The following is a 72,089-nucleotide window of genomic DNA, read 5'->3' on the forward strand; positions in this document are numbered from 1 at the left end:
GTTATTCTGAGATGACAAATTTTCCCTTTTAGAATCTGGAATAGGGTCCAGCACAGTAGCCTAGTGGCTAAAGTCCTTGCCTTGCACTGCTGGGATCCCATATGGGTGCCAGTTCTAACCCAAACATCCCTGCTTGCCATCCAGCTCTCTGCTTATGGTCTGAGAAAGGAGAGCCCAAAGTCTTGAGACGCTGCACCTGCATGCAAGACCCAGAAGAAGTTCTTGGCACCTGGCGTCAGGTCGGCTCAGTTCAGGCCATCGTGGCTTCTTGGGGAATGAACTAACAGATGGAAGATCTTTCTCTCTATCTCTCCTTATCTTTGTAAACCTGACTTTCAATAAAAATAAATAAATCTTTAAAAAAGGATCTAGAATATGTCACTCCTTTTTCTTCTGTACTGTGGTTTCCTCTGAGAGTTCAGCAGTGAATCTGATTACTAGTCTTCTATATGTAAATTGATTTGGTTCATGTGCATAGTTAAGGATCTTTCCAAGTGTTCACCTGAAGAGTCTGATTATCTTGTGTTGTGGTGAGGATTGCTTCTGGTCAACCCTACTGGGAGTTCTGTTCCCTCCTGTAGTTTGTTTACCAATTCTTTCTCTAGATCAGGGAAGTTTTCCTTTATTATTTTATTGAATACATTTTTAAACCCAGTTTCTCTTTCTGTGCCTTCTGAAACTCCCAAATTCAACCCTTCAGTAGTGTCCCTTAATTCTTGAATATGTTTCTTAGCTTGACTCATTTCCTCTTCCAGCTTTTTTATTTTTCACCCATTGTTGAAACAATTGCTCTCCAATTCTGGGATTCTTTCTTCTGCTTCACTCATTCTATTACTGAGTCTTCCCACTGAATTTTTAATTTATTCTATTGTATCCTTCATTTCTAATAATTCAGCTTGATTTTGTTTCAGTGTTGCTATTCCCTGTGTGATATATTCGTTAAATTTCTTAAACTCCTGTGTGTACTTTTTACAGTTGTTAGCAGCTTTATAACAATTTTTAAAAATATTAAAAACATTCTTTTTTTAAAAAGATTTATTTTTATTATTCTTTCATTGGAAAGGCGGATATACAGAGAGGAGAGACAGACAGGAAGATCTTCCATCCGATGATTCACTCCCCAAGTGAGCGCAACAATCGATGCTATGCCGATCCAAAGCCAGGAGCCTCTTCCGGGTCTCTCATGCGGGTGCAGGGTCCCAAAGCTTTGGGCCGTCCTCGACTGACTGCTTTCCCGGGCCACAGGCAGGGAGCTGGAAGGGAAGCGGGGCTGCTGGGTTTAGAACCGGTGCCCATATGGGATCCCGGGGCGTTCAAGGCAAGGACCTTAGCCGCTAGGCCATGCCGCCAGGCCCTCTCAGTTAAAGTTAACAAAGGCTGTTGCTCCTTTATAGGGGAGGCATCAGTAATATTCATTGTGCCTTTACCTCTTCTTTTGCTCTTGGTCATTGTACTTCTGCTTAGCAAATTCTTTTCCTTAGGGCCAGTTACTAAGCAGTGTTGCCCACTGGTCTACAGGTTGACTTTCCTGATTATATTTGGTACACAGTTGTTTGTTTGTGCCACTCCCTCCAGTGAGATTTGGTCTGGCTCACCATTTTTTACATCCTGGGATCCTGTGTGCTCTGGCCACACCTTTGCCTGTACAGCCTTTCTCCCACTCCCAATCTGAGCAGTTTCTGGGATTAGGTCAATACCGCTGTCCTTATTCACTGGGTTGTCAGCATTGCTGGTCTTGCTGGAACCTGCTGCTTGTTAGTTCTGAAGACCATCTGGATCTATTTTTGGTGGAACCCATGGGATTCCAAGTTGATATCATTTTCCCTGTGAGACCAGTGCAATGCATTGAGCCAGAAGTGAATTTTCTCCCAGCTCAGCACAAACTTTCCTCCATTCCAATGGTCAGGTGAAAATTCATGGCCAGCTAACAGCTTGGCAACTAATTCTTCAGAGAGACTTATCCAAGATGCTTAGTTGAGTCATGTCCTGGTTTCTGACCCGCAGAAAATTTAAGGTAATAAGTATTTATTGTTTTAAGTCTCTAAGTTTAAGGGTAATTTATTAATACACAGTAGACCTAAAACATGTGCTGAGTACTCACTCAAAATTGTCTCATTTGGAAATTCAATCATCTTAGGATGTAGGCATGATTGTCCTGCTCTACAGAGGAATCTGGGAGAAGCAAAAGACCAAAGCTATGATACGTTTTGCTTGACTTTAGAGCCCATACTCTTTGTTAAGCAAGAATAGAATTTCTTTTGTGGATTCATTTTTTATATTACTCTTGAATCTAAGGCTGTATTTAGTAATTAAAATAAGATTTAACAAAATTGCTCCGTAAAGAATTTTAATCTGCTTTTGAATCCTGTTGGTCTTTATCTTCACTAGTTTGCAAGGCTAAGTAACTACTTAGCAAGACATGAGGTTTAGGCAATATTTATGCTATAGGGAATAGTATCTAAGATTTTTACAAATAAGAAATATTAGTTCCTAAGTCACAGTTTTTTACTCTACCCCCAGAATTATTATTGTTATTTATTTTGGTGGAAAAGAGCTTTTTGAAAAAATACTTATTGTACATGTGTTAAGTCATGAGTCTAAGTTGGACAGAAAATTATCTATCATCCACTCACTCCCAGAATCAACAGGAATTTCAACAAATCAGTAATCTCTTGACTCTAAGCCATTTGACACTTGCTCCAGTAATCTATTGGTTATATATTTGCTTTCCTAGTGTAAAAATGATTTTAAGTATTGAGATAATTAATGACCATGCCAAATTGCCAGAGAAAGCTATAGAACCCATTCACACCTGTAGTCAAATTTGAAGGGAAACAGTAAGAAAGAAATTTTATGACTCTATCTGAACACAGCCAAGGCATCATACACCAATTCCTTGACAGAATCCTTTCCCTCTGTCCTTTTAAAATAATTAGTGAGTTTCACTTAATGAAATATTAAAATTTGATCTCTGGTTACCACAGCAAATTGAGAATAAAATGAATACCATTAATCCTAGAGACAGAATTGTCATTTGCTCAGGGCAAGGAGATATTCCAGTGGAATATCTTATTAAGTGATTAAATATGCTTTGATGTTTCTATTTAAACTATGAATCATATGAGTTATCATAAGCCTGTCAATATTTATTACTAATTTAAAGTACACATACTTGGAAATAAATATTTCCTGGGCTGCTATAACTCTAAAGATAGACTATACTGCAAGTTTAGTTTTGAATGCAGGTTTTTTTTTTAGGCAATTTAGACAGGATTATAACTAATATATAAGTATAAAGTTTAAATTAGAAAATGAAAATTTAGGTTTTGATATTGTCTATACTATAAAGATGTTTAAAATTTATTTGGAAGGCAGAGTTATAAGGAAAGTGATTGGTACACACACACACACACACACGTGTGGGTACATAGATATATAGAGATCTTCCATCTACTGGTTCACTACCTCAAATCGCAGCAACAACATGGGCTAGACAAGGCCAAAGGCAAGAGTCAGAGGTTTTTTCCAGGTTTCCATTTGGATGTAGTGGCCCAAGCATTTGAGTCATTGCCCGATGCTTTCCCAGACGTATTAATAGGGAATTGGGTTGGAAATGGAGCCTTCAGTGCCCCTGTAGGATGCTGCTGCCAATTAATAAATTAGTTCACATTGTAACTCCTGGTTTTATCATTTTAACAATTTGTCTTGGTTGAATTTACTTGTAGAATGTGCTGAAGACTAAAACTGGTTTGTATGTGATTAGATAGCATGTATCTTTGTTAGTATGGCCAATAAATGATATGGTTCGATTACACAAACATTGACTCAAAGATCTACCACTGATAATGGTAAAGTCATCAATGTTGATTATCTATGCTCATGATTTTTCCTATGGTGAACTTCTCAAACCAAAAATTGGGACAATCATTTGTATAATTTTGATGTTAACATAAACATTTTTAAAAGATTTATTTATTATTATTTGACAGGTAGAGTTATAGAGAGACTTCCATCCTGCACTCCCCCATATGAGAGGACCAGAAGCAAGGTGCTAGGGTTTTCTTCCAGGCTTCCTGCATGAGTTCAGTGGTCCAAAGATCTGGGCTTTCTTCCATTGTCATCATAGAACAAGAACAGGAAGTGGGACTGGGAAAGAGCTTTTGGGACTAGCACTGTAGCACACATAAGATTCTGGCACCATAAGAAGAAATTTAACTTGATATACAGTGATGCCAGAGCATAACATCAAATTTTTTATACTGTATTCCACATTGTATGGGGTAGAGTAGAAAGAGAAATAGGTTTATGATCCTGAGATTTTGGTCCTATTTTCTCATTATGTGACTTCTAATGCAATTTTGAAAAGATCAACTAGCCTCTCTCAAGTTATTATTGTTTATACGCAGAGTGAAAAGATTTATCTTTAAGTTCACTCTATGCTAATATTTCAGAATAAAAATTTATGAGCATATAAAATAACCTAAAATATTTTTTTAAAAAGTATAAAATACTATGGCTCAGTTGTTTCTATAGGAACAAGAGTGACTCAATAAGCATTGTTTTCCAAGCACAATGGAACACAACTGCTCATGAATTGCATATTTGTGAATTTATCTACTCACTGAAATTTACTTCTCCTGTCTTTATTGATATGAGTATAATGCTTTTATAGTCACCCATAAACATATACACATGGCCAAGAATTTAGATAACCCAATGTGTATGTAAATACATTTGATGATTTTTTTACTAGTAAAAATGCATACTGTTACTCCCTTGCCAAATATTGCTGAATGTGTCTGCATTGTTTCAATGGGCAACAGGCAGTGATGTGTCTTATGGAGATAACAGATATGTTTGATAAACTTTGTTCAGGCATGAATTATGGTGTTGTTGATCATAAGTTCAATGTTAAATAAGTGATAGTATGTATTAAATGAAGCATAATGAAACAGAAGCATATATAAAACAATTATGTATGAAGTAGATTAATGAGAATGTTGCAACCAGAAACTCATGAGAATCTAATACAATATTTCTCCTATAAACCTACAAACTACTCTTTCTACATATCATCCTTCTAACATTTTTAGTAAATGTATAAGTTTCTTTTTATGTAGCATTGCAAGTGCTCAGCAGAGTATTTACTGTGAAAGTCGTAATGTAGTTTTCAGTATCCTAAGTATTTAGGATTACACTATTATTACGGACACTATTCAGGAAAGAACATCTGCTGTCAAAGTCAAAACACTGCTAGAGAAATCCCAGGTTTGAGTCCTGACTGCACGCCTAGTTCCAGCTTCCTTTTAATACAGACCATGGGCAGCAGAGGGTAATGTTGGTATTTGGCTCCTTGTCCTCCTTGTGAGAAACCTGGATTGGGTTCCTCACTCTGTCTCAGCTTGATCTCGCTTGGGCTACTGTCAGCATTTCAGGGGATGAATCAGTGGATGGGAGAGCTCTCCCTTTCTCCCTTCTCTCAAGTAAGTTATTCTGTACCTATTTTAAATTTCATCTTCAATTTACAACTTTTTTCACTTGAATTATATCTGGGCTATTCCAGAATTTATTTGATGTAATAACTGTCTTTAATAGGGTTCCTCACTTCCTGTTGCCAAATAAAAATCTTACTTCAAGTACACATTCAACTTGCTCAATATTCTGTCTCTGAGAATGAAAAGAGCACAATTTTGACACAGAATATCTGGACATCTTCATAGTTTGGAGAACATGTCTAGGAAATGGGATACAGGTGTGAGAACAATATAATTTCAAAGAATATATTGGCTTTTACAATGAAAGACTGAAACCTTGCGATTTGAACCATCTGTGGACAATTTGATAAACAGATATAACAGAAAAGTTGGAAGAAAAACAAAGGTTATTCTTGTTATTTCACTCCTTGTGTTAATAACAGATTGCTAGAATCACTGCTTTCAAATTCTATAAATACTGAAACTGTTTCAAACCATTTCAGACAATAGGTTACAACAAGTTAAATGTGATGTGCTTCATGGAGAAAACACAGAACTATTAGCATGGGACCATAATGCACCCTTTATTCTCAGCAAGATACTGGGATATTTTATTCTCACTTTAGTCTCACTGCTGTACACAATTTATACTTCTTCATCCAAAGAAGACAGCGATGTTCTATATTTCCTTTTTCCAAAAATGGAAGAAACAACTAAGTTATCTTAAAGATCAGCTTCAATTTGGATGCTTTTTCTCAAAAATCTAAGCACACAAAAACATGTAGATCTTGATCATTCATTTATTTAAGAAATGGTTCTTCTCTCCCCAACCAGGCTGCAGTATTGGCTGCTGCAGACAAGGCTGGGTCAGATGGTAGGTGGGCAAGCTGGGATTGTCTGGACTCTGGTGGGAATCAGGGCCCTTAGGAGTCAGCCTCATGGCTGCATTTCACCCAACTCCCTACCAGAGGGAACAGCATGTGGATGTCTTGTCTGACCTCAGAGTAGGTGTTGTGGGATTGGGCCACCCTCCAACATTGCTGACTCTGTGTAAGAAAAGACAACACATTGGGGGCTGTATGTGAGGGATAGCACTGCCAATCTTTCTGACTCAATAGAGGACCTTGAATGTGTCACCAAAAATATAAAAAGAAGAGCCAATTGAATTACACAATAGGATGAAATCCTACCCAAGCATTTAAGGCTATGAACAAAACCAAAATACACAAACAACCGACAAGTATGGAAAATAGTATCTCATATGTGGCTCAACGAAGTCAACACCATCTCAGAACAACTGAGACTACCCTAGTAACACCCTCAGGACACTGTTGTCCCCATCAGCGTCCCTAGGATGAAATTAGGCGATCATCTCTGTCCCTGGCTCTAAAGTGATCTGGCAGCAAGGAGAGGTGCCACATTTTCCCACACCATGTTTCCTGTGGTCACAGGAAGGAGAATGGAGTCTTTTCTGTCATTCACATTCACTCCAAATCCTTCCCATCCTATGCTGAGAATGGCATGAGTCTGCAAACCTCTTACCCATGTAACAGACACTTAAAAATAAATATAAAGGCTGTTAAAAAGGAAAGAAATGGAGCCTGGCACGATAGTGTAGTGGTTAAGGTCCTCGCCTTAAATGCACCGGGATCCCATATGGGCACCGGCTCTAATCCCAGCAGCTCCACTTCCCATCCAGCTCCCTGCCTGTGGCCTGGGAAAGCAGTTGAGGACGGCCCGAGACTCTGGGACCCTGCACCCAAGTGGGAGACCTGGAAAGAAGTTCCTGGCTCCTGGATTTGGATTGGCTCAGCTCCAGCTGTTGCGGCCACTTGGGGAATGAACCATCAGATGGAAGATCTTCCTCCCTGTCTTTACTCTCTGTATATCTGCCTTTCCAATAAAAATAAAACTTTATTCAAAAAAAAAAAAAAAAGAAAGAAAAGAAATGGAGCCTCTGAGATGGGAAGCAGAAAATCTGCCTTTGGAAAACAAAAGTTTTAGGGATATTTTTCCCACAGAGACTGGAAGAGTAGGATTCTGGAGAGTTCACAAACAATAAGGAATGCTATGTTGTCCTATTTTCTACAATCATCATGATAGCAAGTCTCAGATGAAAATAACTGAAAGTGTTGGCCTCAGCAAAAATCAAATGCCCTCTGATGGAGGCAGAAAAAACATACAAAACACTATGTTTTGTCACTATGTCACTATGTACAAGAGATCACAAGACTGTTTTTTAAAAATATTCTTCAGGGCCCGGCGCGGTGGCGCAGTGGTTAAGGTCCTCGCCTTGCACGCCTAGGATCCCATATGGGCACCGGTTCTAATCCCGGCAGCCCCGCTTCCCTTCCAGCTCCCTGCCTGTGGCCCGGGAAAGCAGTCGAGGACAGCCAAAAGCTTTGGGACTCTGCACCCGTGTGGGAGACCCAGAAGAGGCTCCTGGCTTCAGATCGGCATAGCTAGGCCCGTTGCGCTCACTTGGGGAGTGAATCATCGGATGGAAGATCTTCCTCTCTGTCTCTCCTCTCCGCATATTCGCCTTTCCAATAAAAAAATAATAAAAATAAGTCTTTTAAAAAATATTCTTCAAATATTATGATTTTTTGCATAGCCCCATGATCCCTACAAAATCATGAATTTCATTTTTTTAAAGATTCATTTTTAATTTTCATTGGAATGGTTGATTTACAGAAAGAAGGAGAAACGAAAGATCTATCCACTGGTTTGCTACCCAAATGGCTGCAATGGCCAGAGCTGGGCAAATCCAAAGCTAGGAACCAGGAGATTCTTGTAGATCTCCAACATGGGTGTAGGGTCCCAAGGCTTTGGGCCATTCTTTGCTGTTTTTGCAGGCCACAAGCAGAGAACTGGTTAGGAAGTAGAACAGCCGGTAAACTGGTGACCATTGCTCTTAAGGCGAGACTTAAGCCATTGAGCCACCATGATGGGGCCTCATTGTTTTTAAGCCATACAAGGAGGAGTAAAAGAAGTTACAAGTCACTGATATCTTTTTAAAACTTATTTGAGAGGGAAGAAAGTAGAACCCAGGTCTACTGGGTGACAGGAACCCAATTATTTCAACAACTACTTGCTATCAGGGTTTGTACTGGCAGAAAACTTGAGTTAGGAGTCAAAATTGGAAATAGAAACCGAAGCTATCCAATTTGGAATATAGTCACCTCAGCAGGTGAGCTAAGCATCCACTGCTAATTTCATTATGAAAAGAAAAATATAAAATTTCTTGAACTGGATCCTTGACATCAATCAGGACTATACACTAATTCATATACCCTATCATAATCTTACAGAATACATATATTTAACTTCATTTTATCGATGAGAAAAAGTGAGGCATGTAACATCCAAATATGTTGCCTAGTGCAGCTAGAATACATCACGTATGGAATTTGAACCTACGTAGCCAGGCTATATATGTGGTATTCCTAAAAACTCCAATTCTCTACCTACCATGTCATGTTGATGTCAGGGCACATAATTCTTTGAAAAAGTAATTTTTTACCAAAAAAATAATTTTACCTTATGTCACTTCCTAAATACTTGCACCTTTTGCAATAAGCTGTTGTGATGTAATTAATCAAAAATCCATAGGAGACATTGTTTATAATCACCTGAGATTATTAATGTCTCTTTTATCACTGTTATTGCTACTGCCCATAAATAATGAGCATCTACTCCTCATTGTGCCTTCATTAGTGCCTTAGGACACACACTGACATTTATTCCTATATGAAGATGCTAGACATTCTTTTTCACCACCCTACTGCCACATCGATACTTTGTTAAATGTTTGTTAACCTCTTGTGGTTGAAGATTCAATATCCTTTTTCTTTCTTTCTTTTTTTCTTCTTCTTCTCCCTGTGGTGGACTGTACTCAAAGGGATACATCATGGCAGCATGATAGAAATTAATATGTTCATAGGCAGAATCAGAGAGAAACAAGTCCTCATGCATACACTACAGGGATGGACTCACAACAAAATGAGTTACAATGTTCTCCTACATTGTTGGGAGACACTCCAGTGGCAGCATAATGGACTTATGAAAATTCACAGAAGACCCCTATTGTAAGGGTGGAGAGGAGAGCAGGAGGGAGGGGAGGGAACTTGGGAAGGTGGATGGGAAACCCCTGTACCAACTATATCAACCAAACTATCAAGTAATACAAGAAAAGTGTGGTGTCAACATTGTGGCACAGTAATTAAGCTACTGCCTACCATGCTTTTATTCTACATCAGAGCACTGATTTGAGTCCCAGCTACTCCACTTCCAATCCAGCTGTCTGCTAATATGCCTAGGAAGGCAGCAGAAGATGGCTCAACTGCCTGGGCTCCTGCCACTCATGTCACAGAGATACAGCATGGCCTTGCCTGGTCTCCTCCCAGCTCCAACCTGAGCCCCAGCCTTTGGGTGTCAGGTGAGATCTGTGGTCCAACTTGGTTCAGCTTGTCACCACTTCCAACTCTCCACAAAAGAGGTACATGCTGAAGTCTCACAGAGGTGAGACCATGCAAGATGATGAGATAGCAGGAGCAATACAATGTCCCAGGGACACAGTTTTCTAAGAGTCTATTTTAAATGAGGTGAATTCATTGAAGGCTTAGTATATTCTACCAACAAAATGGAATATGCTGCCAACCAAGTGACATACATTTTATGTAACATAGTTGACAGCTTAGTATTTTGGATTTTTTTTTTCAAAGTAAACTGCAATGTAAGGAGTAAGTAAGTTGTTCCCCTTCTCTGCCTATGCCCCAGTCTAAGATTAAAATAACAGTAATAATAATAATAATAATATGAAAGAAGCAAGGGAGTCAGGAAATTAAGGAACGAAGGAAGGGATGGAGGGATAGAGAAGAGAAAGCTAAAGGAGAGAGGAAGGGAAAAAGAGAGGAAAATAAGTCACTTTGATAATTCCAGCTACTTAGGTGTGTAGGAGATATGAAGGCTGGAAGAATAGCTGCTACAAATGGAAGAAAGTTGAAGGCAATGTACTGTATTAATTAGAGCTCTGATTAATAATTAGAGCAATTATACAAATTTGGCAATGCTACCCAAATGAATATAAACTCCACTAATATAAATCTATTGTAAAAAACAACCTAGCTATACAGGACACCTGGTGTCTCCCTATTACTGTGACATACTCCTACCGGAAATGGCAGAAAAGTTGTAGAGAAAATGGTGCAGCCTCAGCATGGTATCACAGGAGCTGGAGACTGGTGAGCCAGGAGCTGGGGTTACACAGTCCATGGTGGAAATCTAACATAAGAATCCTGACCTGGAACTCATTAGAGGGAGTGGCACAATTGGCTCCAAGCAAAGAGCTGTGCACCAACTGCAATAAGTAAAATCGAACTCTAGACCTGTGGGTGACAGAGCTTAGAAACATGCCCAAAGCAGAAGAATCTGATAACCAGAAATAAAATGAACAATATCAAAATAAAAGACAAAGGCACAATGAATATTACTGAAGACTCTCCTGCAAAGGAGCAAAACCCTTTGCCAACCTCAGAGTTAACTGAGGAAGAAACTACGAAAATGGGGGATACAGAATTCAAAACACTTGTTATAAAGCCTTTTATGAACAACAAGAAGCACGTAAAGCAGGCATTCAGGGAATTCAAAGAATATATCACACTGGAAATGAATCAAATCAAGGCTGATATATCAGAAATGAAGAATGCAGTGCAACAAATTAAAAGTACAGTGGAGAGTCTCCAAAATATAATCAAGAAGGCAGAAGAAAGAATCTCAGAATTGGAAGATATTTCCTGTCACCAGGGGGAAACAAGCAAAAAGCTGGAAGCAGAGCTGGATCAGGCCAAAAAAGTATTCAAGAATTGAGACACTATTAAAGGGCCAAATCTAAGAGTTATGGGAGTCCCAGAAAGTGCAGAAATAAAAAGCTGGGTTTACAACTAAGGATGAACATAAAATTTCTAATGAAAATATAAGTGAAGCACAGGCAGTAGACTAATGCATATGAAGTACGAAGGAAAATAAAACATGACCCTTAAATTTCTCATCAAGGACCTGGCACAGTGGTCTGGCATCTTAAGTCCTCACCTTGAATGTGCCAGGATCCCATATGGTCACTGGTTCATGTCCAGGTGGCCAAACTTCACATCCGGCTCCCTGGTTGTGGCCTGGGAAAACAGTCAAGGACGGGCCAAAGCCTTGGGACCCTGCAATCGTGTGGGAGACCTGATAGAACTCCTGGCTCCTGGCTCCTGGCTTCGGATCAGCTCCGTACCAACCACTGCAGTCACTTGGGGAGTGAATTTTTGAACGGAAGGTATTCCCCTGAACTAATGGCCAGCAGATCCATAACTCTTCAAGTGGCACACCAGTTGGCATTTTGTACAGGATAGCAAAGGCTTTAAGACTGTAGGGACAACAATGGGCTGCATATGCACTAAGCTGGAAGTGAACTCATTAAGCTCAGTGTATTGCACTGGTCCCACACAGAAAATAATACCAATTTTGGCAACTTCCGACTCAAAATAGGTCCAGGTGGCCTTCAGATGTAAGGGCCAGCAGGTTCCAGCAAGATCAACACCACCAACAACCTAGCCAAAGGGGACACCTGGTGTCTCCCTAATCCTGGGAAATGCCTGAACCAGAAATAGGAGAAACATTATACAGACAGCAGTGCCATCCCAGGAGGTGGAGAGAGGTGAGCCAGAAGCTAGGGCTTCAGAGTCCTTGGTGGAAGTCTAACATAAGAACCCAGATCTGAGACTCACTGGAGGGAGTGGCACAAATGACTGCAAACCAATAACTGGGTACCAACTGCAATAAGTAAAATTAAATTGTAGACCTGTGAGTGACACAGCTTAGAAACCTGCACTAAGGAGAAGAATCTGCTAACCAGAAATACAATGATGAAGAGCAGAATACACAGAAGCACAATAAATATTACTGAAGATTCCCTTGCAAAGGAGCAAAAGCCTCTGCCAACCTCAGATTAAATTAGGAAAACATTGGGGAAATGGGGATACAAAATTCAAAACACTTGTTAAAAAAGCTTTTTATCAGCAATGAGAAGCACGTGGGAAATTAAGGAATGAATTACACAGGAAATAACACTGAAATAAAATCAAGCTGAATTATTGGAAATGCAGTAAACAATAGAGAAATTTTAAAATTCCATGGAAAGTCTCAATAATGGAATGAATGAGGCAGAAGAAAGAATCACAGGATTGGAAGGTATTCTTTGTCACAATGGGGAAACAACCAAAAAGCTGGAAGCAGAGCTGGGTCAAGCTGGAAAAAGTACCAAAGATTAAGATACCATTAAAAGGCCATATATAAGAGTCATGGGAGTTCTAGAAGGCTTAGAAATAGAAGTTGAGTTTTAAAATATATTTAATGAAACAATAAATAATTTCCTTAATATGGAGAGAGAATTTGGAAACAACATTCAGGAGGGGCACAAAACTTCCAACAAGGTAGACCAAAAGTTATCTTCACGGTGACACATGATAATCAAGCTCTCTTCAAGCAAACACAAGGAAAAGATCCTTAAATGTGCTCATGAAAAAAAAAAATCAATTGACCAATACAGGAATGCTAATTAAACTCACAGGAGACCTCACACAGGAAACTTTACAGGCCAAAAGAGAATGGAATGACATATTCCAAATTCTAAAGACAAAATATTGTTGGCCCAGTATAATATAATCAAGTAAAGCTTTCCTTTGTCTTTGAAAATGAAATAAAATTCTTCCATGGTAAAGAAAAATTAAAAGAATATGCCTCTTCATATGCACAGACCGGGGGGGGGGGGGGTGTACCCCAGAGTGGAGCAGGTAGACAGGAGGAGGCTTGTATCCCAACCCTGGAGACTCCCGGATCCTCACCAAGGACTATCAGTATGGGCACCAAGGACTACATCACAACTGCCAAGGAGACCACGGGGGAATCGAAGTGCCTTCGGAGTCCGAGGTCATCCACTCTCTTTTGGATCTCCCACATGGGATGGAAGAATCCCAAATCCTTCCTCACAGGATCCAATGTCATTGGAACAACAGCCAGGAGCCCTGAGCGGTCCTCAGAAACAGAAGAAAAGTAAACTCCCTTCAAGACTAGGGAGAGGAGCTTTCTCTGGTCCCAAATTAGTTCCAACTTTCGATCCCCATTCTCTCTAGATAGGACACAAAGATTAGTTACGTCTCACTGGGATATTGAAGATTTCTCTGCACACCCCTCCTGGAACTGTTCTGTGCCTCAACGGTTGACATATGCCTTTTTAGAGTTATTTTCCAGTTTGGACTGTCCTATAATCTGCCAAGTTCAGTAAAAACTGTGCTTCAACAGTATAAACTACTAAATACAAAAATGAAAATAGACACGAGACAGCTGAATATTACCCTCTGGCCAATTTAAGGTGTATAGCAGCCGGTTGTGTATAAACCAAAGTAGAAATGTCAATGAGGTAGTCACAAGACATGGCTAAGAAATTGCATTTTCCACTCAATACCATGTCAATTAACTCCATAATGTTGTAAACAGTTGTTGATGTTATGTTATGGCTTTTAATTGGTGGGGAAGATATTCTGCCAGCTCTGCCTTTAGACCAGAGATGGTCTCCCCAAGACACTGTTGAATTTATCTGGACAATAAGACGCTGGACTCTGCATGGTACATGCTTGCAATAAAAGAAGCATGAATGGATTTGAACTGTAATATTGCAATAGGTAGAGTAATCCACCATGGGGAGAGGGTATGGGGAGGGGTTGGGGTAACCTCAGAGCCTATAAAACAGTATCATAAAATGAAATGTAATAAAAAAATAATGAGGAGAGAAAAAAGAATATGCCTCTTCCAAACCTGCCCTATAAGTGATGCTTAAAGATGTTCTCTCAACAGAGAAAAAGAATGGTGCCACTCAAAGCCAAATGCAAATGCAAAGAACATCCAAGTAAAATAACAGAAGACTAAATCAATGATCAACCCATTCCTAAAATGACAGAACCAAATTACAACCTGTTTGTATTAATCCGAATCTAAACGGCTTAAACCCATCAATCAAACATCATAGATTGGTAGACTCGATTAAAAAACAATACCCATCTATTTGTTGCCTACAGGAGATACATTTCTCCAACAGAGATCAGCAGAGATTGTATCTTATGGATTTTTTTTGTTAGTTTCATCTGTCCAAAGCACTTTCTTCTGATTAAATTCTTCAATGACTCATAGATCATACAGAAGCATCATTTTCTTCAAGAAAGGTCTTGATTTTCTTTTTCATTTCTTCAATGACACATTAGTCATCGAGTAGCATGTTATTTAACTTCATGATGTTGTTAATTTCTTTTTTTTTTCTTCCTGTTGTTGATTTTGTTTTGTGGCTTTTCATTTAAGGGGACGTATAGTAACTGTGTAATTGGGATTATCATATCTAGCAGCATGTTATTTAGCTTCATGCCATTGTAAATTTCTATTTCTCTTCCTGTTGTTGATTTTGCTATGCAGCTTTTCATTTAAGGGGATGTATACTAACTGTATAATGGAGGCTATCATATCCAGATGTGAGGATACAATGTAGTATGCATCTCTACTTCCAGACAAAGATGGACTCCCAGTGAAACTCTTCACTATATCTTGACAATAGGATGATGGAGTCTCTGCCATTGTCCATGCCTCCAATGATGGACATATGACTGTGTATGAAGAACTATGCTGTAGTAATGATATAAGGGAACTCAATGAGGAGGGGAGGGAATTGGGGAAGGGATAAAGGAAATCCTAGGGCCTATGGAACTGTATCATAAAATGACAATAATAAAAAGAAGTAAAACAAAAAAAAACTTTCAAATTAAAAAAAAGGAGGAAGAAATTGAAAGGAAGGAAGAAAATAAAGCAGGCAGGAAGGCTTAACACAGGCATTTACAGATTTCAATAATGCCCATCATTGATATTTTCATATGAAACAAAGTAAATAATACCAGTTTTGTTAAACTATATGTACTAATATAAATAACCACCATAAGGATATGAGTGAAATGGTAATGGGAAGAAATGTAAACATGAACTTTTCTTATTCTTCCTGGCAGGCACACCTTCTACTTAAACTTAAAACCTAAAATTCAAAACAAAACAAAACAAAACAACAACCAAAAAAACCTGCCACAACTTATTTTTTCCACAATGTTGGCTTGCCATTAGAATAATCTTTTGAAATTTGAAATATTTAGTGAATAAATTATAAACGTATGCTCAACCAGTCCTTCAATATCATTTCATTTGTCATAATAAAATTAGTGCTTTTAACATGGACCCACTGATATGCACGAAAGCTGCACTTGGAGGGGTTCTGATGGAGGAGCCCGGGCAACTCCTCTGGCAGGACACAGACCCTGCAGGTTAGCACAAGAAACATGGAAGGAAACAGCCAAGAGGTCATGGAAAGTGTCCCACTGGCATGCATTTGGCATGGGCAGACCAGGCTGAATCTGTTCACGTCATCCACTGGTAAATCCCAAGGCCAGAACAGAGTGTGGGTCGAACCAGGCTCGGTCGCAACAAAAGCAGTACACAACACGGAATGCCAAGGTGGGATAGCCTGAGCTGGATGTGACCGCAGCACCCAACCAGCACATGTGAGAACCTTGGAATGGAGGGGGCAGAGCTGGCAGGCGAATAAGGGGTGGTTCCCTAGCTGAACAGCTACTCCCACTGGGGAGCGTGAGCTGGGTAGGGGGTAGACCAGACCAGGCAGGGCCACAGCACCTGTGCACCTCATGTGGACCAGATGGGGGAAAACCAGGCTGGGCTGATTATTCCTACTGGTGCAATCTACAATTAGAGTGGGTGAGGGTCATTGGGGTTTGGTCATAGCATCGGCTGGTGGAGGCTGGTACAGGGGGCTAGTCATGTGAGTTGAACCACAGGGCCACCTGGAGAGTGCATAATCTGGGAGTGGGAGCGACCTGGGAGGGAAATAGTGGGCTCCTCCCTCTTGGGTTACCACCCCCCATGGGAGGGCATGAAAACTAGGACAGAGGCTGGGGTGGCTAGACAGAGACAGCCAATAACATCTGTGAAGGCTGGATAGTTGATCCGGTTAGATGAAACAAGGTTTTAATACCCACTGACATGTATGTGAGCAGAAGGGAATGTGGGACAGACCAGAATAGTCTGCCATACATACTGGCAAGCCAGGGTAGAGGGTGGGCCTGGTTGGGGTTACTGTGGGTCACCCTGACTGGGCTGCAGCTCCTACTGGTTTGTGAGAGGGCCGAGTGTGTGCTGGGCAGAACCAAGCTGGACTGCAACACCCATTGGTTCCAGTGGAAGACATGGATGGAGACAGAACCAACCCAGCAACTGCAACCGCCAGTTGATCGGGGCGATGGACTGTGTCGGGTCCTATGCTTGCTAGAACACACAGGGATCTGGCCTGGGAATACCTCAAAATTTCTTTGGGGATCTCCCCAGTCGAGATGCCGAACTCAGAGCCCTAACCAAGAAAAGACAGAACAAGTCAATCAACAACCTCAGCTATCTGTCAGCCGCGAAATACTGGGCAAATGGAGACTCTATAAGGGACTGTGTTAATCAGTGGATTCTTCAACGACCTCATAGTGCTTGGAGTGGCGAGACTGGTAGCAATCCATGAATGGTGAACTATCGAAACCACTTGAGCAAGTATCTCAGAGCATGCCCCACATCCAGGACTTGGGGTGGTTGGGAAACTGGGTGGGGCTTCTCCCTCAATACCCCCCTTTACCTCAGATACATGAAGGAAGCGGTATGGAAATGATGGTGTTACCCACTTCCCTGTAGCCCTTGAACCTTTTTTATCCTAATTAACTATGTAAAGATTGTCAAAATATAATATAAACATATATAAATAAAAAAATTAGTGCTTTTAAAATAGAATGCAATCCAATGCCACTTTATGAAAATCATATCCGTTCATTTACCCACCCATCTGTTCTTCTGTCTGTAGATACAAAAAATATATATATTCACTATTATGTTCCCTTCTGGATCACTATGGTGGTGACCTGTGTGCTTGAGGGCTTTGTTTCTCTTTTTTAAATGACATTGTGTCTTCTTATGCAAATACTAAAGACTTTCTGATTTCTTTTTCTTCTTTTTTTATATGGCTAAATGACAACAAGAAAAGGCTGTTTATTCTGTTTGCCGTAGAATGGGACTTAGCAACCAGTGTGAGCATTTGGGTAGAAATTTGAAGGTAGGCAGAGTGATGGAAATATTTTACCATTGAATAATGGGAAGGCTTGGGGTTTGTCTTTTTTGTTTTTCATAAATACATACATTCATAGGTTACATGTATGTGTAATACACACTCATAAAATATATATATACACACTTAGGATCCTTTCAAAGATTTTGAGTGCTAGAGAAAACTTAGATTAAGAAAACATTATTTGACTACGAATTTAAAGACACTCAATATGTCTTATTCTTTGGAGCTATTCCTGGAAAACATTGCACTCTGGCAATTGCATTTTGGCATAGGTGTAATGGGACATACAACACAGCTTAGTGAAGTTTACTACTTACTTGATGTGTGACTTCTGGGCACTGACTCTCATTTTCATCATCTGTAAAGTGGAAAAATAATAAAAAATTAATAATTTTAAAAACCATACCTTAAGCATAAGAAGGGAATACATTTAAATGTTTTTAACCTGAAGATCATTCTGTTAAAAAGCTATTTTATTTTTAATTTAATGTACTTGATGCTTTTCCACTAGTCAAAACAGAAATAACAATAAAAATTAAACAATGTATCTTAATAATCTGGACATGTTTATAATCTCCCTACTGTAGACACATTATGATTTAATCATAATACAACTCAACAGGTTTATTCCTTTATTTATTGCAACAATAAAATTACACTCCAGGACTAATTTATATGCAGCCATAGAAATACATACAAACTGAAGCCAGCTACAAATATCTTGCTTATTCCTATATACATTATAATCCAATCTACCAAATGTTAAGGGGTCACGGTAGTTAATACACTGAGTTCAATGTTAGAGGTCTTAATTCTGATCTTTCTTTATATTCTTTTTATGACCTTGAGGTTTTTACATACTTAACCGATTTAGTTTCAGCTTTTTAAATCTCTAAAATGGGGAATAATGATAGCTTTTGCTTGGTTAATGTCATTAGAGGTGTCTAGCCCAACTAACAAAAGCTACACGGCTTCCTATGTAATTACATGGTGTAGTTGCTCTGGGGAAAAGGTTACTCTGTCTCCCCCATCAATTAAGACCATCAGTCACACTTGATTAATTCAGGCGGTTCAATGTTCTCAGTAGTGGGTAAACTTACAAAGGCAGCAGAGACCTCCCAAGGGACTTGCCAGTGAGGGCAACTGTGAAATAACGCAGTCTGTGGACTGTCAACACCTGAAGGCATCCTTATCCCCTCAAATATGTTTATACCAAAGAAGCATTGGACTTCAAAAGTTGAATAACATTGTTTCTGTGTCTGTTTAATGCTTTTTAAAACTAGAATTGCATTCAAACCACTCTTTCTCTTAGAAACAACTACCTGATTATGAATGTTTTTGTTCATTTTGTCACATTATGTTCCATTCCAAATGTTATCCAGTGGGTGTTACATTAATTTTATGTATGAAAATAACAACAAAGAAATAAAGGGAAATGCCATTTTATGAATTTTATGACACAAAAGTTTGTATCAGAATTGCTACTCTCTAGAAAACAGAGCTTTGCTTATCAACAGTGACTGGTCCCCTTTATCCTGAGGTGGGAAAGAGGAAGAAAGCTTATCAGAAACATGAGTCACAGGAGTCTGACGGATCAGAGGTGCAAGCCTGGGCTTAGCTCAGCCTTTTTGGCCCACAAAGCAAAACACCAAATTCAAGTCACTTCATTATTATTCATAATAACATTTACTATTCTTATAATTCAATACTTAATTCAGATATTTTCCTCATATCTCCTTGTGGACATTATTTAATTGTATCTATCAAATTAGTTTGATTGTTACATATCAATCAAGAAAAATCCATTCTCCACCTATCTGTGCTACTTTTCAGGAGTCCCATTAACCACTGCTGCCGTTTAGTTGCAATTTCAAAAAAATTTGGCCAAAACTGTTGTTTCAGGGTGTTTTCTCAGTTCAAAACAATCTCAATTTTTAGAAATTTCACTCTCATGTGTTCAATCTCTCTTTCACAGGTGATTTTTAAAAGAGGTTAATAATTGCGATGTGCAAGGAAGACAGGCAATTTATTGATGAGCGTTGAACTGAGATGATTTAAATTATGTATCAGTGGCATGCCATAGTGGAACAAGAAGGAGGGAAATTAAGGGGACATGAACATGCTCTCCTCTGGGCTAGAGCCTGCCCCTTCTGGTACCTTTTTTGATTTCTGCCTATCTCATGGTCTCTGTTAAGAATCTTCCTCTTTTCAATCATTGTAGCACAAACTAAATTTTCTTACAAGATTTATAATTTTGTCATTTGTTTCCCTTGTCCTAGGTACTTACATTCTTGAGACTGTAACAATTTGGTTTTTAATCTTTTCAGGAAAAAAAAAAAAAAGGTGATAAAAAGGTGATGCCAATAAGCCACAAATGGATATCTTCCATAATGACGCCCTATTCTGTGATCACGTTCCCAGTGGGTTCTCTGCCACTTGTGCAAGTTTTCCTCTGAATCCAGGAAGCCTGTGGAAAGCGAAGGGCTTTCCTTGTCCTAGGCAGTGTTTGTTTTAGCCTTCCTAACAGCAAGCCTTAGGAGTGAGATCGCTCTACGTCTGACCTCCTCCAGAAGTCCTGCACCTGAGCATCCTCAGAGTACGCACAAGAAGGCCACGCTGCGGATCCTCCATCTCCTCGAAAGAAATACTCCATCTTTCCCAATAGCCGTCACCACTGCCCCCCATGGAAGTCTCCCTGCGTGCCTAAGGCCTGCCTGCAAATTGAGGTCCTCAAGGATAGCCACGTCCCTGCCTAGTTTGGGCCTGAATCTGCACCCAAGACTTCTCTGTAAAATTAAGAGGTTTGGGCAGCTACTCTGGATGGACTCTACCTCTATAATTCTGGAAAAATGTGTTTCCATGGAAGACAATAGTCTAAAAAATTTGACATCGCCACTTTTAAAGAATATAGAAAAATCAAATTCATAATATGCTTAAAATATAATAATACACATTTTCTGATATAATCATTTTTTAAATCTTAAAAATTAATCTTATTTAATAAAAACAGTGCCACACTGCAGAAATGGAAGTAGGAAGATTTAGTTTGTGGGTTTTTTCTGTTTGTTTGTTTTCTTTTTTTAAAGATTTAATTTTATTGTAAAGTCAGCTATATACAGAGGAGAAAAGACAGAGAGGAAGATCCTCCGCCCCCGATTCACTCCCAAAATGGCCTCGATGGTCAGAGTTGCGCCTATCCGAAGCCAGAAGCCAGGAAAATATATGGAACGCTTCACCAATTCACATGTCATCTTTGTGCAGGGGCCATGCTAATCTTCTCTGTAGCAAGATTTAGTTTTTAGACCTAATATTCACTTTTTAAAAAGGCATATTTTTTTTTATTGGAAAGGTAGATTTATAGAAAGAATGGCAGATAGAAAGGAAAGATATTCCTACCTCTGGTTCACTTCCTAAATGGTCCCAACAACTGGAGCTGGGATACTCTGAAGCCAGTAGCTTCCACAGGGGCTTCCTCAGTGACTCCCACACAGGTTCATGGTCCCAAGTCTTTGGGCCATCCTCTACTGCTGCTTTCCCAGGCCACAAGTAGAAAGCTGGATTGGAAGTGGAGCAGCTGGGACATGAACCAGCAACCACTGGGTCTCCCACTCCTTACAGGGGGAAGATTAGCCAATTGAATTATTGCATTGGGCCCTGATATTCAGTTCTTATATTTATTTCCTTTTTTAAAAAAATTATTTATTTTTTAATGCAAAGTCAGATATACAGAAAGGAGGAGAAATGGATAAGATTTTCTGTCCGATGACACACTCCACTAGTGGCCACATCGGCCAGAGCTGTGCCGATTCAAATCCAGGATCCTGGAGCTTCTTCTGGATTTCCCACATGGGTGCAGGGTCCCAAAGCCTTGAACCATCCTCAAATACTTTCCGAGGCCACAAGCAGGGAGCTGGATGGGAACCCAGGATTAGAATTGAGGCCTATATGGGATACTGCATATGTGCCCATATGACACACGCAAGGTGAGGACTTTAGCCGCTGAGCTAACATGGCAGGCCCTCTGACATCTACTTCCTATGCAAAGTCAGAAATATTACTTTCCTCCTTTGCTTTACATGTTTAATAAATAGAACAAGTAATCCTGCTATTTTTAAGATTCATGAGATAACATAAAAAACATCAAATAGAGGAATGGATAGTAGTAGATTATGAGTACAATAATAATGAATTGCTTAGACTTTATAAAACTCCAAGCAAATTATTATTTTTGTGTACGACCACACAACATAAATCAGCTGGGCAAATGCTGGGAATGCCTTATTTGTAAGGACCATTCAACGATACATGGTGAGTGCAGAGAGAACTAGTCTCCTTAAATCACTTCTCCATTTCCCTCTTTCCAGAAAGAAAAAATGAAAGTGATGGAAAGTAAGAGAGAGTACTAATGTTTTTCCCTTCATCAGTTTATATGCATAGTATTCTGTCAAAATTAGAGAGGTGGCATTTCAATCTATTATTTGATTATTAATGACTTCATAGTAGAAATGTGTTTTCTGTTCATGAAAAATGTTCATCCTGACCAAAGTATGCTTATCCCTTTAGGTCAGTTTTATTTAACTTCTATAGGTCTGGATTAAATATATATATATATATATTTTAAAAGAAAAGTTTCATTTTTTTATGTATTTGAAAATTAGAAAGAGACAGATTTTTATCTTCTGGTTCACTTCCAAATGTCCGCAATAGCCCGAGCTGGACAGGCTCAAGCGAGGAGCCTGGAACTCAATCCTGTCTCCTGTGTGAGTCAAGTTCTGAGTCACCATCTGCTGCTTTCAGGGCCATGCACAAGAAGGGATGTGGAAGCATGAGTGGATTCAGGACTTTCATCTCCAGGTATCTCAGATGGCATCCTCAAACTGCACCAAATGCCTAACTCAAATAAAATAAAATTCAAATAAAGTCTACAGTTAAAACAATCTCTCATGACTTCCATTAACTAATAAAAAGTAAAACCGTTGCTATAATATGACTTTTACGGAGTAGGAAATCATTAAGTGGTATTTGTTGATTTCCTTAGAAATAACTGTTACATCAATTTCCTCTTAGTAAACTGGAAACCACTTTATGTCTCATAAGAAAGAATGAATTAATTTCAGGATCTGGTTGCTAGAGGATAAAAGAATTTGAAACACAAGGATGGGACATGTGACAGTAAAGCAATCCATAGCCTGTACTGCTCTAGAAATGCTAGTCCATTGAGAATAAATGGAACACTGGAGGCAGACCCAGTCACACAGCCAGTACCAGAGCAAGAGTTGCTGTGAGGAGCTAGAACACCAGAGAGGTCTCAGTTGCTGCTGGAGATGCCACCGTAAATGTGGTGATGAAGGCAAGAGGTTCCCTTCTGCATCCCACTCTACAGTCTTCTGGAAGTATCCTCATTGACCAAATTTATTATCCTAGGAAAGTATGCTTTTCTGGAAATCAGAGTAGGACTGGGAATGAACCTGACAAATGAAGAGTTGGCTGACTCTAACACTCTTATACTAACGTTATAAGTTCTGGAGACCATGACCTGCATAAAATATCCACCATTAACCAGCACCACATACAAGAAACTACTACTACTACTTATTAGACAGGTGAATCAAGTTATTTGTGTCAAATACCTTGTAGGCTGTAATCAGATCCTTTCCATCACTTTGTCTTTCAAGACTTTGGCCCCTTGTTCTGCCTGAGTTCCCACAGCCACTGATGTTACAGCCACACCCAGCAGTCTTATCTCCCATCTCCTACTCCAGAAGAACCTACTCAGAGCCTGTATGTGTACAATCCATACAATCATCCATGTTGCATGGATAATTGCAACTGCTAAATTACTATCTGTTCTCACTAATGGACTATTTTGAAATAGTAATGTTTATAAGCCCTCCACAAAATTTATTTCTTGGTGTCAACCAGTTGGTTTAATGCCAGAAAATGATGTTCATGGTAACATACACTTCTAGTTGGCCTCCATTGTTTCTTCTTTTATGTCCCAAGGGATGGTGCATCCTCATTAAGCAGCAACACATAAGGTTTTTTTTTCCCTAAAGATCACAAATTATTCTAATTGCATTTTCTCTTTTCGAGTTTAATATATTGGTTGAACATATCTTTTTTAAAAATTTTATGGCACAATTTCATAAGGTCTGGAATTTTCCTATCCCCTGCCCAAGTTCCCACCCCCTGACAGATTTTCCCCATATTGTTACTTTGCATTCGCCTTTTCTTCCTGTGGGATTCTGAGCTGAAGCATTTGTAAAACTGAAAGAAGGCACAGGGTTATAAATCAGGAGCTATGGGCTCAAATATGAATAGATCTTGAACTAGTTGTATGACCTTTATCAAATCCTTTAACCACTCAAGACTTAAATCGTATCTACATATTCATGAATACCCAATCAAACAGCTGCTATGAGCTAAGCATGGTTCTAGGTCTTAGGCTATAACTTTGAAAAGAATGTGGTTTTGGCACTCAAGGACTTTACACATTAAGAAATGACAGAGATGTAAATGAATAATAATACTCTAATCTGTAAGGTAAGAATGCCTTCTATAACTCAACAAGTTACTGATTCAAAACTCAGAGAGACTTGGGATATTTTATGAGACTCAAAGTATAACCCTTGAAGATCTGATATTTCTTCACTGAGCTGATAAGTGTCATTTTATAGAATAGATTAAATTCTGAATAATAATACCTCCAAGATATATATTCGTTATAATATTTAAAAGTGAGGTGACTTCAAGTGACACCTAATAACTAAACTGAACAATCTGTCATAAAGTAGCAATCAAGGATTTGTGCAAAGATACTTAGACATGGATGTAACTATATTGTGTAAAGAAAGACATTGGGATTAGTAGATATGATCAATGTAGGCTAAATATACTGTTTCACATCCTTATGACTGTTAACTAATCTCAAATATTAATATGTTATCTATGTTACACAAAGCACATTCATGAGATTTTTAGGTAGGCTATCATCAATCTAAACCGGCATAATATTTCTTCTCGGTAAATACTTGCTACACATTTCTATATATAGATAAATCTAAAAAAATATTAATACTAGTTGCCTCTGGGTGATAATCTGTCTCTAGACTCCAATTTTTCTTATATAAAGATATATTTTTAGCATCAAGGCAGAACAAAACTTAAACAAGAAAATTGGAATAATCTCACAATTAGGGAAGTGAAAATTTACAATATTTTATGACATTTGCTTTTTTTCTGTTAATGTACTTTAAGTAACCAATAAAATGAAATATTTTCTGCAAACAGAACAAGCAAATTGATAAACAAATGGAAATTTCCATTCTATCACTTCACATTAAACCTCTATTTTATAATGGATATTTACAGCTTGCCAATGTTGATGTGCCTTGGAGCTCATTAAATTGGATTCACCCTGAACAGTAAATTAATTTTGAATGAATCACAATGTGGGGTAGAAAAAAGTAGGCAAATGAATGCAGTATGGAGAACACATTTAGAAATCTGAGAAGCCCAGTTCCACAGCTGAACTCTTCACCTATCAGCTATGTGAACCTATACTCCAGTATCTTTACATGAAATATAGAAATACTAAGACCTGGTCAATAACTGTGAAGCTGAAATGGGACAAATTTTATGAAAGGTCTGGCATGGGACCAGGTACAGAGAGATGCAGAACTAGTTCCTTTCTTGCTTCCACTCTTCCAAAACTGTACAAAACAATAGCTACAAATACCCTAGACAGAGAGCAGAAGTTGACCTAGGTACCCGAGTTTCTGCTTTCCACATCAAGACCAGTACAGAATTTTGGGATCTGGGCTTCAGCCTGGCCCAGCTGTGGCTGTTGCAGTAATTTTGGGAGTGAACCAGCAGGTGGAAAATATCTCTCCATATATTGGACTCTGTAACTTTGACGTTTGAGTTAAATAAATAAGTTTTTAAAAGGAATATGAGGGAAATAAATAAAAAGTATTTTTAAAAAGGGCTAAAGCACCAAAGGAAAGCTGACATGTCTATATATTCACAAATATTGCAATTACCCAAACTTGTTTAAAGTTGTCCAAATTTAAAACAATTGTTTTACTTAGTGAGAATTGGAACAGATTATTCATATGTTTTCATTTAGGATAAGGAAAATGTTCCCCTTCAGAAAAGCAATTTTGCTGTGATGTACCTTTTTATGTCAGAAAATTCATTTTTAGAAGTTCTCATATTGCTGCTAAAGGATGCAGTTAAATGATTCTCAACCCACTATAATGCATCAAATTCTACCAGAATGGATCTCTGAAGTGTAAAAATTAAACCTCTTTCCTGTCATGTTTGTGCCACTAATCTATGTGGAACATTTTTTAAAATGGAAAAGGGGAAGCTAGGTTTTTCAATAAAATTTCAAAATGCCCCAGAGAAATAAATTTGTTCTTACCATAATTTCTTATGTAAATTAGTGATTTATCCAAAGAAAAACAAATAATTGGGTGAACATTGGGATAGGCATAAATCTGCACACAGACAAGTCCTAACTTTGATATTTGAGGGAGCTCTAAAGAGTATTTGTTTCTTTGTCTTTGTTATCGTAGATTGTGTTGCTGAAAATATAGGATTATAGATCCCCTTCTCATACACAGATTTCACTTTTATTGGGTATAGTCCTAGGAGCTGGAGCTGGTTCATATGGCAGGTTAATTTGCAATTGTCCAAGCACTCTCCATACTGATTTCCACAGTGGTTGTACTAGCCTACACTTCCACAAGCAGTGAAGGAGGGTGCCTTTCTTCCCACATCCATGCCAACAGTCGCTGTTAGCTGATTTCTGAATGTAGGCCAGTCTCACTGGAGTTAGGTGGTACCTCAACATGGTTTTCATTTGTATATCTCTGATGGCTAGGGAGCCTGAGCATCTTTTTGTATGTCTGTTAGCCATTTGAATCTGTTCTTTTGAAAAAGATCTGTTCATTTCCTTTGCCCATTTTGTTACAGGTTTTTGTTTGTTTGTTTTTTGCTGTCCTTGGGTTTTTGAAGCTCCTTGTAAATCCTGGATATTAGTGCCCTATGAAGTGTGCAGTGTGCAAAAATTTTCTCCCATTCTGTTGGTTGCTTCCCCACTTCGTAATTGTTTCTTTTGTTGTGCTTTTTTAGTTTGATGTAGTCCCATTGGTTCATTTTGGCTTTGATCGCCTTTGCTTTTGGTGACTTTTCTAAGAAGTCTTTCCCTGTTCCTCTATCTTGGAGTGTGCTTCCTGTGTTTTCCTTTAATAGTTTGATGGTTTCTGGGTGTAAATTTACGTCCTTGATCCATTTAGAGCTATTTTTTGTATAATGTGACAGGTGTGGGTCTTGCTTCTTAATTCTGCAAGCTGCTATCAACTTGTCTCAACAGCATTTGTTGAATAGCTCACGATTTTTGCCTGGATTGTTTTCAGTTTTCTTGTCAAAGATTAGTATGGGCTCCCTTCTGGTGTTTCTTTTCTGTCCCATTGATCTTCTCTGTTTCTGTACCAGTACCAGACTGTTTTGATGACCACTGCTCTGTAGTATGTCTTGAGGTCTAGAATTGTGATTACTCCACCTTGATTTCTATTTTTCAGGAAAGTTTTACCTATTCGTGGTCTTTTGTGATTCCAGATGAACTTTTTGTATCATCTTTTCTATTTCTGAGAATACTGTTGTTGGGATTTTGATTGGGATTGCATTGAGTCTGTATATTGCTTTTGGTAATATGGCCATTTTCATGATGTTGATCCTGCCAATCCAGGAACATGGTGAAGTTCTCCCATTTTTCAAGGTCTTCTTTTATTTTCTTTTTAAATGATTTATAGTTTTCAGCATAGAGGTCTTTCATATATTTAGTTACCTTAATTCCTAGGTATTTAAGATTTTTCTCCTTTATTTCAAAGGGGAATGTAGTTACAATTTCTTTCTCATTCATGGAATTATTTTTGTACACTAGTGCCTTCGATTTGTGTTCATTAATTTTGTATCCTGTTACTCCTCCAAAGTCTCTTATGAGTTCCAATCATCTTTTGACTGAGTCTTTTGGTTCTCTTATGTAGAGAATCATGTCATCTGCAAATAGAGATAATTTCAATTCCTCACTTCCAATTTATATTCCTTTAATCCGGATGTGTGCCCAAAAGAGTGGTTAAGTAAAATGTGACACATCTACTCCATGGAATATTATTTAGCTATTAAGAGGAAGAAAATTATACCATGTACGACAAGTTGGTCCCAACTAGAGGCCATTATGCTCAGTGGAATGAGTCAATCACAAAAGAACAAATACAATACATTCTCTCTTTATATAAGGAAACCAGCATGGAAAGTGTAACTTCAACAATCTGATCCATAATGTTTCTTGTTTGCTTCTTTGTCTTTTTTGGCTGTATATTATGTGTTTTGATGTTTTTATTTGTTTTGTTTATTTCAAATAATTCCTCTTCTCTTGTCAAATTCATTGCTGGCTCATGGATTACACGATGGCATATTTTTTTTTTCCCAAGAGACTTTTGTGTTTCTTTTTTGTCACTCATGTGTTGGTTACTCAATGGCACATTTTTCATGGTGCTGTAATTTGTTGTTGTTGATGTTATGGTTGCTCTAACTCATACCAGTTGTTGACCTTGTTTCATGGCTTCTCAATTTTGGAAATGTATAGTGATGGAGTACTGGGGTCTATTATACACAGATGTGGGGGAATAATGCAACATGTATCCCTGCTTTCAGATGAAAGATGGATTCCCAATGAAACTGTTGCACATGTGTAGACAATGGGATGCTGGACTGTCTGACATTGTCTGTACCAACACTGTCTGGGTACACTTAAATAAGAAACTGATAGAATTAAGATTTCTTATGAAGGACTACACTATTGTAGTAAAATGGGGAAAATATGTCAGGGTGCGGGAGTTTGGTGGGGAATCCCAGCCTGTATGAAATTGTACCACATAATTCAAAATTCAAAATAAAAATATATTAAAACAAAGAGCTTTGCTTCTTAATATGGTTGTTCTGACTTTAAGGGTGGATTTCCATTTTTCATCTCACCTTCATCATGGTGCCTTCCTTAAAGAAACTCTTCCTCCTAGATTAGAAGCATTTCTACAGGGAAAATTTGATCTCTGTTATACATTTATAGATAGCCAGGACGAGAGGGAGAGGTAAGAAAGAGCAATAACAAGCAAAGCAAACACAATAGCAATCTTGATTTAATCCACCATATTTCTTTTTCCAGAAACACTTAAGATTAACCCAGACTGTTGTTTCTTTGTAGTCAAAAGAAACCCCAGAGTGTGCTAGTGCAACACCACTACATTAATCAGTGCCCAGTACCAGTCTTTTAATTGCTTCTCATTGTAGGATCTTTACAGAGAGGCCTTAGAGGGGAATTGCTTCTTCAGGCTAAAATAAATGAAAGTGGATATAGTATTGGGTTGTGGTTCCTTGGACAGAGTCAATTGTTTTCCTGGCATTTAGAGAATCTGACATATTCTGACATATGTTAAATGATTTTCCTGTTTTCTCAGTTTACTTGTGTAAAGATAATCAAGCCCCTAATCATCATTCTTATCTCCAGCTTCAGGTATAAATTCAAAAGCATCTTAGGAAATAACTTCAAATATTTAGGTTCTGTCAAGCCACAAGCTAATTGGGGGGGGGAGAAAAAGCTATGAAAGAATTAAATTGTTCTCACTTCTCCAGCAGGCCAGCCCTTTTTGTTTTCTGGCCAGGAGGAAACCAAAGGCAAGCAGGAAAAGGTAGAGAAAGAAAGCGACAGGATTGGCTCCCAGGCACAATTACATATCACACAGAGCAAGCTGGGAGTGAAGAACGATTTGAGGGATTGAGAAGAGTGAGCAGAAATATACATCAGAATACTGATGAAACAACAACTCGCAGTGCTCCTGGATGGTGGTATGGTGAAGTCAGTTTAGCTGCAGACAGGATGCAAGGATGCCCTCACCTCAGGTGAGTGAGAGCAAAACACTGATTTTGTCAACAGCAGATAAACCAAATGCAGCTGGGTCACTTAGATATCTATCTGAAAATGAAGCAAGACAAAGCAGGCATAAGGTCTTGGAGTTCACACAGTCATCCAACATCTGCCAGAAGCAGAGGGCAAAGCATCTGCTCTCAGCTGAAATAGAGGTGGAGTGCTCCACCGATTCTAAAGGAGCATGCAGACACCCCTGGTTGTCACTGGAGGAGATAGGTAGCCCAGAGCAGGCTTATCGTTATAATTGTTCCCTTATGAACCCTTTTTATAAGTAGGATTGGCAGATAGACAGTCTCTGATGACATCTTTTTACTCAATACGGTGAGGTAAATGAAGCAGCCAGGGCTTGAACCAATGTACATATAAAACGCTGGTGTGGCAGGTGGCAGCTTCACTCACTGTATCACCACATTGGCTGCTGCTGCTGCTGCTTTCCTTCTCCTCTCCCTCCTCTTCCTCACCCTCCTCCTCCTCCTTCTTCTCCTTTGTCTTCTTTTCTAAGATTTATTTATTTGAAAGAGTTAGAGAGAACAAGAGATCTTGTATCCACTGGTTTACTCCCATAATGGCTATAATAGCTGGGCTAGACCAAGGCCAACATTCAGCAGTTTCATCTGGTCTTCCTCGTGGGTGCAGAGGCCTACTACTTTGTCATTTTCCTCTATTTTCCCAGATGCATCAGCAGGGATCTGGATTGGAAGTGGAGAAGCTGGGACTTGAACTGGAACCAACATGGGATGCCTGTGTTGCAGGCATCAGCTTAATCCAGATGCTACAATGTAGCCCCCAAGGTTAACTTCTAGCTAACATTCTTTTGACTTTAGCTTCCTCCAGACAGCATTCTCTGTTCCAAAATTAGATCAGGTGACTCTGTATGCCACACAGCATTTTGTCCTTGGTTGTCTGATGGTAATCAGCTGCACTATAAAACATTAATTGGCCATTTACTTTCCTAGATTCCCATTAAGCCCCAGGCTCTAATAGGGCAGAGGTCACTTCTCTCCAACCAGGAGAGAAAACTGTCAGCCAAGGCAGACAACTGATACAATTTTGTGGAAGAAACAAAGAACAGAGAAAAATAATGAAGACTGCTTAGTTATACAGATCACATTACTGGGAGATATTGGGTTACTTAGAAATAACCTCCTTCTGATTAGGAAGAACAGGACCGGAGCAACTCTACAGTTCAAGAATGATACAGATAAGATGTACACCTTAATGTAACTGCACCATGCACCTGCCTGCTTCCATCCAGATGGATGAAAGCAAATTCAACCTCAGCTGAATGTGATGATTCCAGTTGCTCAGATATCTGAGGAGAAAGTTGGGGTAGTGCTGCCTTACGGGAAGGTGTCAGATAAGGTACATGCATATAGGCTTCCAAGAATGTGTCTGGTACAGGTGAATTCTAACACATGTAGCACAATGCTAGAGACACATTCTGAATAAAAAATGTATATGCATACATATATGTATATGTATGTGTGTGCCACAGAGATTTTACTTTCCAGCACAGAAAATAACTCTTGAACTCAAGAACAAGACCTCAGATGCTCACGTGAACTCCCCAGTCTATGTTCAAGGTACAGTGACAAAACCCAGAAAGGGGTTCCAAGTTCACTGACTTCACTATTGGAAATAGACATGGATTCATTTATTCAACACTTAACAAATATTTATTGAATACATATCATACAGTATCATTCCTGACATTAATAATTCAGCAATGAAATATATCTATCTCTATATATATATATACTTATTCTGTGTGGAAATTAAAATCTATTATAGATTATAGTATCTAGAATGGCAAATGAGGATAAATGATATAGGAAGAATAAGAAAGAATGAGAGGTACAAAATAGTGTGAAAGGAAGTTGTAATTTTTTAAAAGATGGTGTGAGGAAATGCCTGAGCTCATTTGGGCTATTATAACAAACTATAATAGACTTAAACAACCAGCATTTCTTTCTGGAAATTCTAAGACTAAGATACCAACAAATTCAGTGTCTGGTAAGGATTTATTTTTGTTCACAGATGTACTTTATCACTCTGTCTTCAGTGTTAAAAAGGAGGTGAGGACAATCCTGTTGGTCCAGTTTTATGAAGGCTTCATCTTCTCCATGACTTCTCTCCTTTTTGGCTTCATAACACCCCCCCCCCAAAGAGACAGCCTCCAAATACTAACATATTGGAGGGTGAAATCCTGTGATATGAGTTTTTCTTTTTATTATTATTATTTATTTTTATTAGAAAGACAGATATACAGTGAGCACCAGAGACAGAGAGGAAGATCTTCTGCCTGGTGGTTCACTTCCCGAGTGGCCACAATAGCTGGAGCTGAACCAATCCAAAGCCAGGAGCCAGGAACTTCTTGCGGGTCTCCCACACGGGTGCAGGGTCCCAAGGCTTTGGGCCATACTCCACTGTTTTCCCCGGTCACAAGCGGGAAGCTGGATAGAACCGGTGCCCATATGGTATCCTGGCTTGTTCAAGGCGAGGACTTTAGCCGCTGCACTATTGTGCCGGGTCCTGTAATACATGTTTTCATGGAGACATAAGGAAATTTAAAGTCCAATTCAGAAAGTCTGAACAAGATGAATAGGAGATGCTTATCTCTAGCCATTTTAGCCATTATTCGAATTTAACTAACAATTGCATCACATATTTGTCATTCCTTCTTCTTCGCGGCTCCAATTTCACCTAAGTTAGATATATTAAAACTAATTTGTCTCTTGATTCTTTCAAGTTCATTGACACATCTGTCACTTCCATTCCCCAATGAATATATCCAGCCAATTTCCTTCATTTCAGATACAGATATTGAATTCTTGAATTCTAGTTCTTGTTTTTCCTTTATAATTCTTTTACAGTTCCTGTTTCACTGTTGGTGTCTCCTATTTTCCTGGCTAATCCTACACACATTTTCCTCTCACAGCTTGAACTACTTACAATAGCTGAATAAAATCTCTTGCCTACTCATTCCAACATTTGAGTCATCTTGATGTAAGTATGCACTGATTGCCTTTTTATTTTAGAAGTCACATTTTTCTACCTCTTTGTATAGCCAATAAAGGTAGATTTTAACCTGGACATCAGGAATTCTGATATGAAAAACCCAGACCACTACTTCAACGAATATTGATATTTTTAAGCAGGCAATTCACTTGCACTATGTGCAAACAAAATTTTTTCTCCACTGCAGTTCAGATCTCAGTGCAGAGTTAGCTGACTTTCATGGAATCTGCTCCATACTTGCATGTTTCAGAGAACTGCTTGACATTTTGACAGGGTTTGTCTCCTTCTGTGACACTTAGCTGGTTTTATTTTACCAAAAGGTCCCAGAACAACTTTGGATCCCCCAAACCAGTTATCCCGTGTGAGTCATGCCTATATTTTATGTATTCTTTATGAAACAGGAGAGGAAGAAATGAAGACAGCACATATAATCAAAGTATTTTGAATGATTATGAGTCTGGTATTAAGATTTTATCTTTAAAGGATGAAAACTAAGGTAGAAAAACATCCATAATCTTGAAGAAATTTCTAAAGCATATGGGTAAACATGTGTATACATATATTCTCATAGATGAACAATATAACAGAGATAAGCACCAGGGAGTGCAGATGGATTGCAGCATGCATCTTTCCTCCCGAATAAAAGAGGGACTCCCAATGAAACTATTAAATGTATCTTAACAATAGGACGCTGTACTTTCAACCATTACCTATATCTATAATATCAATGTTAAATAGTAGAATGGTGGACTTGTGACTATTGCTGAAAGATTTTATTATTGTAATAATATGGGGGAAAACAGTGGGACGGGATATGGAAGGGAAAATCCCTGTGTTGTGGAACCATAACATGAAATATTTTTTAAAGTGTGTGTGTGTGTGTGTGTGTGTGTGTGTGTGTGTGTGTGTGTGTGTGTGTGTGTGTAAATAGCAGAGACAAAGAGACAAAGTTGTTGCCCTTTGGGGCTGAGACATGATATACAGAGAAGAGATTGTTAGCAGAGGATTCCATGGACTTCAACAATTTTCCTACTATCAGTTCTGCCTCTGAGAAAGTCACATCCATCTTATTCTTATGACTCCAGTACCCAGGTCTAGTCATGCCAGCTCCCAGGTCCAACTTTTCACAGCTGACTCCATTTAATATTTTGCCTTTTTACCTTTATAAGTGTATATAAGTGTCTTACTGTATCTATCTGATACTGGCTCTTATCTGATTTACCATCTTTCTCAGCTGAAGCTAATGGTTCCTCTCCTTCAACTGACCTGCTTCTGTCTTTGACTGAACTCCAAACATGACCAATAGGGCTTCTCATCCGGGCCAACCAAGATTCTGCTTTCCCCCATCCCACAACCCCACTGGTTGTTTGTGCTGCCCTCAGATCAAAATGTTGTGTCATGAAAGCAGCTCCAGATTTGGCAAACTGATTTTTATTTCCCTTGTCCAAAGAAGAGAGATAATTGCTACACCTAGGGGGCCATGAGAATTGAATAGAACACTAAGATTGAAATAAATCTTATTTTTTTTAGGAAGCAGTAATATAATTACAGTATAGGAAGAAGGTGATTATGCTGAGAAGATGTCCCTTGATAAAGCTGTGGTACCACAGTTCAAGCCTGATGGAGGTCTCAGTGCTGCTGCCTAAGAGAAATAGGTGGGAATTGGGATGGCAGAGTGTACCCTGGAGCGCTTAAATCTGAATTTTTGAGTGCAGTGTTATTCATTTTTCCAGAAGGATAAATTTGGGGGTGATTTTTTTTTTTCGCATAAAGTCTGTTAAGGACTAATTTGTGCACATTCTTTGAAACAGTGCTGAGACAGACTTAGATCACAAACAGGTTGACTGTCTGGAAGTTGTTTTGTGTATAAAATGCCCACAGTCTAGAGGAACTTCCATAAATACCAGGTGTCCAGTTCTTCCTTTTCACTTTGCTTCTCATGTCCCATCCACCAGTGGTCGGACAGTCCTTAAAGTAGAGTGTAACTGACTGCATGGGATGTGGAATTAACTCATGTAGGTCACATTCTGGTTTTACTTCATAATTTCTGATCTTGTGAAAGTTGTTTAACATAGTTGGATCTCCCTGTCTTTGTGAATCTGAAATAATAATAATAATGCATTATCATAAAAATTTTTGAGAAGTCAAGCTTGTCATGATTTTTAAAAGCCTAAACGGGATATTGCATAAGAAGCTATCAGGTGAAATTCTAGCACAGAATAAGCACTCATTAATTCCAACTAATAATCATTATTCCTGGCTTCACATTTACCAGAGTAGTACATGAAAAATCCACCCAGAGCACTCTTGTATATCAGTCTGAAGAATGTTGCACATAGAATTTGTTTAATTGCAAGTAACCAGGGTAAGAATGACTGAATAAGGTATATTCCCTAATAAAAATTTCACTTAACTTTCTGTTATAGATTATTTTAAAAATTGTTTTATCAGCTTCTTCAAAACACGGAGATTATTTTACACTTCTCATGCTTGACTTTGAGAAGTACCAACTTCTGACTTTAAAGATGTCACTGCAGCTCATGATGCAATGTAATTTGCTGGACTAAAGCAATCTTGGGTGAGTCACTGCAAAAACAATGCATCATCCAGGCAATTTCATCTCCCTAAAAAGAAGGCAGCAAGGCATAGCATTTATTTCTGTTAAGTTGTAGCTAAGAACAAAGGAAACAAACAAACAAAAAGTCTACCTGCTTTTGTGTTATCAACTATTTTCACTCTAGTTCATACAGAATACTAAGAAAGTAGATTCTGATATCAGTATGGTTTTGCATCCCAGTACTGTCACTTGCTAATGGTGTGACCTTCACAATTCACTGAACTGTTGTGCTGCAGGGATGCCTGCTGTCTATCAAAAATTTGCCCTTTTTATCCCAAAGGCTATAAAATGGATGAGAAACCAATGATAGCATTTTCAAGTTGTCATTTGACATAGAAAAGGCCACATAATGAGTTCTTGCCCAGAGTTTGTGGGTAGAATTGATAGATGTCTCTCTGTGTTGTGACCCATCAGATCACCCACATAATCCTGAAGTTCTTTTCATGACATTGAACTTCTTCATGACCAACACCTTCTTTTCATGACATTGAACTTCACAAGAATGATACGTCAACTTCCATCGGAAAGAACTACAGAGTTCAATGTTTTTGCGCTACAATATTTATCATTCAGTAATACATGCTTCAAGCCTCTGCTGCTTCATCTCTGAAATGGGAAGCTACACAGTGCCAATATGCTGACGAAATAAGAAGAGCCAAATGTACGTATAGCAGTAGGCCTTGTAAACCTAACAAGCACTCAAACAATATCACTCCATTTATTAAGAAATACACTTGTCCTTTTACTGTATTAAAACTTGCTGTATACAATCACCACCAACACTTTAAAAAGCTGTTTAAGCTAATACTGAATCTCACACTCAATGATTATGATTATTTTAAATTATTTTAACTATACTTCATTGTTCTTAACTCATCTCTTTTTTTTCTAGTATATCCTGATAACAGCTTATGCCTGTTCATAGCAATATTAACCAGTGTCATTTCCCTTTAAGAGGAAGGTTTTTTTGAACCAAAAATGTGATTAGATGGGTAAATCTGCTGCAAGCCTTTGTGTCAGACCAATAATCTTTAGTGAGACCTTTGAGTTATTTTAAAGGCAGTGCCACACCAAAGATAATACTCTTCAATACTGAGCTTCAATACTTATTTATAATTTTTATTTCATTACTTAGTTTCATTTGAAAGGCAGATTTTACAGAGAGAGAGAGAGAAGGAGGTATAGAGATAGAGAAGATCTTCCATCCATTGGATCACTCCCCAAAATGGCTGCACAGTCAAAACTGAGCCGTTATGAAGTTAGGAATCAGGAGCTTCTTCTGAATTGCCTACATGAGTGCATATGTCCAAGGGATTGTGCCATGCTGTGCTATTTTCCCAGGCCATAAGTAGGAAGCTGGACTGGAATTGGATCAGGTGGGACATGAACTAGTGCCAAAATAGCATGCCATGGACACAGGGTGTCTATGCCACAACACTGGCTATTCTTCGTTACTTGCTAAATACTAACACACTTCATAATGGAGGGAATGCCACACAGCCATAGCAGAGTCAGCAAATCTTTCTGTCTCCATCTGCTCCTGTCTAACTGTGGGTGTTGAAACCCTGCCACTGGAAGCCCACATACCCTCAGTTTTTTAAACTGATGAGAACCAGATCTGGTGTCATCATAGGAATCAATACACTATTACTCATATGAGAAAATATAAAGCTAGAACTTGTTGTCCTTAGGTGGGGTATACAAGGGGTCACAGTTTGAGCCCTTGGCTATCTTGAATCTACCCTCTTTCAAATACCTCCACAAGTGCTCAAGTAGCACCAGCATCATTGTGCATACCCTCTCCACTCATAATCTATTTACATTATTTAAGCATGTTTATCACACAGATAAATGTATAGTTCTTCAAGAACCAATTTACTGAATGTTTTGTGTGTGTGTTTCAGGAACTATTACCTTATACACATTACTTTAAAAAAGTAGTCACAATAAATCTTCGATCCAAGCATTCTTATGCCCATTTTACAGATGTGGGAAGTGTGGTTCCAAGTAGTTGCATAGTTTGCTAATATGTAAAGGAGCCAGAATCTAGATCCTGATTATTTTAAAATGTGTTTTGTTTACAGCTGGCCACCTGTTACCCAGCTGTATCCCTGAACTGGTACCTGTCTCATACCTTCAAGGATAAATGCTGTGCCTTTACACACTGATTACCTTAGGTTGTGCATCAGCCCAAATGAGTTGCCTTATCTTTTTACACTGAAATGTCTCAAAGAGTTCAGTTTAGAATACACAGAAGCTACCAGTCAAAATACAGCAATCAGACAACCCTACACCAGTCAACATATAACAATCAAGCTACCCTAGTGCCTTTTGGGAATCTGATTCTTTCTGGAGAAAGGGGAGAGGCAATCCAGCCACCATATTTGTTCTATAAGCCCTGGTCTCAGTACCTGCATCTGATTTTTCCTCCATGTTACACCTCATCGACTTGCTCTACCTAACATTCTCATAAGTTTTTATAAAATCTGATGAATAAAATAAATATCCATAGCTATTGTTATTAATGTCAAAGCAATGAATAGAGTATTAAAAGTTCCAAGTTTTTACCTAAGTGCTTTGGTTAAAAATTGCTAACTACCCAAACAAGGATAGTACATGGACTGTTGAACACTAAAGTTAAGGATTACAGTCAATTAATGATCATCATAACATAGTAATATAATAATAATAATAATAATAAATATAATAGACCTATATATATAATATAATAAACTAATGATACATTAACCAATTGACCTTAAGTTCCCTGCTAGTTCTGATAACACTGAACTGAAAAATAATCCAACATAAGCTTGAATAATTTTTTACTGCCTATATTACAAATGATAAGGTATTATGTGTGTGTGAGTTAGGTTCAGGGTGAAGGGGTTGCTTTAAGGACACGTCCCTGCTTCTCCTATATTGTGCAGTCATGCAGAGTGAAGACCATGATAATCAACTATGATTATGAGAGAAGTGGCAGAGTAGGACATCAGGTACACTGAGCTTCTGCCACTTGCTCACTGTGTGACTTTGGCAGGTGACCTGGTCTCACCCCACCTTAATTTTCTGGGGACACACAATTGTGTTTATTTCAAAGCAGCTACAGGAAGAACAACTGAGTGCAAATAGCCTTGGACAGAATACAGCATGTAATAAACACTCGACACTTACTAGTGACTGCAGATGACTGTCCCCAGCTGGCTTTTACTTGGCTTTGCTTTTCAGCTTCCTGTTTGTTTCCCTCTTTGCCTGATATCATCTACTTACTAACATGTCAAAGGTTGTTTGCATCACCTCAAGATCAATTCTTTCCTCATCTTGCATGTACTGCTGATCCTTATGTTACACAGATTTATCCTGGTCCCTAGATTCGATAGTGCGACAGAAGGGCTAAAAGGAATCATTATGGTCAAGTTCATGTTGATAGGAGAAAAGGAGGAGGTTTTTTTTTTTTTTTTTAAGTATACAAGATGCTTTCTTCTGCCCAGAGATGTTTTTAAAAAGTGCCATTCCATCTTTTTTGGATACTTCCATGGGTTTTCCTTTCCTTTTTTTTAAGATTTATTTTTATTATTTTTTCATTGGAAAGGCGGATATACCGAGAGGAGAGACAGAGAGGAAGATCTTCCATCCGATGATTCACTCTCCAAGTGAGCGCAACGGCTGATGATATGCATCCAAAGCCAGGAGCCTCTTCCGGGTCTCTCACACACAGGTGCAGGGTCCCAAGGCTTTGGGCCGTCCTGGACTGTTTCCCGGGCCACAGGCAGGGAGCTGGAAGGGAAGTGGGGCTGCTGGGATAGAACCGGCGCCCATATGGGATCCCGGGGCGTGCAAGGCGAGGACCTTAACCACTGTGCCACCTCGCCGGGCCCGGGTTTTCCTTACTTGCCTCCAACCTCCCTATTGCTAAGGCAGAAGGTTTCTGTTTACCATAAATCTCTTTGTTCACTGAGTTTTCTGCATGGAATTTCCTCTTGAATGTGAGACTAGAACTAAGGTAACCTCCATTCTTAGTGCTGTCTTCCCTATATTAACAGTAAACTAAATTTGTTTCAAATCTTTATTTCTTTGTCCCTTCCAAAATGTCTATTTCTTTATGTTTTTACCCCTTTGTTTTCTCTCTCAGGCTGTTGAAATATGTTTATAACTGTTACTTGTTGTAGCTGTCTTAATCAAAAGTTTTGAGCACTTTGTACACTCCTCATTCCCCACTATGGCCAGAAACTTAGTCACCTGTTTCAGGGAATCTACTCCCAGAGCTGTAGCAGTTTCTTACAACATTGGGAGATTTTTGTCTTCATTGGCTGATCAATGGGATATTGGAAGATTTCTTTCTGGAAAACTTTCTTTTTTCATAATTTTACTTTTATTATGATTATTATTTTATGATACAGTTCCATAGGCCCTGGGATTTCCCTTATTCCCTACCCTATTAGCATCTCACAGCCTCCCTGTATCATGAAATACACCCAAGCGAGCATAAAACAGTTTAGCTTTTAAAGTTGATATGAGATTTGGAACTTCCTAGGCATGCGGTAAGAAGTGCATTGTTGCACACTGTCATTTTGTCTCTACCAAACAACAAAAAGACTGTGCTATTGACTTGCCAAAAAATAAAAGAAAAATCTGCCATCATTCTCAGGCAGAAAATTGTCTCAGAATTTTCTATATAAAACACATCTTGTATAATTAGAAGAAAGGATAACTATGAATAGAAATTCAAAATGCATTTTCCTACATATTTTATTCAGCATAATTAAGTGAAGGACTTGGCGCTTATCTTTGAAAGAGGTTGTAGCATTCTTCAATGAATTTTGAATATTCACCCATCAGGGTTTATGACTGAATGGACAGCCTGCTAAAGAGTTTGTTCATGCATGTTACAGCCGAAGCAAGCTCAATTCACAGCTACCACAGTTTATACCTTGCTTACATATTTCTTCTTCACCCTATGAAAGGCAGAAATGGTTGAATTTTTTAAATAGTTTTTAGACTGTGAAGTGTTGCAAGCAAATGACTCTTTAAAGGCATTTTGTTTCTCCTATGTATGTCAGTGTTATAGAGAATTACACACAAAGGGTGGAAGCAATTTCAGTTCTTGTCTCATACAAAAGAATTATCATGTGGGCAAGTTCAGTAAGCAGAACAAAATTCATTAATATGAGTTAGACATACGTAGTAAAAACAGGAAGAAGTTTCAAGACAAGAAAGACTCAAGAAATGGTGGAAGTGGTGTCTTTTAAACACAATTTTGGGGAAAGAAAACTCACCAAAGACCATAAATCAGTAGTCCTCTCCAGCTTGCTCTCATCAGAAGGGTGAGACTGGCAACCTGCTCTTCCCATTCTAACAATAGGCTGAAATCTCAGGCACTGTCTTCTTGCTTCCCCATGATAAAACAGGAAACTAAAAGAAATGGAGATTGAAACATGATCATGGAAAGGGAAACTTTTGGGGAAACAAGCACTTTGGCTTTTCTCAGAGACTCCCTTGCTCCCTTGCTATTTTGCGATAAGACTGGACATTCAGAAATCTCAGATTCATATTCCAATGTGACAGCACAAACGATAGAAGTGGCAACAGTAAGGCTAGGTCCTCTGAAACACTTCTGGGAGGTGTCTATATCCTGACCTTTGCCATAATATCTTGTCTTTTTAGAGGGACCACAATTCCATAAATTTTACCTGGGACCATGACCCTACCTATTAGTTCCATCCAACTCCTTATAACAGTATGAGAGTGGCAAAGTTAGTTTCTGTCATTTGTTCATTGGTGTGAGCAGAGACTTCTTAGAATTAAGTGAGATGACATGGGGAAATCATCTGGCATAATTTCTGTCACAGAGTAAATGCTTAGTTAATGTAATCTCTATATGTGACATTCTCCCAGATTGACACAATGGTAGTGCAAAGATGATCCTTCACCTCTCTTCTTCCTACTACATTCTCTAGGATGCAGTCAGACCCATTCCCCACTAACAGACATCAGACATGCCCTGGAAGCAGCAGTGCTTTAGACAATGGTAAAGCTAAGACAAGAAAGGAAAGTTAGGGACCAGAGATGCTTATTAGAAAACAAAACAAAAACAGTGTAAGTCAGAAAACAAAACAAAATATCAAGGCAGAATCCTATTGTTATGGGGAAAAGGCACCAAGCAAGAAGGCTACCTCTGCTCTTGAAACACATGAAAGAACAATTTCCATGCATACAATACAATGAGAAAAGCAAGATTTATTAAAGTCAGAGACCTCATTTCACAGAGGTTAGAAGATTTTAACAGAGAAAAGACCAAAAACTCTAATAGTAGTATCTTTTAAGTACAATTTGGGTGAGCCAAATGACAGCTGTCAATCACACAGAAGGCTAGAAATGTAATCCTGTTTAGCCTGTTTATGATGAAACAAAAGAGGTATCAGAAAAGTGTGCTTGCCAACTTCTTTCAATTTTCATGATAAAACCAAAAACTCCCAAGGGTAGGATAGCTTTCATTTTGCTAACAGCACTGTCTAGGCCAAAGCAAGATTTCCCTCTTTTTCTTTCCAAAAGGGATTTCACTTAAAAAAATTAGCCTATTTAACTATTCATTACTTTTTAACATTTTAAACATTTATTTTAGATGATGCTTACATGGTTGATCAGGGTAGAAAGGATCAAGGGTCAGGGAAGGAAAGGTGGGTATGATCACTGTTTCCAGGTTTTTAATTTCTTTTTTCAGTATCCAGGGAGAGAGAGGAGACAAGTGGAGAAGCCACACTTAGCCTTCCAATTGCACCAGCACACAGAGATGGGGAATGGCCACCCAATATCAACCTCCCAGCACCTGGGATGGGGAACGGCCATGCAATATCATGAGTGTATCATGTAGCATACACTCCGAGGGTTCTGGCCAGAGAGTTCTGATAGTTCTGACATGTGGTCGATCTCACTGATCCAGGGATGAGGGAACACTCTCAATGTCCATTGGCTGACACAGTCCACCTTAGAGTCTTCATTAGCCCAGATATCTGTTGCTATCTCTGGGCTGGGGTAGTTGTCCAATCTGTTCTGTTCTCCTTCCTCTGCTATGGTTCTGATGTCTTCTGAAGGCCCCCAGAGGCTATCGTATCCTCTGTGTGGATCTGTGCCAGCCATCAACTACTCTGTCTTTTCCACTGAGAACAACCAGCTCTTTTTTTTTTCTTTTTTATCTTTATTTATTTATTTTTAAATTTTACTTCTTTATGATTATGATTATTATATGATAAAGTTCCATAGTCCCTGGGATTTCCCTTATCCCCTCCACAATTCCCTCTCCCCTCTCTGAGTTCCCCTGTATCATTACTGTAGTGTATTTCTTCATACACAGTCATAGGTCCATCATTGCAGGCATGGACAATGGCACGGAGTACAGCATCCTATTGTCACGCTATCTCAGTTCATACAGTAATATCATTTTCTTCAAGAAGGTTCTTGATTTTCTTTTTTTAAATTTACATATGTTTTTTATTTGCATTTCATTTTATAACAACGTTTCATAGGCTCTGATGTTCTCCCTCCCCCTTCCTGTGCCCTCCCCCCATGGTGGATTGCTCCACCTTATTGCAGTATTACAGTTCAAATATAGTCTTGTTTCTTTAAATACAAGCATGTGCCATGCATAGAGTCCAGTATCTTTTTGCCCAGCTGAATTCAACAGTGTCTTGGGGAGACCAACTCTGGTCTGGAGACATAGCTGGCAGATTATCGTTCTGACCAATTAAATGCCATAACATAACATCAACAACAGTTTCCAACATTATGGAGTTAATTAGCATTGTATTGAGTGACTGATATGTTAGACAATGCGAGTTCTTAACCACGTCCTGAGACTAATTCATTAACGTTTCAATTATAGTTTGTATACAACTGGCTTCTATCTACCTTAAATTGGCTATAGGATACCATTCAGCTATCTCATGTCTATTTTCATTTTAGTATTTAGCAGTTTATTGTGTTGAAGCATAATTTTTACTGAACTTGGCAGATTTTAGGATAGTCTAAACTGGCTTATACCTTTAACAAGGCATGTGACACCTGTTGTGGCATAGAACACTGTTGGGAGGGGTGTGCAGAGAAATCCTCCATACCCTAGTTAGGAGTAGTTTATTTTCATGTCTTACCTAGTAAGGTATGTGTGAGTCCCCACTGATCGTTTCCTGTCTAGTTCTAAGCTTTCCTTGTTCTCTGTTTTAATTTTTTGTTGTTGTTTGTTTTGTTTTGTTTGGGGGGCCTCCAGGCAACCCTGATGGTCACTGCAAAAGAGGATGGGGATCCAGTACTGGAACTAAGCAAGGACCAGAGAAAGCTCCTCTCCCTGGTCTTGCAGGGAGTTTATTGTCCTTCTGTTTCTGTAGACTGCTCAGAACTCCTGGCTGTTGTTCTGGTGACATAGGGCTCTGCAAGGAGGGATTTGGTTTTCTTCTCTCACATGTGGGAGATTCAAGTGGGAGCAGATGACCTCAGAGTACTTAGCCTCCAAAGGCACTCCAATTCCCTGTGGTCTCCTTGGTGAGGACGACCAGTTCTTGCAGGCAGGTCCCAGGACCCTAGCCTGGTGACCCAGACCCTGCCAGATTGCCTGCCCCAGGGGCTCATGAAGCTGGCACTCACCATGCAGGCAGGCCAAAGGACCCAGACCTTTTTTTTTTTCTTTTTTCTTTTTTTTTTTTTTAACATATTAAAGCTTTCTAAAAATAGTAAAATAGTTATTTGGAACCAATACTGCAGTACTAATTTTGTGGTCTAGGTTCTTGCCTCTTACTTAAAAAACATTTTAAGTATAGGCACCACCAACACAAAAACATTGTAGTTATAGGCACTGACACAGGTTAAGCAATTCATAGGGTGAGTGGGTCATGGTCAGAGAGAGTGAGCAAGGAAGTGAAAGAATAAGGGAGGAAACTTTTGTTCTCAGCCTATCTGTGGGAAGCAACAGAGCAAGCAGGTACATAAGAGCCAAGAGCCAGAGTGCATGTGAGACAAACAGAATCGAAGTGCAAGTGAGTAAGCACTGTAAGAGGCACATAACAATGAGAGGGAGAAACAGAGGGAGAGAGGGAGAGAGGGAGAGAGGAAGAGAGGGAGAGAGAGGGAGAGGGAGGGAGAGAGGAAGAGAGGAAGAAAGAGAAGGAGAGAGGGAGGAGGAGAGAGAGGGAGAGAGAGAGGGAGAGAGGAGAGGGAGAGAGAGAGGAGAGAGGGAGGAAGAGAGGGAGAGAGAGAGAGAGGAAGAGAGGGAGGAAGAGAGGGAGAGAGAGAGGGAGAGAGGAAGAGAGGGAGAGAGAGAGGGAGAGAGAAAGAGAGGGAGAGAGAGAAAGAGAGAGGGAGAGAGAGGGGGAGAGAGAGGGGGAGAGAGAGACAGAGAGAGAGAGAGAGAGAACTCCTCTTTAACAGAGGCTTTCATAGGCTTTTGAAGAGGCTGGAAAAGAAAAGGGGTCTTGTTACATGACAACACCGCCCTCAGGTTCCAGGTAATCGACGGTATCACTTGACTCACAGGTGAGCAGGGGAAGTGTGGCTGAACTAGCTGCCTGTCTAGACCATATCACCAACCCATATGGACCTCAGTTCAAATCTGGGTGCTCCACTTTTGATTCAGTTTCCTGATAATGCACCTGGAAAAGCAGTGTATGATGGCTCAAGTCCTTGTACACCTGAAACCATGTGGGAGACTAAGCAGGTGCTCCTGGCTTCTGGCTTCTGCCTGCACATCCCTAGCTGTTGCTACCACTTGGAGAGCAAACGAGCAGACAATAAATTTCTGTAATTCCTTTTCCTTCGTAACTCTGCCTTTCAAATAAATTAATTAAAAAAAGAATAGTTACTTTCTTTTATTGGTAATGGGGAGAGATAGATCACTTTCCAAAAGGTCACAATCCAGCTTGGGCTGGATTAGGCTGAAGCAAGGAGCCACGAGCTCTATCCAGGTCTCCCATGTTAGTGGCAGTGGCTCAGATATTTGGGCCATCCTCTTTTGTGTCCTCACATACATTTACAGGGAGTTGGATATGAAGCAGATCAGACATAGCTCCAACTGATGCTCTTGTGGGATGTTGATGGTAGCCTGGCATGCTGTGCAACAATAGTGAACTTTTGAATGTTATTTTCTATTTCTGACATTCTACGATTGATCAGATTATAAGCTGTCCCTGGCAAATTGTAATTTCCCACATTCCTATACTACCAGACCTTCCACTCATCCACAAAGCAAAGCCATTGCTTCCTGAAGTCATATATTTCTCTTACCCAGAGTATTATGAAAGCTTCACAATCTATTACCACAACCATGTAACTTTCTACCAGGCCTCAATTGCCTGGATTCTAAAACCACATTGAGACAGAAACAGGGAAATTGGAGTTGATATCTATAAAAGAGACACATGGAATCCTGCCCAGATAATGTAACTGGAAGATGGTCTATCACTGACTCCCTAATTTTGCAGTTGAGACAACCTCCTTGTGCTAAACCTCAAGCTTTATAAATAACACTTCATATACAGTAGGTGATTGATAAACACTGAGGACTGAGTCCTCCACTGACTTTTATGTAATTGTGACCTTGTTAGGTAGACTACTTAACCATGGATGATTTCCACCGCTGTGTTCATTCCCCTATGCATTCTCATGTTGCAACTCTTCCCTTAGAGAAGCGGAATCTGTTTATGCTTTAAATCTGACCTTGGCTATGTAGTTTGCTTGGATCAAAGGAATGCTGGGAGATGTCCTATAGACAGAGGCAAGAGAAGTGCTCTCTTTCCTTGCCACCCCAAGAGCACCTGTGAAGAAGCCCAAGCTATTTGCCTGAAAGATGCAAGAGCCCCAGTAGAGTTTCACAAGCTCCACTGAGACAACTGCCTGACACTGGAGGAAGGTTCTAGACCAACCAGCATTTGCTAACTCCAGTTTTCTGAAGAGCTGCTTGGCTAAGGTACAGTTTCATAAACAATACTATCATTTGTTATTTTAAGTTATTACATATTGGAGTAGTCTGTTACATAGCAACAAAGAGCTGATATACCTTGTTTGCCAGCACTCCTATCCCCATCTACCAACTGCAAGTGTCACAAGATGCTTTTTTATTAAGTATAACATACCAGGAGAGGTACAAACCATTTACTATATTTATTAATAGATATGCTGCTGCCTCATGTATCCTTTAAAGGATACAGAGAAGTTTACAGCAACAATTCATAAAATGTAATAGCTATGAAATTGAAAACACTGAGATGACATGAAAAGTAACAGAAATCTTAAGACCAAATAAAGAAACATGATGATCATAAAGGGCTATGCAACTAGAGGAACTGAGTTTCAATTTTGCCTAGAAGGTTTCCACCGCCAAATAAAAAAAAGCAAGTTGAATATTTTTCAAAATCAGGGAAAAAAAACAAAGAACCAGGAGAAGTAAGTGTTTTTTGGTCTAGATTCTGAATTTCTCCTGGAAGAGACAGAAACTGACATGGCAGACAGAATTCTATCAAGCCAGTTTTCCTCACGATTTTCTACCAAAAGCAAGAGTATAACATGGAAACAGAATTTCATGAAGGTAATTTTAGAAAAAAATCTAGTAGGCATATAATTGTGTACACATACGGGACACAGTGTTACAAATAGCACATGCATACAATGTGCGATGATCAAATCAGATTGATTAGCATCTACATGTCCTCAAACATAAACATTTGGATTTTGAAGCCTTCAAACTGTTCTAACTCTTCATGAAATACATGATAAGTTGTGTAAACTATAATCACACTACTAAAGCTAACCTTATTTTAAATTTTTTCATGCTTCCAAAGTATGTGTTCACTAATATGAGCCATGGTTATGATTTGCTGTCCATAGTCAAAAAATACTTATCACATGGTAAAGATTAAAGTTTCCTGTTTTAAGAACTGTTCAACTTCAGTATTTTTGTGTGTACAAAATGTGATTTTCTAGATAATGCGCCCAGTTTAAAAACACAAAATCAGGATTTAAATTTAGAACTATCTGGTTCCAAAACTTAAAAAAGAAAAAGGAAAAAGAAAAGAAAACAAGGTCTTAGTAGTGATTAGAGAATTGCTGATTAAAAAAAAAGTTCTTTATCACACTATTTCAATAACTTCAAGTTAAGGTGGAACTTTCTAGTGCTTGTATCGGTTTGAGAAGAGTAGATAAAAGGACTAGAAGAGTAGACTGAGATTTTCACTGAGGTCTTGTGTCAGCCCTCAATTACAGTACTGGAATCTATATAACCAACACTCTGTGAGGGCTGCATCAAACATCTCTCAACCCACAATGCAGGATCTCTCCCCAAAACATTTTGTGTTAGCACATGCTATACCACGACTTGATCAATGGTATAGTATGACTTTCTGACCTTCATTGGATTACTGATTCTCAAATATTTAACTTAAGAAATAAAAGAATGCAAATATTTTTGATTTTTCTGAAAAAATTTATGCTACTTTGTCAATGGAAACATCTTTTTTTGAACTCTCAGGTAAGAGTAATGTATATCTACAAAATATCTCTGAATGTTTTGTTGATTTATAGCAAAAAATAATTATAAATTTGAAGCCAAGTTTGTCCAAGGACTTCTGAAAAACTCAGAATCCACCAGCTAATAATCATCAGCATACCATTCTCTAATTGCCATTTTGGAATGAGCTGCTTGCTCTATATTATCTTAATGACCATGGAAACCAGAGAAATCCATACACTAGGGAAGAAGCTTCAATGTCTGCTTTCATGCATATTTTGTAATGGAAACAACCCAGATGTGGTGCTAATTCTATTTGAAATACATTCATCAGTGTTCAGCCATCCATGGAAATGTGTCCTCTTGAGAGAAATGTCAGTTGAACCAATAATTGACCATTTCAAATATCAGCATGTAAATTGCATAAGACATGCTTAGAACCTGTGGCTGTATAAATATCCATTAAGGGATAGACTATTTGTAAATTGTATCTACACTTACTATACCTGGCCCAGTTTAATTGTTTTTATAATGGAGAGCTTCTATCATCAATGGGAACTTAGCTGACTGTGACAATATTATCATCCTTACGATGGACCAAAAAGCAAAATAACAATGTGTAAATGTTAACAATGGGCTTATTTGATGGTGAATACAGTATTAAATATTTTGTATGTTGTAAATTGTAATCAAATATTTACAGAGTTAGCATTTAACACTTTTTTATGTTACAATAGAAATTCATTAGGAAAACTAGTCCTCTAAGGAATATATAACTAAACAGACACATTAAAGACAACTTCATTCATTTTATGTTCACAACAATGTTATGTTTATTATACCAATATTTACAAAACAAGAAGTAATGGTTAGAATAGTTAAATACTCTTCCCATTGTTATTGCTGGTAAATAGTATTTTAGTCTAGAATCTTTTGACTCTGATTTTGTTTTTAATTACATCATGAAATTGTATTACTGACTAGATGATTCATTTCTGTTACAGATTTTCTAAATTCTTTTTTCTCTACTACCTTAGTACATTTATCCAATCAGCCAAGCATTAAATAAATGTCAGGAGCTACTCCAAGCATGGAATCTGCTGTAGATATTTAAGATTCTGTGTTGAGCACCGTGTTTTCTCTGTTCATCTGACTCTACCTCCAGGACACATTCCCCCTTGTCTCTTACATTAAATGTAAGAAACGTTTTCCTTGTCTGAGTAATATTCATTTTAGCTTGAATCAGTATAACACAGTTTAACAGATGCTTGTGAATGAATACCAATGCCATTTAACAGATGCTTCTGAGAAACAGTGCTCCCATTTTGTCTCTCAACAATTGGGCAGCACTTCCTTCCAAGAGAATTTCTTTAAACTTATATCTATTTTGAGTTTTCGCATGATTTGAGATGCCAAGGGAGCAGAAAAAAGAAACCCTCTAGGATTCTTGGAGAATATATATTGTATTAGTGTTTGCCTTTCAGTGTTGATTCATAGATGTAGTAACAAGTTGAAAAATATCTCATAGAATGAAAGCATTAGATTTCTTATAGATCATAAATCCCAGAGGGTTCTAAACTTGGTTACGCGTTAGAATAAGCTATGGAATTCAGTGAGAACACCTGATTAAAAAGCACATAGGTGGAAATCAATGAAAAGACAAAGCAGCCCAGAAATACACACACACATGCACACGTGCACACACACAGAGAACAGAGAGAGGAAAAAAGAAGGAAGAAGAGGGAGAAGAAAGATACTTTGGATTTTTCTTGAAACTAAAAATACTTTTGGAGAGATTTTAAGGACCACCATAACAAAATGCCAGGAATTAGGTGATGATTAAATAATAGAGGTTTACTTTCTCACAATTCAGGAGCTAGAATTCCAGGATCATGTATTGATAGGTGTGGCTTCTGCTGAGGCCTTGCTACCTTGCAGAAGGATATCTTTGTAATAATTATTCCTATGATTTCTCTCTCTGATGCATATCAGACCTATGTTGTGCCACCTTAATCTCTATTTGGGTGTGTCACTTTTCTTTTCTTATAGGGACACCAGGCCTGTCTATTGACTGAGTTCTTAGTTTAACTTAATCAAACGTTTTAAAGTCCTGTCTCTAAAATGTAGTGTTACTCTAAGGTCCTAGGAGTTAGGCTTCAACACAAACTGGGTAGTGGCCGTGCAGGAAATAGTTTATCCCATGACAGAAGCTTAAAACTTAATACCAAAACTTAAAACCAAAAACCTTGACTGGGATAAAATATCACCTTTATCTGATGGAAGATTTTTTACTCTAAGTTTATAAATAATATTTCAAATCCAGTAACATGAAGACAACTCAATTTTTAAAATGAACAAAAGATTAAACTGATATATCACAAAAGATCATAAAGCAGATAAAAACATGTTAATCACCCTTGTTCATAAAGAAAGCAAAAATTAAACCAACTATGAAATTCCACTATGTATGTAATTGAGTTGCTAACATCAAAAGGACTAACAATGAAGTGCCAGATACGTGGTGCAGAGGGTTAAGCCACCTCACTTGGGATGCCTGTACTTGGTCCAACTTCCTGCTAATGCATCCTAGCAGTACTACATGGTGGTTCAAGTGACTGAATCCCTGCTGTGTACATGGGAGACCCAGATGAGTCCTGACTCCTGATTCTGGCTTGATCTAGTCCTGGCTGGGGTGGGCAGTGGTTAGCAAACCAGTAGATAAAAGATCTTACTTTCCTTGCCCCCATCCACTTTCTGCTTTTCAACTAGATGAAAATAAATGAACAGCTTTTTTTTTCTTTTTAGAGTACTGACAAGAATGTGGATCAAATGAAACTGCTATATATATTACTTGTGAAAAGTGTTGACTGGCAAATAATCTGGCAGTTTCTTTTTTTTAAGCTTTATTTATTTTTATTGGAAAGTAAGATACACAGAAGAGAGAGACAAAGAGGAAGATCTTCCATCTGATGATTCACTCCCATGTGTTTGCAATGGCTGGCACTGAGCCAATCTGAAGCCAGGAGCCAGGAGCTTCTTCCAGGTCTCTCACGTGGGTGCAGGGTCCCAAGGCTTTGGGCCATGCTTGACTACTTTCTCAGCCATAAGCACGAAGCTGGATGGGAAGCAGGGCCTCCAGGATTAGAACCAGTACCCATATGGGATCCTGGTGCATGTAAGGTTAGGACTTTAGCCACTAGGCTACCATGCCGGGCTCAGCAATTTCTTATAACCTTGAGTATATCCTTACTGTACAACCCTTAGGTATTTACTAATGTGGCAATGTTCATACAAAGACTTCTATATTAATAGGCAGAATTCAGAACAACAGATTCATATTCAATGAGTGAATGAACAAATAGTGAAATGTCCAGATTACCTTAGAATATCACACATTGATTTAAAAAATTGATATACCTAGAAACATGATGAATCTCAAAAAAAGATCACACTAAAGAGCCAAAGCGAGACTGAAGAATTCACAGTATAGATTCCATATATCAAATCCTACAGCAGGCAAAATGTAATTGCAAAAATCAATTGCTCTGGAATTGAGAGGACAATTGACAACAAAAGCTCTAAGCTTTCTGACTTGTGAATATCTTCTGTATCTTGACTAGAGTAGGCATATACATGCATTAATTTGTCAAAATTCATTGAATTTTTCACTTTATGAAATATGCTTAGCTTTCATAAATGAAATCTTACACATATTCATAGATACCATACATCATTTAAAAGTCACAAATAGGGCCCGGCGCGGTGGCACAGTGGTTAAGGTCCTTGCCTTGCACGTCCAGGATCCCATATGGGCGCCGGTTCTAATCCCAGCAGCCCGGCTTCCCTTCCAGCTCCCTGCCTGTGGCCTGGGAAAGCAGTCGAGGACAGCCCAAAGCTTTGGGACCCTGCACCAGTGCGGGAAACCCGGAAGAGTCTCCTGGCTTCGGATCGGCATAGCATCGATTGTTTCATTCACTTGGGGAGTGAATCATCGGATGGAAGATCTTCTTCTCTGTCTCTCCTCTCTGTATATCTGCCTTTCCAATAAAAAATAAAATAAATCTTAAAAAAAAAGTCACAAATAACAGGTACAGATTGGGATCTATTAAATTGAATCTTCGGGAGAAGGGTTTATCAATGGATTTTTAAAATTTCTACTTTGGCCCAGCAGTGTGGCCTAGTGGCAAAATGTCCTCGCCTTGATCGCGCCAGGATCCCATATGGGCGCTGGTTCTAATCCCAGCAGCTCCACTTCCCATCCAGCTCCCTGCTTGTGGCCTGGGAAAGCAGTCGAGGACAGCCCAAAGCTTTGGGACCCTGCAACCTCTGTGGGAGACCTGGAAGAAGTTCCTGGCTCCTGGCTTCAGACCGGCATAGCATCGGCCATTGCACTCACTTGGGGAGTGAATCATTGGACGGAAGATCTTCCTCTCTAGCTCTCCTCCTCTCTGTATATGTGACTTTCCAATAAAAATAAATAAATCTTTAAAAAAATTGAATAAAATTCCTACTCACTAGGTGTTGTGATTTTCTTGTGTGTGACGATAGTGATGATCCAATCAGTATAGTCATCTGGGTACTGCATTACTCTCAATGACCATGCATTTTCTTCTTGGTGCCTACCATACCTCCACTCCTTTTTATTTTCCAGTCCTAGATAATTCTTGAGTGGCAGCAAATTCTGTTCTAGGACAGCTTTTCTCTAATCAATATACATTCAATCTTTAATCAATTGATTGCAAAGAGATACATTTCTATGATCCTATGATTTCTCTGTTCTGACATGTCACAGAAGCTGTAAAATATTCTAAGGTTAACAAGGGGACTAAACAAAGTGAACATAGACCCTCACAGATGTTTCAGTCAATGTATTATATTGGAATGTGCTGATGTATTGCCATCTTGTTGTTACTAAATGAGATTTTTGGAACAAAATAAAGAATAATATATATAAAAATGTTCCCAATTCAGGAGCTGACTTGGACATTGAAAACTCTATATGTAAGATGATATTATCAGACAAAAACAAGCTGACAAAGGTGTATGATAGCATTCAACTGCACTTTCAAAAATTCCTTTTTGTCCATGGTCAAAAATGGGATTCAAAGCATTTTATATCAATGGTTTGAAAAGAATGTCTACAATTTCCCCTTGGGCCATGACAAATCATTCTCCAACACAATCATTTATATAGTCTCAGTGAGTTAAGTATCTGTTTCCATACATCCCTCCTCCCTCCCCCACAGTTGTCTTCAACAACAACCAAAAAACAAAGCAAAGAAGCAAAAACCAAAAAGCCCTCAGTTCTTGTTTCTACAATAGTGCAGCCCTGGTTAGCTGTTCTTTCACCTTGAACAATGATCCGTATCCAAGTCTGGCTCCAAAGGTTAGTAAGGCAATTTAACTGAGACACCTTTACAAAGAAGATTTTAAGGAGAGAGCAGAAAAGTGTTTCTGGGATACTGAGCCGTCTTTCATTCCCATCTTAATTCTGAAACGCCTTTGGGAATGGTAAGAGGAATTAACTGATGGAGAACTCAACTAGGTTAAAATCATGGCATAGGTGGATTCTACTTATGTTATTAGTACTCACTAACGAGAATTTTCTCCTGATCTCCAGGTCTCTTCTCCTCTATATTCTGAACATTTAATCCTGCATTGCAGCCATTTGAAAGTGGCTTTTTTTCCCCAATCCTTGTTGATGTTGAAAAACCATAAAAATTAAAAAATAACTCCTTATAATGAGAAGTCAGGGATGGGCATTTGGTAGGCATGAGATGCCAATACTTCATATTGGAGTTCCAAAGTCAGAGTCCTCATTTCACTCCAAAACAGGTTCCTGCTAACTCACAGCCTTGAGGTAGTAGGCGATGGCTTAAGCACATGGAATGTGAGCCATCCAAGGGGAAGACAGTTGGAGTTTCAGGTTCTTGGCTTCCCATGTGACTTGCTGTGGGGATTTGGGAAATCTACCAGTGAATGGTAAATTCTCCATACGCCTGCTCTATTCTTCTGTTTTTAAGACAAAAGGAAAAGTAAGTAAGTATATGTTAAGAATAGCTTTATTGAAAAAAAAATGAGATTTGAAACTCTTAGTAATCCCATGGCCATGCACATTTGGGGTACTGAAAACCCAGCACATTCATTTGTGCTGGGGAGACCAACTTTTTTGTTTCATGTTCAAAGAAGGGGGGGCTGTAACATAGACTTTAGTCCTAGCTTCTCCCTGCCCCTCATTCTCAATCTTCCACTGGGAGGAGCAATGAATTTTCAGTTTGGAACTGTATCATGAATCTGTCTCAGCAACTCTCATCCTGAAAATGGTGTGAATTCTGAGCTGGTCTCTGGGCCATGAATGTGTTTTCTGCCTCTGTGCACTAAGGCTATAGTCTTTGGGCTTTGTACTTAATTACATGGAAAAGGTGACATCTGGTTTCCACAAGCACCACAGGTTTCAAAGTAAGATATTCAAACTTCAAATAATTAGGAAAGCATTATCTTCTATTAAGAAATAATTGGTACATGACAAAATAACTGTTAATTTGTTGCCGTATAAAAACCTATGTTTGGAAAGCTTTTCTTAGCTAAGTAATTCAGGACTCTAATTTGCAGAAGATGCTGCTATGTAATAATTGGCTTCCATGACCTCTGTAGTCAGTAGTAGATGGCTTGGGAGAAGAAGGGGTTGCAGATCATTGAGGAGACTTCCTGAGCAGGCCTCATTTCTCACATTCCATGATTACAAGTTAGTTACACATCCCCACCTAACTACAAAGGAGAATGGAAATAGTCTAATCATATGCTGAGAAAAAAAGTGAAGATTTTATGAACAGCTGGCAAAAAAAGAGTCTGCTATGTATCTGTAATATAGAAAGAATAAATACGAAAAATTCAAAACAATTTCATGAAAAGTGGTCAAAATACAAGAGTGGGCATTTCACATCAAACACAGCCAAGACATATGTCAAGAGATATTGATTCCATTAGTAATCAGAGAAATGAAAAGTAAAACCACATGGAGATGTCCTTTTATAATAACATAGATGGTTAAGACACAAAAAGTCTGATAATATCAAGATGCCTAGTATAGACACTATCAGTGTCTGTGTATCTCTCTGTTGGGTTACACAATAGGTCCACTGCCAAAAATTGTTCACATGCATGCTTGAAGGGGCAACCCTATCCAACATAAATGCCTGCTGGATGGGAATGTATTCTGATCTGCTCTATGGGCCATGAATAGGTTTCCTGAGGTAGGTCTGGCTACTGTGGACAATGTCTTTGATTTTCTGTAGTTATCCTTGACTGCATGGTCAAGATAACCCTTCCTGTGATGTTAATAAGTCTGATTTTTCTTTTGTCATGTGTCATGGTAGACAAACATGTGCTACCTCTGTGGATCCCAGTGAAAGCAAGTGCCAATCATCCATAAGAACTATTCGTCATTCACATAAATTTCATTGAGTTTTCCTGTCTTCTCTCCCTGCTCTCTCAGTGTTTTCTGATTTTACTTGCCTGAAAAACTATTTGTTCACAAATTTTTGTTTCAGTATATATATAATTGGAGGAACCCAAAATAAAACTGAGTAAAAATTCTTCTTAGAGAAAAAATTTGTTAATATAAAAAGAACAAATTCCATGAATATTAAAGGTAAAATTCTAAATTCTTTCCTTCTCATTCCCTGTCTCAATTTCCCTCCTTCATTTTTTTATTTTAGTCTTTACAAAAGCCTAAATTCAATACACTCTATTATCATAGGCTTATGTATCATTAAATATAATATTCAACAAGCAAAAAATGTAGTTCCAGAGTATAAGCAAGATAAAAAAACAACAATCAAAATCACAAGGTATCAGTTCTAAACTATACAGGATATGTAAAAATAAAATGTATTATTATCATTGTAATTTGACATAATCTTAACAGTATTATTTAATAAATTAGATATAATATTTAATACATAACTATATATAATAACAATGTTCTATAATATAGAACATAAGTGTATCCTATAATAACTAACATATTCCACAGAAAACAATATGTTTTCTTTTTGGGGGGACTGGCTTATTTCACTAAGCAAGAAGGATTTCATTTTTTTATATGCCTGAGTAGTGTTCCATAGTAAATATGTCTTATTTTCTTTATCCAGTCATCAGTTGATAAATAACTGGATTATATCTTAGTTACTGTGAATTAAGCTGCAATAAACATGGTGAGACAGCTAGCATTTTCACATGCTGAATTTGTGGGGGGCAGAGAAAATTCTCAGGAGTGGGATGAATGGGTCCTATTTTATATCTATTATATCTATTTGCAGTTTTCTGAGGAATCTGCACACTGTCTTTCATAATGATTATACTAATTTAAAATGCCCACCAACAGCAGGTAAGGCTAACTTCCCCCCAACATCCTAACCAACATTTATTGATTCTTGATTTTTGGATGATAGCCATGCTAACTGGGGTGAAGTAAAACCTCATTGTGGTTTGATCTGCATTTCCCTGATGGCTAGATATACTGAGCATTTTTTTCATGTGTCTGTTGGCCATCTACATATCATCCTTTTAAAAGTGTCTGTTCATATCCTTTGCCCATTTATCAATTTGTTTTCATTTTGAGTTTCTAGAGGTCTTTCTCTTTATCAGTTGTATAGTGTAAACACTTTCTTCCATTATGTCAGTTGTTTCTTTACCTTAGTGATAATTTTCTTTGCACTACAGAAGCTTTTTATATTGATGGAATCCCATTTGTCTACTTTTGCTTGAACTGCCTATGCTTCTGGGATCTTTTCCAGAAAACCTATACCCACATCTATATCTTCCTGGGACTCATTACGCTTTCCTCTTATAAGTTGATGGTTATTGGGTCACAGGCTTAAATCTTTGATCCACGGTGAGTTGATTTTGCATAGTATGTAAGGTAAATATCTTATTTCATGTTTCTGCCTGCAGAAAATCAACTCATTTGTTAAAGAGACTGTATTTTCTACAGGGATTGATTTTAACTCCTTTGCAAAGATCATTTGGCTGTAGCTGTGAGCATTAATTTCTGGGGTTCCTATTCTCTTCCATTGGTCTACATGTCTGCTTTTGCTTCAGTATCAGGGCATTTTTATTATAACTTCCCTGTAGTACGTCTTCAAGTCTGTTATTGTGACATCTTTGTCTTTGCTTTTGTTACTACGGCTTTATTTGTTTAAGGTCTCATGTTTCCATATACATTTTAGCATTATTTGTTTTTTAGATCTGAGAATAACGTCCGTGATATTTTGAAGTGGATCACATCAAATCTATAATATGTTTGGGGATAATATCAACATTTTGATGCAATTAATCAATGAATATGGAAGAGGTTTTGTTTTCTGTGTCTTCATCCATTTGATTCTTTAATATTTTTAAATTTCACTGTAGAGATGTTTCACATCCTTGCTTAAATTTATTTCAAGGTATTGAAGTTTTTGTTGCTATTGAGAATGTCACTGATCTTATACATCTTTTCTCAGCCATGGCATTGTTTATATTTACACAAAAACAGTTGGTTCTTGTGTGTTGATTTACATCCTACAACTTAGTAAAACTTTCTTACGAGTTCCAGTAGTCTCTTGGTGGAATCTTCTGATTGCCCTATATACAGCACAAGGTCATCTGCAAACTAGAATAGCTTGACTTTTTCCTTTTTAATTTTGTATCTCTTTAATTTCTTTTTCTTACCTAATGGCAATTGCTAAAACTTCCAGAACTATTTTCTATAGAAATAGTAAAATAGACATAATGTTTGATTACAAATTTTAGTGAAATGCTCATTCAATTCCTCATTCAATATGATGCCGGATGTATAACTGTCATATATTATCTTGATTGTGATAATAAATGTTTATTCTGTACTCAATCTGCATAATGGTTTTATCATGAATAGATGCTATATTTTATCAAATTTTTCATCTATTGAGATAATCATACAGTTAGTATTTTTCAAACTTTCCAATGTGATGCAAAATATTTACTGATGTGCATATATTGAATCATTTCTGCATATCAAGTATAAACCTCAGTCCATGTGACTGATTTTTCTGACATGTTGTTGGATTAGTCGGCTAGTATTAGAGGGTGTTTTATCTGTGTTCATCAGGGATACTGACCTATAGTTCTTTTTCTTTGTGGTATCTTTTCTGGTTTTGGAATTAATGTAATGTTGACTCATAGAAGGAGTTTGGATCTCCAACTTTTCTTTTAAGTGTTCCAAATATTTTGAGAATTAGATTTAGTTGTTTTTGAAAAGTTTGATAGAATTCAGCAGTGACACCATCCAGTCCTGGGCTTTTCATCCTTGGGAGAATCTTTATTACTAATTCCATCTCCATTTCAATTATTGATCTATTTAGGATTTCCGTGTGTTCAAGATAAAATCTTGGTAGACTGTGTGTGTCCATAAAGTATCCATTTCTTCTGACATTTCTAACTTGTTGCCATATAGCTGTTTGTAGTAATTCCTGATGATTCTTTGTGTATCTGTGATGTGCAATTTCACATCTTTTTCATCTCTGATTTTGTGAATTCGGGTCTTTCTTTTCTTGGTTAGGCTGATAATGTATAAATTTGAAATATTTTGAAAGAAAAAAAAATCTCTTCATTTTACTAATTGTATATATTTTGTTTATTTCTTCTCTAATCTTAATTACTGATTCTGTCTTAATAAGTTTGGGTTTGGATTGTTCTTGTTTCTCTAGGTCTTTTAAGTACATGATGGAATTATTAACTATTTGATAACTTTCCAATTTCTTGATGTAAATGCTAACTCGTACATTAATACTGTATTTTTTGTATCTCATAAATTTTTACAGATTGTGATGTTTTCATTCATGACTAGGATTTTTTTTTAAGATTTATTTTTATTATTTTTTCATTGGAAAGGTGGATATACAGAGAGGAGAGACAGAGAGGAAGATCTTCCATCTGATGATTCACTCCCCAAGTGAGCGCAACGGGCCGATAGTATGCCAGTCCGAACCCAGGATCCTCTTCCCGGTCTCCCACGCGGGTGCAGGTTCCCAAAGCTTTGGGCCGTCCTCGACTGCTTTCCCAGGCCACAGGCAGGGAGCTGGAAGGGAAGCGGGGCTGCCGGGATTAGAACTGGCGCCCATATGGGATCCCGGGCGTGCAAGGTGAGGACCTTTAACCACTTGCGCTACCGCACCGGGCCCCATGACTAGGATTTGTTTCACTTCCTTTTTGATTTCTTCTATGATCCACTGGTCATTCAGGGGTATGATATCCAGTCTCTATATGCTGACATGTTTCCTGGAGTTTCTTATGTTATTAATGTCCAAATATATTCTATGAGGCCAGAAAAGATACATGGTATGACTTCAATGTTTTTGAATTCACTGAGACTTGTTTTATGACCCAGCACATGGCCTATCCTAGACAAAGTCCCATGGTGATGAAAGAATATGCATTTGATAGCTATGAGATGAAATATTCTGAAGATATCAACATTGTCCATTCAGTTGATAGTGAAAACAAGCTCTTTTGCTTACTTGTTTTTATCCAGCTGATCTGCTCATTGATTAAAGTGCAGTGTTATTATTGTATTGGAGCCATGTCTCTGTTTAGATTCATTAACATTTGTTTTAAATAACTAAGTACACCAGCATTGGGCACATATACATTTACTATTGTCACATCTTCCTGTGGAATTGATCATTTGATCATTAGATAATGATCTTTATTGTCTTAGAGTCTATTTTGTCTGGTATTAGGATAGGCATTCCTTTTTATTTTTTATTTTCTTTGCATAGAATATCCATTTCCATTTTTCACTTTCTTTGTGTGTCATTGTTGGTGATGCGATTCATGTAGGCAGCATATAAATAGTCTTGCTTTTTAATCATTCAGTCAATATCTACTTTTTTACTTGGACAGTTTAGTATATTTATATTCCAGATTATTATTAAGTGCTGACTTTATATTGCCATTTTTCATAAATATTCTCATTACTTGCTTTAGACCTCCCTTGTCCTATTATTAGTAGGCTTTCTGCCTCATATTATTTCATAATCTTTGTTATCTTTTTTTGTTTCTGTGTGTACTTCCTAAAATATCATCTGTAAGGTTGGCTGAGTGCTGAAAGTTCAATTTTTGCTCATTTTGGATGCCTTTATTTCATCTTCATCTATAAATGAGAGTATTTCTGGCTACAGTATTCTAGGCTTTTTTTTTTCTTTAAGGACTTATACTATATCTCTTTATTCTCTCGTTGTTTGTAAGGTTTCTATTGAGAAAACTTTTGTCAAGTTGATTGTAGATCTTCAAAAGTTAGTCTTGCATTTCTTCCTGATATATTCTTTTTTATATTTTGTTTTTGAAAGCTAACTATAGTGTGACTTTATATATTATTTATAAGTTACATACTGTACAATGCTTTTGTATACTTCATATAGCTTTTACTGATCATATCTGTTTGGGGTTCCATGTGCTTGCCTCTGCTCTTTTCTGGTAAGGTGAGCCTCTCTGTAGCTGCACTCTTGTTTTTGTCAGATGTTTGAACTGTGCAAAGAATCTGTGTATTGAGTGTTATGAGTATGGAGTCCTCCCAGCATACAGCACAATCCTAGAGTCCCCTCAGCCAGAAATGCAGGATTCCTACAATTACAGGCTAGTAGAGATCTACTCTGCCTTGGGAGTCTGCCCATCCAATGAAAGAGCCATTCTGCCCCATGAGCTGAGCATGTAGGGGAGAAAGACAACATACCCTCCATTCACTAAGTGGGCACCCTGGCTCACACAAGTTCCTATGTCTGAGCTCAAAAGCAGTGGGAATAAAAATATTTTTACCTCTTACAAAAACTTCCAGAAGTGCACAGGCTGCCACAGATTCCACTCACCTTATTCTGGGAAGATGGCACTTTCCCTACTGTGAGGAGAGGCTGTGTGCTCTGTTCACAGAGTTAAGTGGGCAGTTTGCTGCACTCCAGTTCATCCACCTGGAGTCAAAGTTCGTGGAGACTGTAAGTCTCATTCCCAGACAAGATCACCAGTGAAGCACAGGCTCTGCAGAATCCTCTTACTTTGCTTGGAGAAGATACCCCGCTACCACCCACAGGTCCCAGGAATTACTGTTCGTGTTCTATTAGTTGCTGCACTTCTGTATCATCCTCGCTGCCACAGGGAGCTTCTCTCCTTCCTGCATATTTTCATTGTTAAATATTTCCAACTAAATCCTAGGGACACAGATCTTCCCATTGTTTTGGTATTTTCTAGTGACAAAAATCAAACATCTACTCTACCAACCTGGAATTCTCTGGTTTTTACAAGAATTTTTATTCTTACTGCTTCTAGGAGTGTAATTTTCTACAAAAACCTTATTGAAAAAGCAGTTTGGCATTATTTCGTAAATTTGAAAAAATGTGCTTTTCAGTATATGCACTAGAGAAATATGTGTAGTGATAATCTTCTAGGAAATGTGTATTAGACTATTCACAATAGCGTTATTGTGAGAAAAAAAATCACACAGTGGATCTCACGATAAGCATCATGTTGAATATGAAGATAGAAGAATGCATTTGGGAAATGTCTAGATATTTACTCTTCAATGTTCTTGAAATGTAATTCTCCTTCATTCATTCCTTAATTTCTCATTCATTCATTCTTTAATTCCCGCATCAAAGATTGAATCTTTCTGTGGACCAGTGAACTGTTGAGATGAACAAGTGAAAAATCTCCCTCCAAGAGACCAAGCCCTAGTTGTAGTAGGATATTGAGCAATAAGACATAACAATAGAACCTGCTCAATCCTGAGGTCAAGCATGGGGGAGTGGGACTATATTAAGGTTTTAGAAATGCAGAGTCTGCATCACATAGATTTAGGCTTTAGTCTATTTCAGCTCATTGGTGATTTGCCTCCTGAAGTGAATGCTCAGCTTCTGGGAGAGTCACATTCCTATAAATGTGCTAATGATAGTACAATATGAGGACTGAAGAGCTAATGAGCATACGTGCTTGACATAGGCCCACACACTGCACATCCTCAACAAATGGTGATAATTACTAGGAAACAAGCTGAGACAGTGGTGGCATGATGTTGTCAGGGGATGAAGAAAGGCCCTGGAAATGCATAACCAGGAAGAGCTGGAGGAGGCTAAATGAGGGCACGAGGGATAAAAACTTAGGGTTGAAAAGTCTGCTTCCTAACAACAGGACATTAGAGATTAGATTACTGACTGGCTTGAGAAAAGCAACTTTCTTTTGATTTTTAAATTTTTTCAGATAGCACTATAATTTACATTAAAGTCAAAAGGTTAAAGCTCCACTAAATAGAGTTCAATAAGCAAAAAGCCCATAGAGCAGCAGGAACAAAGGCAAGGGCTAGAAATAATAATCAAGTAAAAGGCAGTCAATTTGCTAGATGGAAGATTTAATGAACCTAGGTTATCAATACTATCATAAATAACAACTTATAGTTATGTAAAGCATTGCTATCTAAAATGTGTTCCTTTTGTAAATCAATGATACAAATTTCCAGATATATTTTCAAAGATGCTCACTTTTCATTAATGTTTTCACTTTTTTCCATTAAAATACTCATGGTTAACCAGTTCTCTTTAATACAACATGAAGCATTTGCCACCTACATGGGCTACAAGTAGACCAGTACCAGGGTAATTATGTCCTATCCATGATCAATGAAGTCAGAGCTAAATTTTGTTCTGTTTATAATCAATGAAGCCAACCAGACATTTCACCTATTCCACACAAAGTTAAAATGTGTATACCACATGTTTACATTTTTTGACTTTACCAGTAATGCATACGATAAAATTAGTTGTGAAAGTATTTTATCTAAACCTTCCTAAAGGGGCATGCTGAAAAATTTGTGCAGAGTAACTTATCAACCAATGTGCATATAACAGATTCAAATTGCACTCCCATGGGATAAGTCTTCATATATTTTGGAGTCATTACCAAAGTACTACCCAGTCCTGATTTCTTTTCCTTTGTTTCTCAATTTTTACTTATTGTATTTTACTTGATAGGCAGGGAGAGATCTCAATACAAAGACAGAAATCCCATCTGCTGATTGACTTCCCAAATGCCTCCTAGAGCTAAAAGCTGAAGCCACGGGCTGACAATCATATTCAGATGTTCTACATGGGCCTCAAAATCCCTCTGCTTGAGCAGTTACCCACTGCTTCTCAAGGAAACAGAAATCAGAAGAGGACCAGGACTCAACCCCAGCACTCTGATATTGGATGCTGGCATCCCATATGGCATCTTAACTGCTGAAAGATAGTTCAGACTCAGTCACAGAGACCCAAACATTTAAGCCATGGCAGCCTTCTGGCCCTTCATGGAAGGTATTCTGCAGTTTAGTATCTGGGTGTCACCCTAATTCAATGTATAATCACCCTCAAGAGTTTGGTCAGCTTGAACCCATTTCCAGGGTGTTGACAAGCTAGCTTAAAGGTTTTTTTTTTTTTTTTTTTTTTGGTCCAAGTTTCTCAACACGTTCCAGATGAATTTCTGGTAATCTAGACAGCAATTGTCAATCAACCCACAGATCACATTTATCATTGGCTTCTCCTTGACAGGGAGAATACCTCTGGGCAAGGGTTGGATCGATCTCAGCCTATTTTTCAATAATGGAGTAGTCAAGGGACTGCTGAGGTTCACTTAGACCATGACAGCATTATGTAGACTGTTGAGGCTTGTGGATAGCCAAGAAATAACCCTCTGGGAATTCAAGTGAGAAATAGATATATACATGGTGAGCAAATGACTGCTTTCATTACTATTTTTAATTTTTTAATTGGTAAATAAAGAACAGATTTCATGCATTCCATAAGTATAATTCCAAGAAGACAACAACACTTCCCTCACTCTCCACTTCCTCATTCATCTTCTACCCTTTCTCCTTCCCTCTCTTCATCAGCTTTTGGAAGCCATAATTTTAATTCACTCTATGATCACAGACTTAATTCACCACTAATCACTATATTCAACAAATGAAAAGGAGAAAGATCCCAGTTGCATAGAAGTAAAACCAAGGGTTAAAAAACGCTACTTACAACTAGATTGGAACGTGTGGCTTGTGTGTGACAAAAAGAAAATGGAGTCATTAATACTGTCCCCAAGAAGTAACCTGACACATCATATACCTTACCAATGGATAGAAAGGGAAGACCACAGATTTGGCTCACCATGGCAGGGACTATTCCAGGAAACCTATTCATGGCCCATAAAACAAGTCAGATGGCATTTTGATGCCAAGAGGATCCTAGAAGAGGTTAGCCAAAACACATGGTGCTTCCAAAGAGAAGCCGCCCTTCCTCTCAAGGATAGGGCAGGCCTGGGTAGAAGGAAATCAGATTTAAGAGTATACCTCAACAAGTGTGGTTTGTTCACTCACATATACACATGGAAAATCGTTGGAAAAACAGATTGTGCCTTAATTATCTTTTTATCACCAGTGTTCTGCAATGTCCTTGATACAGAATATTTCTACACAAAATATTTGATTGTTGAATTAATTTTATGGCCTAAAATTTCTACTTTTAGGAGTAATATTCAACTATTTGTCTAAATTGTTTTGACTTGGCATTGTTATTCTATCCTACCGGTCTCTACTATTTATTGAGAATCCATTCTTCTTATCTTTTATAATTTATATAATTTATAATTCCCTTATATAATTTATAATTCCATTGTGGTGTACTTTAGTGTTAGGACAATATGAGTCTTGGAAAGCAGTGTTAATGGATCCATAATGGGAAAAAAAACTGAAATTCATTGTTGAAATGTAATTATTTGGTATATTTTTGCTTTTATGCCTATCTCTAAGAATAAAAAAGAAACATGGAAATCAGAGGGCAGTGAGAAGCCTTTGGTGTCTGTGTGGGGGGGAGGGGTAAGGTTCCTAGGAGACATTAGAACATCTCTTGCACTAGTCAGAGAGGTCTAATAGTTCAGTGGTTTCCTGTAGGGACATCGCTCCAAACTATCGGGGTAACGGTTCTGAGTCAGCCATGTACTAATTGTCACCCAAAACAAACACATTAGACTTTTTGCATCTCAGTTCCCTCATCTCAAAATTGAATAAAAATAAATTCACATGGCTTTGGCAAAGGACAGATATATATCAAATGCTTAAACAAATATATTTTACACATTAAGGACTTTATAAGCAATAGATGTTCATGGAATGTTGGGGAGGTTACCACTGAATTCATGGGACAGAGGGAGGGAAGAGTCTGAGTAGGGAACAAGGTGTTATATCCATTAGAGGTCACTTTAAAGAGTGGCATAGTCTAAGTGCATGCTAGATAGCTGGCAGTTGTGCTCTCACTTCTCCCATGCCTGGATTTCACACCAACTATGAGATTCGTTTTCTGTGAGCCTGGACACAAATTCAGAATTTTTCTTGTAGTATCATGACAGGTAGCAAATCTCAATCAATCACGTCTAAAATATAAGTTGAAACCTATTTGCTGTTGCTACTGGGGGTTCACTGCAGGGTCAGTGACCAGGGAAGTCACCATTATCTGATTTGGGATTGTATTTCTTGGAGGCCAAGTGTAAATCAAACAGGTCATGTGACCGAGAGTCCTTTCTGTCTCTATTCAAACCTCACAAAAGTTCATTCTACTGCTAAGAAATCAAACCATATTAAAAATAAATAACAAAGGAAACTTCCATAAGCATAACATCACAGTAACACCAGAAGTAAACAGTGAGGGTGCTTAATGGTCTAAGTGGTCTACCTCACTTGCTTACTTTCCTTATTTTTCAGTGATTGGACCAGTTCCTCAGTGTTTTTCTTTTTAAATTCTTACTGCTCTTATTTCAATACATTTTTTTATTCAGAAAAAAATCACAATTTGAAGCGAACAAACCGGGGTGATGACAGAACTTGGAAAAGAGAATTATGGAATAGTGCTAATGGTCATTAACAACTGCACAGACAAACTGATCTCACTGAGCTGTATTTAAACCTCACTTTTCAAGAGTGAAGCAATACAGACACCTTTCTGCAATTTGGACAATTTTTTTGAGTTAAAGTGCTCTTCTGATTTTTCCATATTTAGGCCATTATGTTACATAAGCATGTGTTGTAATTAAGCCCTTAGACTACAGAGTAAAAGTTTGTCATCCATGAAGACTCAATGAAACCAAATCTTTCCCAGAAATGTCTATGTAATTCATATGCCTGGGAAAGCTTTCTAGTGCAGTCGCAGACACAAGTGGAGAAATCTGACCCTAGAATCAGATGATCGTGTTTGTTATTCTTTTTCTTTGAGTGTTGCAATGGGTTGACTTTGCATATTACCTTACACTTATTTATCTTTCTGCTCATCCCTTTCCTGAAGGTGTGCTATTATACATAACTTTGGATTCCCCCCAGTAGTAAGGGGTGTTGAGAGGTTGAGGACTCCAATTCTGGTAACCACCAAAGTAGATGGCTCAGTTGTTCAACATAATTTACAAGTAATCACCTCTAGAGGGAGCTAACTTCCCTGTGAACCAAGGTTCATATTGAAATGGGCAAGAATTGTCAAAAATGCAATTTTTTTTTTTTTGTCTCTAGGACTTGACAAATTAGGGCTTTCGCCCTTGTTTTCGATATTTAAAGGTATCCTATAAGGAGTCCATAGGGCATGAGGCAGGTGAGCAGGGCTATTGGCGAACAGAGGCTTGTGTCTTCTCATAAAGCAGGGAGAAAATAATGCCAACATTGTGCTCTCCCAGTTCTTCTTCAAGAGCATACCATCTTTCTGCTCAAATTCCCCTAATTCTTTTGTTGGTATAATTGCATCTTAAGAAAACATCTGGTGGCAGAAAAGGCAGACCTTAAGGTGAGAAACACACCTCACTTTGATTGTCATAGCTTCCATAATGTATAAGACATTCACTTTAACGTTCAAGTTTCCTCCAAGATACAGGTATTTGGGCTGATGGGCTCTAATCAAGCAAAGTGAGGCAAAGCTGTGCAAATCTGCAAACTCCTCCGTGCTAGATGTCTTCTTAGGACTTGACTGTTTCTCTGCAACATCTCTAAGTTTCCACATTATATTCAGCTATACAGAACAGGAAATAATAAACACCAGTGGAACCAGACAGAAAAGTATAGCTTCAGGCTGACAGCTGACAGATGAGCTACCATTCTCTGCAGGTGAATGGGGCTCCTAAATTGCAGCCCAGGAAGGGGAGAACGAGGAAGCAACACTAGTAGCTGCTACAACCTGAGATCCCCTGAGCATCTGGCTGATACTGTACTGCAATTCAACAAACAGTGGTTGGGGATGGCAGAGAGGCAGCCTGAGGCCCAGCCACTCAATGAAAGGAACCAATATCTGTTTTACAATTTTCAAGGAAGCAGGGATATCAGGTCTCAGGCAGAAAAGAAACAAACTCCTTTAACGTTCCTCAAGCACCTTCACCTCCATCCACAAGGGGCTTATCAGGCTAAGGAGTTGGGGACTGAGTGTATGTTAAAAGGGCATCTCCTGTGTCCCAATTAGCTAAGTAAGCAGACTACAAGAATCACTGGGATCAGGGAATTAAGAAAAAAGTAGCTGAGGAACTGTATTTTACTTGCAGACACCCTGAGGCCAGAAAACAAATCAGGAACAAGAGAAATTGGAACCAAACCAGTTCCAAAATATGTCTTGAAGCAATCCCATCCTTGTGAAAGCTTCAGTGACCTCTGGAGAAAAAAATGAAAATAGACTCCAGAAGTGCTTGGCCAAAACCATGGTGAAGTCACACCTGGATCCCAGGAGTGCCGTACAACCAGTGTCATCCCATTACCCACACATCCTGCAGAACAGCAGAAAAATAATCTTCCATAACTTTACTTGTTTATAAGGATATTAAATATACTTTCTAAGATTCTGGAAAGTAAGGCTCATAAGATGAACCATCCTGATTCTTCAGTATCAAACGTGGCTCAGGTTAAGAGATATAGTTATTGCTTGGATCATGAAGCCCTGAGGATGCCCAGGCAGAGAAGAAAAAGTGTGTGCCTCGGTGCCCAACAGACCTGCTATCAATGTTGGCACTGCACTTTACAATTTTCCATCTTGATACAGAACCTCCCAGGAGTTGTCAAAATGGCAAAATGTGTCCAAAGTATGGTATCACACAGCCTGGCACCCACAGAAAATTCACTGATAATTTTTTTTATTATCAATTCTTCTCTTTTTTCCAAATTATCTGTGATAGAATATTTGCACTTTTACCTTAAAAGACTATTTTAGAAACTAATCAAATTTTTGTCACCTTGTCAAAACCAATCAACACCAAAGTAGATTTCAGGAAAATCAGTTTCTAGCGAAGGAAGGCAAAGTCATGGGAACTTCTGAGGATGAGGAACAGCCATACATGGGCTGGTTGATTTTGTTTCATCTATCAGCTTGCTACACAAGCTATTTCTATCTGCTGTCTGTAATGTCTATGGAATGCCAAACTCTTCTGAGACCTCAAATGACAACAGCACGTAACATAAGCACAGGTCTAAGAAGAGCTGACTATGGAAGAGATAAACCTCAATAGCTACAAAACTAGCCCACCACAGAAATTTCTGATCTTCAAATGTCATTGTGTTGAGTCCAAAACCCTTGCTCACATAGCACATTTTCCCTCAGGCTTTCCGTTACGGTGACAAGCCTGACAGTATATAGCTGCTGTTACAAGGATTTTCACCAGAGAACACATCATAGATGAACACAGTTTAGAACCTTGCTGGGAAGACACCTAGTGGGCTGCTCCTGATGCTCTGTGGACAGTGTTGCTGAGCATGCCGTGCTGTGTTTCTACATGTTCTTTGTTTTTACTCTAGCAGTCAAATGCCTCTTTGGATGCCCCAGTTTCGTCTAGGAGCAAAGGTTTGCTTCCATCTTAAAAGAAGTAATCCAGAAAGGAAATGCAGCTGAAATGAGGATGAAATGGTGATCCTGATCTCCATGTCCAAACTCAGGTTGTCTGTCTGTTAATCTTTGTGGCAGAAACAAACAAACAAAAAAAAGCATGGAAAAGATCATCAAGACCTAACAAACCCAGGAGTGATAACATAAAAAGAGAACAAGAGAACAGTAGGTCAAGAGCAAATTTAGATCAGAACAAGTGATTGTTTCTGGAAACAGAGGACAATCAATGAGTGGAAATGGTAGAGTCATTCTATTGAAAGGCATGGCATATCCATAAGCAAGAGGAGAAGAATAAAGTTTTGAATAATGTGTCTTTTCAGAAGCAAGGCAGTATATTCAGAAAAGAACCCCATTCTTAAGTTTTTTATGAGATACAGAATAATGAATGCCTGTTGTAAAAGAACCAAGAACACAATAATTTGCTAAAATGAATATTTGAGAGGAAGAAAGATCATTTTCACTACTATAAATCCAAAACTCCATTTTGTAGCTGAAGAGACCTGCAGTCTGTGTGGCAAAAGAAAATGAAAAATAACTTCAAATTCTTCCTTACTTTTTTTCCTGTACTTTACAAATTGATTCAGGCAGAAGAAAGGACTGTGGGTGTTTCTGAGCCCAGAGTTCACTAAATCCTTATGATAGAGATGTTTTAAACCAACACTATGTGGAGCTATTGCCTTAACAGATTTTGATACCCAAGGCCAGAAAGCCCAATATGACTCACACTTGGGGAGAACATTTTAAACTCTATAGCATGCAAAAACAGACAGTTAAGCTAAGCCTGAGAGAGGACTCAGAATTTCAAAAAGAAATACCTTCTGCAATTTGATTTACTTGCCTACGGAAGTGTACTAAGACAAGAGGTTTTTAGAAGTTTCCAAATTATCTTGATTGACCCAAATTAAGTAGGCTGATATTAAAAACTTCGGAAAAGTTTAAACTATCTTAACTACTTAACAATACTTCAGTCAAAAACTTTTATTCACTGCTTGCGCTTGTTTTCCAAATTTTCTTATACCCAATACTCGGCATCCTAGGCACTCTATAGATAAGAAATCCTCCTGTTCTTTTATGCACTTGCTTAATGCTGTGGTTGAAGTATTTTGTGTCCTCTTCTAGAAATCTTTGCTTTGTCTAAGGCTAAAAAAATGTGCTCCTTGACTTTCTTTCTTCTTTTTTCCTGTAGTAGGAAATGTTTTATTTACTTATATACTTATTTGCACATTCAAAAATGCTTATTAAGAAATTGCTATATATAACATTCAGAGATATACAGCGATAGTAAAGACTGGCAGACTCATTTAATTTCATGGATCTCAGTTCTACAAATGAGTTAATTTTTCCAGACTGTTAATCTGAAATTCTAATGAGATGTATACTATAAATTGAAACATTTTAGCAATATTTACAAGAGATTTGCTCCTAGGATTTCTTCCAGAAGCTTTATAGTTTTAGCTTTTATATTTATGCTTCAGCTTGAATTAATTTGTATATGTAATGAGAGATAGGGGTAGATGTTCCTTTTTCCATGTTGTTAGCCCAATTATTCACAAACCATTTGTGGAAAATATCTTCCTTTCCTCACTGAATTACCTTGGTACATTTATTGCAAAACAATTGACCTAATTCAGGATATTTGTGTTTATTTCTAGTTGCTATTGTTTCTCATGATGTATGTATCTGTTCACATGACTTCATTACTCACAAAATTTATGCCAGCCGATTCTTCAGTTGAACATCTAACTTGATGTGGAGGCCTGAAGTCTAAATTTTATGGCCATCTTTGGCACAATATTCCTGTGAATTGTTAGACAAGGTTTCTATTTTTCCATGCCTTAAGTTATTAATTTTTAAAATAAAGGAGAGCCGATTAGGCTTGCAAATAAAATATTTGTCAGGTTAATGCAAATGAATTAATCTGGGAGTTATAATAAGATACTGCAAAAGAAAGTGTTGGGGATTGTGTCAAAGTTCATATTCAATTTAATGGTGAAAATTAACACTCATTTGCATCTTATAGAAAATGCAATCCTGCTGTTGCCACATCTTCTGATTCTTCAGAGAAATTAGAGACCTAATTTTTTTGCTGTGAAATCCAGTATTTTTATTGTGCTATGCAACTCAGGAAAACACAGATACATAAGCTTTAAATTTAGTAATCTCTCACAATGTTAGTAGTTCTTTTATAGTTATTGTGAATAATGAATGTGGTAATATTTGAAGATATCTCACTTTGCACCAGATAAAGAATTTTACATTTCTTCTCATATGAAACATGTCCCAAATAATTACCACTAGTCCTACATTTCTGTATAGATTAATTCATTTTTTCCAACGTGCAACTCTTATCTCATTTATCATTGATTTCATAAGCAACACAGTGTTACAGTGTTTTGATTACTCATCCAAATCTTTGCTCTGCCTTTCCAATCCCAAATGTGCCCATGTGGCCTAACTGAGGTGAACTTCATCAACAGGTTCTTTTCCCTGTTGAGTTGAACCAAAGAGGACTTTGACAAAACATTGAAGGGTACAATGGAAGTTTTTTATTTCTCTTTGTCTTGCCTTCTAAGTCACCAAGGATGATCACAGACTAAAGTTATATCTGTCTCGAGCTGCTCTTTCCATACTTTAGACAATTAAACCAAAAAATACCACAAACTGGGTAAATTAAACAACAGAAATTTATTCCTCACAGTTCTGAAGGCTGGGAAGTGTAAGAGCAAGGTAATGAAATGACTCAGTTTCTGGTGAAGGCACTCCTGGATTTCAGACAACTGCCTTTTTCCTGTATCCCTGTATGCTGGAGCAATCATATTTCTCAAATATCCTCTTAAAAAAAATTTCACCCATGAGGACTACACCCAAATGGCCTAATTATTTTCCAAAGGCCCTTCCTCCAAATACTATCACATTAGAGATTCAACATATAAACTGGGGTGAGAGTGCCACAAATATTCAATCCGTAATGACCAACCAAAATATCAGAGCTCCAGTGACTATCTCCAATAGGCAATTAATACCTCTCTCTTTTTTTATACTTTTAGTTCAGTTTGAGCATGCTATATCATGTCGTGCATCAATATTATGTTATTCATAAATTCCCCACCCAAATGAGAATTATTTTCCTTTGTTCCCTTTCTGAACTAATGATGCTACCAACACAATGATCAGCTAGTTTAAACTTATGGTTCTATGGATAAGCCAGGAAAAGAAGACAAGTACCTTGACCTGCCAAAGAAGAGAGGCATTAGATAAGACAGAGTAGGCTGCTTTGACCATACTTTCAGCAGTAGAGCTTCATACCGAATGCTAATTTAATCCTGTAATGAT

At 38.2% G+C, this 72,089-nt stretch overlaps 1 pseudogene; it reads right to left on the reverse strand.

The window, feature by feature from the left end:
• Positions 1–20,937: 20,937 nt before the first annotated feature.
• LOC121156588 lies at positions 20,938–21,035 on the reverse strand (annotated as a pseudogene).
• Positions 21,036–72,089: the final 51,054 nt, after the last annotated feature.

This window comes from Ochotona curzoniae, unplaced genomic scaffold, assembly GCF_017591425.1.
Source record: "Ochotona curzoniae isolate NIBS_2020 unplaced genomic scaffold, NIBS_Ocur_1.0 contig_3432, whole genome shotgun sequence".
NCBI classification, from domain to species: domain Eukaryota; kingdom Metazoa; phylum Chordata; class Mammalia; order Lagomorpha; family Ochotonidae; genus Ochotona; species Ochotona curzoniae.